At 43.6% G+C, this 72,089-nt stretch overlaps 2 protein-coding genes and 1 pseudogene across 3 annotated transcripts; all 3 read right to left on the minus strand.

Annotated features, from left to right (window-relative positions):
• Positions 1 to 5,517: 5,517 nt before the first annotated feature.
• LOC311137555 (potassium voltage-gated channel subfamily V member 2-like) lies at positions 5,518 to 12,983 on the minus strand (the record flags this gene model as incomplete). The annotated part of the gene is made up of 3 exons (XM_084172073.1): positions 5,518 to 5,796; positions 8,879 to 9,124; positions 11,706 to 12,983. 3 exons carry the CDS (start codon positions 12,981 to 12,983, stop codon positions 5,518 to 5,520), a joined length of 1,803 nt encoding a protein of 600 aa, XP_084028199.1.
• Positions 12,984 to 17,218: 4,235 nt separating this feature from the next.
• LOC311137556 (low-density lipoprotein receptor-related protein 8-like) lies at positions 17,219 to 48,336 on the minus strand (annotated as a pseudogene). Its single transcript has 11 exons — positions 48,290 to 48,336; positions 46,658 to 46,728; positions 46,090 to 46,206; positions 45,323 to 45,699; positions 44,147 to 44,182; positions 37,423 to 37,506; positions 36,539 to 36,662; positions 35,504 to 35,675; positions 35,077 to 35,370; positions 33,751 to 33,890; positions 17,219 to 17,344 (listed from the first exon to the last, which is right to left on the minus strand). The product of its transcript is annotated as a low-density lipoprotein receptor-related protein 8-like (transcript).
• A 2,457-nt stretch (positions 48,337 to 50,793) lies between these two features.
• LOC311136969 (NADH dehydrogenase [ubiquinone] 1 alpha subcomplex subunit 7-like) lies at positions 50,794 to 52,320 on the minus strand. Its single transcript, XM_084171305.1, has 4 exons — positions 52,254 to 52,320; positions 51,979 to 52,028; positions 51,678 to 51,812; positions 50,794 to 50,929 (listed from the first exon to the last, which is right to left on the minus strand). The coding sequence occupies exons 1-4, from the start codon at positions 52,302 to 52,304 to the stop codon at positions 50,839 to 50,841; spliced, it is 327 nt and encodes a 108-aa protein (XP_084027431.1). The 5' UTR covers positions 52,305 to 52,320; the 3' UTR covers positions 50,794 to 50,838.
• Between the last annotated feature and the right edge of the window lie 19,769 nt (positions 52,321 to 72,089).

A 72,089-nucleotide genomic window follows, 5' to 3' on the forward strand; every position in this document is an offset into this window, starting at 1 on the left:
TCCGACCTCTGGACATACCCATCTCTGACCACAAGGTCATACTGTTCAGTGTGCCCGCCCCCATGCCTAAGCCTACCAATAGCGCACCATTACCTACAGAAATATCAAAAGGATTAACACCGCTGACCTAATGGATATGCTGCAATCACATGACACCGCTGACCCTAATGTGTCCTCAGTGACTGACCTGGTGGCTCATTACAACAGTGAGCTAGCTCTCCTCCCACCTGGATGTTCTGGCCCCCCTTAAAATAAGGGTAGTCTCCTTCAACATCCCAGCGCCATGGTCCACTCCTGCCATGAAAGCCACAGGATGACAACTAGTACGGCTCTACAAACGGACAGGGCTCATTATCCATAAGGAGGCCTACAAACATCACATTCACAAGGACTCACTTTCCACAATCAAATCTGCCTATTTCTCCAACATCATAAGGAATGAACAAGGAAACCCAAGAGTGCTCTTCTCAACCATCAACAAACTTCTCCACCCACTGGACAAACCCTATCTCACAATCAACACAGACCTCTGTGACAGTTTTCTGGCCTCCTTTCAAAACAAAGTGGAGGCTATCTACCAATAGCTGCAACAGTCTCACCCCCCCAGAAAAGTATGGTAAGTTACAGAGTGAGTGTCTTTGATAACTGCCTAGTTGGTTAGCTAGCTAAGTGTAAAACGCAGCTAACTAGCTAACTGCAGTTATCATAAACCATTATTATCTAACTAGCTACAGTAGCGAAATATCTGTCAGATAAGGTAAGGTAAGCAGGATCGTGGCATGTCACAAACAATGCATGTTGGCTAGCTAGCTCACATTAGCTATATCACGCTAGCTAGCTAGCTAATGCCTACAGATGTAACTCAGCTTTTTTGCAGCGGCAGGCTCATCCACAGCCACTGCTATCATTATGACCAGCGCTGCTGGGAAGTTAATATTTTAATCGAAAATGACACTAATTGTAGATGATGTTCAAATATAGTTGAACAATTTGTCATGAATGATTATACAAAAAAGAGGAATGAGGCCAATAATGATCATATTCGACAACACAACTGCTTAGCTACATTTTTTAGTCATTTAGCAGACGCTCTTATCCAGAGCGACTTACAGTTAGTGAGTGCATACATTTTTCATACTGGCCCCCCGTTGGAATCGAACCCACAACCCTGGCGTTGCAAGCGCCATGCTCTACCAACTGAGCTACAGGAGGCCCTAATAGAACTAGCTTGATAACTTAGCTAGCTATCTATGACCAGGTGTTCAAAAACAAAACAAAATCTGAGCCCCAACCACCTCAGCACCACCTTCTTAAAATAACTATTTGATATGATATGGCATTTTTTTGCTCTAGATTGCAGGAAATGCCAGTTACAAATCTCTGAGAGCAAAAACCAAGCAATGAGGTCAAAGGAAGGTCCGTAGAGCTCCGAGACAGGATTATGTCGAGGCACAGATCTGGGGAAGGGTACCAAAACATTTCTGCAGCATTGAAGGTCTCCAAGAACACAATGGCCTCCATCATTCTTAAATGGAAGAAGTTTGGAACCACCAAGACTCTTCCTAGAGCTGACAGTCCGGCCAAACTGAGCAATCGGGGGAGAAGGGCCTTGGTCAGGGAGGTGACCAAGAACCCGATGGTCACTCTGACAGAGCTCTAGAGTTCCTCTGTGGAGATGTGAGAACCTTACAGAAGGACAACCATCTCTGCAGCACTCCACCAATCAGGCCTTTATGGTACCGTGGCCAGACGGAAGCGACTCCTCAGTAAAAGGCACATGACAGCCCGCTTGGAGTTTTCCAAAAGGCACCTAAAGTCTCTCAGACCATGAGAAACAAGATTGTCTGGTCTGATGAAACCAAGATTGAACTCTTTGGCCTGAATGCCAAGCATCACGTCTGGAGGAAACCTGGCACCATCCCTACGGTGAAGCATGGTGGTGGCAGCATCATGCTGTGGGGATGTTTTTCAGCGGCAGGGACTGGGAGACAAGTCAGGATTGAGGGAAAGATGAATGGAGCAAAGTACAGAGAGATCCTTGATGAAAACCTGCTCCAGAGTGCACAGGACCTCAGACTGGGGCAGAGGTTCCCCTTCCAACAGGACAACGACCCTAAGCACACAGCCAAGACAACGCAGGAGTGGTTTCGGGACAAGTCTCTGAATGTCCTTGACTGGCCCAGCCAGAGCCCAGGCTTGAGCCTGACCTAACATCTCTGGAGAGACTTGAAAATAGCTGTGCAGCGACGCTCCCCATCCAACCTGACAGAACTTGAGAGGATCTGCAGAGAAGAATGGGAGAAACTCCCCAAATACAGGTGTGCCAAGCTTGTACCGTCATACCCAAGAAGACTCAAGGCTGTAATCGCTGACAAAGGTGCTTCAACAAAGTACTGAGTAAAGGGTCTGAATACTTATGTAAATGTGATATTTCCATTGTTTATTTTAAATAAATTAGCAAAAATGTCTAAAAACCAGTTTTTGCTTTGTCATTAGGGGTATTGTGTGTAGATTGAGGGGTAAAAAAGATTTAATCAATTTTAGAATAAGGCTGTAACCTAACAAAATGTGGAAAAGGCACTGTAGGTCCCTCAAACTTAACATTAACATTACTTGGTTGTGTTATTTGTGATGTCTTGTTTTGTCCCTTAGAGGTAATGGTAAAATTATACTTGTCCCTGAAAAAATTACTCTGTTAGCATATAGGAGTGGAAATGGTATGCAATATCAGCTTCAATACAGTAGACTAAGAAAGAAAGTGAATGTACAAATGAGGAAGTTACACAATTGTGTAATACATATCAAATGACCCATGAGGACCTGCAACAAAATACTGTACTCCAACTTTCCCCACAAGTCCAAAATGCTGTGACAAGAACAGTATAATTGCAATTCAGATTGTATTTCACATGTACTAGGATTACATCAGACAGAACTAATCCTTTTAAGTATTTAATCTGAATCTAAACTTGATATACAGTACATTGTGCCACACACAAACATGATATGCTCCTCTGTTGTCACACAAGATAAATGCTTGTATGTGCAGTGGGGGAAAAAAGTATTTAGTCAGCCACCAATTGTGCAAGTTCTCCCACTTAAAAAGATAAGAGAGGCCTGTAATTTTCATCATATGTACACGTCAACTATGACAGACAAATTTAGATTTTTTTTTCTCCAGAAAATCACATTGTAGGATTTTTAATGAATTTATTTGCAAATTATGGTGGAAAATAAGTATTTGGTCACCTACAAACAAGCAAGATTTCTGGCTCTCACAGACCTGTAACTTCTTCTTTAAGAGGCTCCTCTGTCCTCCACTCGTTACCTGTATTAATGGCACCTGTTTGAACTTGTTATCAGTATAAAAGAAAATGTATAAAAGACACATGTCCACAACCTCAAACAGTCACACTCCAAACTCCACTATGGCCAAGACCAAAGAGCTGTCAAAGGACACCAGAAACAAAATTGTAGACCTGCACCAGGCTGGGAAGACTGAATCTGCAATAGGTAAGCAGCTTGGTTTGAAGAAATCAACTGTGGGAGCAATTATTAGGAAATGGAAGACATACAAGACCACTGATAATCTCCCTCGATCTGGGGCTCCACGCAAGATCTCACCCCGTGGGGTCAAAATGATCATAAGAACGGTGAGCAAAAATCCCAGAACCACACGGGGGGACCTAGTGAATGACCTGCAGAGAGCTGGGACCAAAGTAACAAAGCCTACCATCAGTAACACACTACGCCGCCAGGGACTCAAATCCTGCAGTGCCAGACATGTCCCCCTGCTTAAGCCAGTACATGTCCAGGCCCGTCTGAAGTTTGCTAGAGTGCATTTGGATGATCCAGAAGAGGATTGGGAGAATGTCATATGGTCAGATGAAACCAAAATATAACTTTTTGGTAAAAACTCAACTCGTCGTGTTTGGAGGACAAAGAATGCTGAGTTGCATCCAAAGAACACCATACCTACTGTGAAGCATGGGGGTGGAAACATCATGCTTTGGGGCTGTTTTTCTGCAAAGGGACCAGGACGACTGATCCATGTAAAGGAAATAAAGAATGGGGCCATGTATCGTGAGATTTTGAGTGAAAACCTCCTTCCATCAGCAAGGGCATTGAAGATGAAACGTGGCTGGGTCTTTCAGCATGACAATGATCCCAAACACACCGCCCGGGCAACGAAGGAGTGGCTTCGTAAGAAGCATTTCAAGGTCCTGGAGTGGCCTAGCCAGTCTCCAGATCTCAACCCCATAGAAAATCTTTGGAGGTAGTTGAAAGTCCGTGTTGCCCAGCGACAGCCCCAAAACATCACTGCTCTAGAGGAGATCTGCATGGAGGAATGGGCCAAAATACCAGCAACAGTGTGTGAAAACCTTGTGAAGACTTACAGAAAACGTTTGACCTGTGTCATTGCCAACAAAGGGTATATAACAAAGCATTGAGAAACTTTTGTTATTGACCAAATACTTATTTTCCACCATAATTTGCAAATAAATTCATTAAAAATCCTACAATGTGATTTTCTGGATATTTTTTTCTCATTTTGTGTGTCATAGTTGACGTGTACCTATGATGAAAATTACAGGCCTCTCTCATCTTTTTAAGTGGGAGAACTTGCACAATTGGTGGTTGACTAAATACTTTTTTCCCCCACTGTATATAGGGGAAGAGACGATTAGGGGAGGAAATAACATCACTATGCAATATGCCCCCTGTTGTCACACATGAGAAATGCTTGTATCTGACAGGAGTTCTCAGGCATTTTATATGTCAAGAGACAGAAATGTCTAAAAACCAGTTTTTGCTTTGTCATTAGGGGTATTGTGTGTAGATTGAGGGGGGGAAAACGATTTAATCAATTTTTGAATAAGTCTGTAACCTAACAAAATGTGGAAAAATTCAAGGGGTCTGAATACTTTCCGAAGGCACTGTAGGTCCCTCAAACTCAACTCTGGACCTTGAAGTGAGTTCAACTGCGTTTTTTAATTGTGATTTGACTGTGTGCAATGAAGCATTTAAATAGAATTGTAAAAAAAAAAAATACTACTTACATCCATAAAGAATGCACATGGTTATCATGATGAGCAATGATAAGAGTCATGGACATTATAGACTATGAAAAGAATCAGCTTTAATTTGTGCAAGTGAATAGTGCAAAGATTGTAACATGGTATACTGCATTTACTGTAACTTACAACCATCTGGTCTGCGAGCTTAAACAAACACACTATGCACATAAAACCACATACCATTGACTTTTCTAGGAACTGCTCTACAGTAACAGGAAATTGCTCAAGATGGCAGTATATGGCCCTGACCTAAGGTGACACCCACATCCTCCCTTGTACATCCTCTCTATGAGTCTGCTTCGTGTGTCCCCCGTCCTTATCATTAACTCTATTTCAATCCTATTAGTCCAGACCATACCCCACCTCCCCACTGGTGATTTGGTAGAGAATTCTTGAAAAAAAAACCTGCAATGTAAAAAACGTACATCCTGTCTAGAGCTCAGTGGCTTCTGTCTTCCTCCAGGTCACCCACAGAGGGATTGAAGCACACATCCAGTTTGCGACGGAGACGGGCCTTGAGCATCAAGCGGCGTTTCACACTGATTGAGGTGGACTCCTGGTACTTGAGCTTGGCGTAGTAGTCCGAGAACTTGTTGAAGAGGAGGGAGATGGGCATGCCATTGAGTATTATGCCGAAGAAGATGCAGGAGAATGCCACCACGCGGCCCGGGAGGGATACGGGCACCACGTCCCCATAACCCACTTGGGAGATGCTCACCTGTAGTGCAGGGTTAGAGGGACACACTCTCAGAGATTGCCTTCCTCTGTCGTTATCAACATGTTTTCTGTTAATAATGACACTAAGGTTATAACAGTAGTATGTAGTGAAGATAGCATGGATTGAAGTCTCAAGATTGAAGTATTAACATTAACATTACTTGGTTGTGTTATTTGTGATATCTTGTTTTGTCCCTTAGAGGTAATGGTAAAATTATACTTGTCCCTGAAAAAATTACTCTGTTAGCATATAGGAGTAGAAATGGTATGAAATATCAGCTTCAATACAGTAGACTAAGAACGAAAGTGAATGTACAAATGAGGAAGTTACACAATTGTGTAATACATATCAAATGACCCATGAGGACCTGCAACAAAATACTGTACTCCAACTTTCCCCACAAGTCCAAAATGCTGTGACAAGAACAGTATAATTGCAATTCAGATTGTATTTCACATGTACTAGGATTACATCAGACAGAACTAATCCTTTTAAGTATTTAATCTGAATCTAAACTTGATATACAGTACATTGTGCCACACACAAACATGATATGCTCCTCTGTTGTCACACAAGATAAATGCTTGTATGTGCAGTGGGGGAAAAAAGTATTTAGTCAGCCACCAATTGTGCAAGTTCTCCCACTTAAAAAGATAAGAGAGGCCTGTAATTTTCATCATATGTACACGTCAACTATGACAGACAAATTTAGATTTTTTTTTCTCCAGAAAATCACATTGTAGGATTTTTAATGAATTTATTTGCAAATTATGGTGGAAAATAAGTATTTGGTCACCTACAAACAAGCAAGATTTCTGGCTCTCACAGACCTGTAACTTCTTCTTTAAGAGGCTCCTCTGTCCTCCACTCGTTACCTGTATTAATGGCACCTGTTTGAACTTGTTATCAGTATAAAAGACACATGTCCACAACCTCAAACAGTCACACTCCAAACTCCACTATGGCCAAGACCAAAGAGCTGTCAAAGGACACCAGAAACAAAATTGTAGACCTGCACCAGGCTGGGAAGACTGAATCTGCAATAGGTAAGCAGCTTGGTTTGAAGAAATCAACTGTGGGAGCAATTATTAGGAAATGGAAGACATACAAGACCACTGATAATCTCCCTCGATCTGGGGCTCCACGCAAGATCTCACCCCGTGGGGTCAAAATGATCACAAGAACGGTGAGCAAAAATCCCAGAACCACACGGGGGGACCTAGTGAATGACCTGCAGAGAGCTGGGACCAAAGTAACAAAGCCTACCATCAGTAACACACTACGCCGCCAGGGACTCAAATCCTGCAGTGCCAGACATGTCCCCCTGCTTAAGCCAGTACATGTCCAGGCCCGTCTGAAGTTTGCTAGAGTGCATTTGGATGATCCAGAAGAGGATTGGGAGAATGTCATATGGTCAGATGAAACCAAAATATAACTTTTTGGTAAAAACTCAACTCGTCGTGTTTGGAGGACAAAGAATGCTGAGTTGCATCCAAAGAACACCATACCTACTGTGAAGCATGGGGGTGGAAACATCATGCTTTGGGGCTGTTTTTCTGCAAAGGGACCAGGACGACTGATCCATGTAAAGGAAATAAAGAATGGGGCCATGTATCGTGAGATTTTGAGTGAAAACCTCCTTCCATCAGCAAGGGCATTGAAGATGAAACGTGGCTGGGTCTTTCAGCATGACAATGATCCCAAACACACCGCCCGGGCAACGAAGGAGTGGCTTCGTAAGAAGCATTTCAAGGTCCTGGAGTGGCCTAGCCAGTCTCCAGATCTCAACCCCATAGAAAATCTTTGGAGGTAGTTGAAAGTCCGTGTTGCCCAGCGACAGCCCCAAAACATCACTGCTCTAGAGGAGATCTGCATGGAGGAATGGGCCAAAATACCAGCAACAGTGTGTGAAAACCTTGTGAAGACTTACAGAAAACGTTTGACCTGTGTCATTGCCAACAAAGGGTATATAACAAAGCATTGAGAAACTTTTGTTATTGACCAAATACTTATTTTCCACCATAATTTGCAAATAAATTCATTAAAAATCCTACAATGTGATTTTCTGGATATTTTTTTCTCATTTTGTCTGTCATAGTTGACGTGTACCTATGATGAAAATTACAGGCCTCTCTCATCTTTTTAAGTGGGAGAACTTGCACAATTGGTGGTTGACTAAATACTTTTTTCCCCCACTGTATATAGGGGAAGAGACGATTAGGGGAGGAAATAACATCACTATGCAATATGCCCCCTGTTGTCACACATGAGAAATGCTTGTATCTGACAGGAGTTCTCAGGCATTTTATATGTCAAGAGACAGAAATGTCTAAAAACCAGTTTTTGCTTTGTCATTAGGGGTATTGTGTGTAGATTGAGGGGGGGAAAACGATTTAATCAATTTTTGAATAAGTCTGTAACCTAACAAAATGTGGAAAAATTCAAGGGGTCTGAATACTTTCCGAAGGCACTGTAGGTCCCTCAAACTCAACTCTGGACCTCGAAGTGAGTTCAACTGCGTTTTTTAATTGTGATTTGACTGTGTGCAATGAAGCATTTAAATAGAATTGTAAAAAAAAAAAATACTACTTACATCCATAAAGAATGCACATGGTTATCATGATGAGCAATGATAAGAGTCATGGACATTATAGACTATGATAAGAATCAGCTTTAATTTGTGCAAGTGAATAGTGCAAAGATTGTAACATGGTATACTGCATTTACTGTAACTTACAACCATCTGGTCTGCGAGCTTAAACAAACACACTATGCACATAAAACCACATACCATTGACTTTTCTAGGAACTGCTCTACAGTAACAGGAAATTGCTCAAGATGGCAGTATATGGCCCTGACCTAAGGTGACAGCCACATCCTCCCTTGTACATCCTCTCTATGAGTCTGCTTCGTGTGTCCCCCGTCCTTATCATTAGCTCTATTTCAATCCTATTAGTCCAGACCATACCCCACCTCCCCACTGGTGATTTGGTAGAGAATTCTTGAAAAAAACCCTGCAATGTAAAAAACGTACATCCTGTCTAGAGCTCAGTGGCTTCTGTCTTCCTCCAGGTCACCCACAGAGGGATTGAAGCACACATCCAGTTTGCGACGGAGACGGGCCTTGAGCATCAAGCGGCGTTTCACACTGATTGAGGTGGACTCCTGGTACTTGAGCTTGGCGTAGTAGTCCGAGAACTTGTTGAAGAGGAGGGAGATGGGCATGCCATTGAGAATTATGCCGAAGAAGATGCAGGAGAATGCCACCACGCGGCCCGGGAGGGATACGGGCACCACGTCCCCATAACCCACTTGGGAGATGCTCACCTGTAGTGCAGGGTTAGAGGGACACACTCTCAGAGATTGCCTTCCTCTGTCGTTATCAACATGTTTTCTGTTAATAATGACACTAAGGTTATAACAGTAGTATGTAGTGAAGATAGCATGGATTGAAGTCTCAAGATTGAAGTATTAACATTAACATTACTTGGTTGTGTTATTTGTGATATCTTGTTTTGTCCCTTAGAGGTAATGGTAAAATTATACTTGTCCCTGAAAAAATTACTCTGTTAGCATATAGGAGTAGAAATGGTATGAAATATCAGCTTCAATACAGTAGACTAAGAACGAAAGTGAATGTACAAATGAGGAAGTTACACAATTGTGTAATACATATCAAATGACCCATGAGGACCTGCAACAAAATACTGTACTCCAACTTTCCACACAAGTCCAAAATGCTGTGACAAGAACAGTATAATTGCAATTCAGATTGTATTTCACATGTACTAGGATTACATCAGACAGAACTAATCCTTTAAGTATTTAATCTGAATCTAAACTTGATATACAGTACGTTGTGCCGCACACAAACATGATATGCTCCTCTGTTGTCACACAAGAGAAATGCTTGTATCTGACATGAATTCTCAGGCATTTTATATGTCAAGAGACAATTGGGGGAGGAAATAACAACACTATGCTGAGTATGTAACTACAGAGGGAGTGTTGGTTATTTCTCAACAATATGAAAAAAACATTGTATTCACAAGGTCCATATTTATGTTGTATTGTTCAAACTACATATTTTAAGGCTATCTCTAGCATCAAGGACAAAGTCAAGTCAACCAAAAGCTACATACAGTGGCTTGCGAAAGTATTCATCCCCCTTTGTATTTTTCCTATTTTGTTGCCTTACAACCTGGAATTAAAATAGATTTTTGGGGGGTTTGTATCATTTGATTTACACAACATGCCTACCACTTTGAAGATGCAAAATAATTTTTATTGTGAAACAAACAACAAATAAGACAAAAAAACAGAAAACCTGGGCATGCATAACTATTCCCCCCCCCCCCCCAAAGTCAATACTTTGTAGAGCCACCTTTTGCAGCAATTACAGCTGCAAGTCTCTTGGAGTATGTCTCTATAAGCTTGGCACATCAAGCCACTGGGATTTTTTGCCTATTCTTCAAGGCAAAACTGCTCCAGCTCCTTCAAGTTGGATGGGTTCCTCTGGTGTACAGCAATCTTTAAGTCATACCACAGATTCTCAATTGGATTGAGGTCTGGGCTTTGACAAGGCCATTCCAAGATATTTAAATGTGTCAACTTAAACCACTCGAGTGTTGCTTTAGCAGTATGCTTAGGGTCGTTGTCCTGCTGGAAGGTTAACCTCCGTCCCAGTCTCAAATTGCTGGAAGACTGAAACAGGTTTCCCTCAAGAATTTCCCTGTATTTAGCGCCATCCATCATTCCTTCAATTCTGACTAGTTTCTCAGTCCCTGCCGATGAAAAACATCCCCACAGCATGATGCTGCCACCACCGTGCTTCATTGTGGGGATGGTGTTCTCAGGGTGATGAGAGGTGTTGGGTTTGCGCCAGACATAGCGTTTTCCTTGATGGCCAAAAAGCTCAATTTTAGTCTCATCTGACCAGAGTACCTTCTTCCATATGTTTGGGGAGTCTTCCACATGCCTTTTGGCGAACACCAAACGTGTTTGCTTATTTTTTTCTTTAAGCAATGGCTTTTTTCTGGCCACTCTTCCGTTAATCCCAGCTCTGTGGAGTGTACGGCTTAAAGTGGTCCTATGGACAGATACTCCAATCTCCGCTGTGGAGCTTTGCAGCTCCTTCAGGGTTATCTTTGGTCTCTTTGTTGCCTCTCTGATTAATGCCCTCCTTGCCTGGACCGTGAGTTTTGGTGGGCGGCCCTCTCTTGGCAGGCTTGTTGTGGTGCCATATTCTTTCAATTTTTTACTAATGGATTTAATGGTGCTCCGTGGGATGTTCAAAGTTTCGGATATTTTTTATAACCCAACCCTGATCTGCACTTCTCCACAACTTTGTCCCTGACCTGTTTGGAGAGATCCTTGGTCTTCATGGTGTCGCTTGCTTGGTGGTACCCCTTGCTTAGTGGTGTTGCAGACTCTGGGGCCTTTCAGAACAGGTGTATATATACTGAGATCACGTGACACTTAAATAAAGTCCACCTGTGTGCAATCTAACTAATTATGTGACTTCTGAAGGTAATTGGTTGCACCAGATCTTATTTAGGGGCTTCATAGCAAAGGGGGTGAATACATATGCACGCACCACTTTTCCATTATTTATTTTTTAGAATATTTTGAAACAACTTATGTTTTTCATTTCACTTCACCAATTTGGACTATTTTGTGTATGTCCATTACATGAAATCCAAATAAAAATATTTAAATTACAGGTTGTAATGCAACAAAATAGGAAAAACGCCAAGGGGGATGAATACTTTTGCAAGGCACTGTACATAGTATAATTTACATTCAAGTCGTCGTTTGATACTGTCATGGTTAATTTACAAAAGGGAGACATTTAAGTGTACAATAAAGAACAAACAAAACTATGTCGAGATCAAGTTTTGGTACTCACTGTAGCCCACCACCAGGTATCAGGAATGCTCCTGAATGGAGAGCCCTCGACATCCCGTTCTACCGAATGCAGGAGGGCAGAGAACATGAAAATGCCCATGGCGATGAAGAGGAAAAGGCAACACACCTGCTGGTAGCACTGGCGCAGGGTGAACCCAAACGCCCTCATGCCGGTGGAGTGGCGGGCCAGCTTCAGGATGCGAAAGATGCGCATCAGCTTGACAACTTTGAGCACTTTGCTGACCTTGCTGACACGAGCCAGGGTTTTGAGATCTTCCTGGGCACTGAGGTCCTCTACGTTGGCAAACGCTTCAAATATCAGCTGGATAAAGTAGGGCATGACAGCCACCAGGTCCACCAAGTTCAGGGCGCTTTTGACGAAGTGCTTTATGTCACAAGTGGTGACAATGCGCATGAAGTACTCAAATGTGAAGAAGAGAATGGAGAAAATCTCTACCCATTCCAGGTAGGTCTTGCCAGAGAGGGTGTGGGTCCTCAGTTCCTTCACAGTGTTAAGGGTCATAGCCACGATGGAGATGAGCACCAAGAGGCTAGAGAAAACAGCAAAGGATTTCGCCGACAGCGAGGAGTAAGGGTTCTCCATCAGGTCCCAGAGGTCTTTGCGAACTCCACCCAGGAACATGGTCTTGTAGCCTTCCTCATCATGCTTTATCTCAATCTCCGCTAAGAGTTCCTTCTCCACCTTCAGATTGTCCCTGAGTTCATCCACCTTCTCCTCAAACAGGATACGGCAACAGCGCTGGGTGTCGTTCCAGCTCAGGCCCCAGTACTGCATCTCCTCCTCGAAGTTGATAGGGCACAGTTCCCGCATCACCCACAGAACACCGCTGCTGTAGAAGTGAAAGATGTAGTAAAAGAAAGTTGGGTCGCGATCGAAGAAGAACTCGTTGGTGAGCACTGAGTAGTCATCACACAGAGTGAGCTGTTTGACGCGGTCGGTGCACAGGGCCAAGGAGCCTATCCGTGTGCGAGGGAATCTGACTGCCATCTTCTTGGGAATGTGAAAGACTTTTCCCCCTACGTTGATGTTCATGTTTTGTTGTGGTCTCAACGTCTCTTTTTGGTGTCTTGGGATCTGACCCTCAGGAGCAGGGCTGTCCAGGTGTTCCATAGAGTTCCATGGCTTAACAGAACTGCCCTGGGAGAAATAAAAGGCTTTTTCTTCCTCAATGGTCTGTGAGAAACTGGCTCCCAGCACATTGATGGTAGAGCGTCGCTCTTTCAGCTTAGTCTTTAGCTGAGCACTATTGGCATCCATGATACACTTTCAAGACACTTTCGTTGGTTTTCAGTGAGTGATGGATTTTAATTGTGCATAGAAACCAACCAGTCCCAAATGGGTTAACAATGTAGGAATAGCGCACAAGAATATTAGAAAAACACAAAGGGAATTTACTCAGTTTAAACACTCAGAAGTGCGAGTCGTATCAACCAGGGTGCAGTCTTCATCAGACGTTAACAGAGGAACAAGGGAGGAAACACTTAGAGCGTATGCTAAATGACTAAAAATGTAAAAATGTAAATGAAACACTGCTGGAAAAAAGGCCCCATCGACTCAGTACATCTTGCCGAGCCGCCTGAAGCATCCAATAAATCCTCTAGGCCCAGTTATCCCTTTCAGTGGCATTACCTCCTGCAGTACTTCTCAGTTGTGGTCCTGTAAGTCCAAAGGGCCACAAAGAGGAGGAACAAAGCCTCCTTTCCTTCCCCTGACGAGGACCGTTATGTGTGGAAGGAGAGTAAAAAGTCATTTGAGCAGAAGATCCAAGAGGCTCTGATCTAATCTCATTGCTGCCCTTCCTCTCTTTCTTAAAGCAGTTATAAATAGGAGTGACGAGGGGAGATTAGTGCACACGTTCATTTGGAGATTTTGAACTTGGAAGAGGACGCTGGCTGCAACACTTGCACAAGGCTGTCACTATCACTTTGTCAACTGCTCTTTTTAAAGAAATTGGGTTTCCATCCAGAAACAACCCCTATCGTCTCTACTTCCTAGACACTTCATGTTGATCCAAAAGTGGATAGGTTTTAGCAATTTGGTAGTGAGATAAGATACGTTCTTGTCTGTTTCCACAGAAATTGTCTTTAGAAACTCAATACAGGTCATAAAATAAACTTGTACAGAACATGGTAGATGCCAGCTCCACTTTTCCCTCTGATAGGCTAAGGAGGAATGTGTGCCTTCTTGCTGAAAACGATCCATTCCTTTCAGATCTACACAAGTTCTTAGTGTAGGAACTAGGGGTTGTGTCTGAACAGGGCCAGTCAGATCCCAGAGCTTAGTGTAGGGGCTAGGGGTTGTGTCTGAACGGGGCCACAAGTAATTTATCTTACACGCACTGTATTGTTCTCTCACCCTGTGACGTTCCACAACCTGAACCAGTTAACCAATCTTCCTAAATCAATGGCCGATGGATTTTCTTATTCAGACTTGAATTATGGAAATTGTATAATAATCGTTTCATAAACTCCTCTTCAAATTTAATTCTGACTGGGAACACTAGTTGACAGTTTCAGTTTGTGGCAAGATGAGGGGCAGAATGCAGCCATAGACAGCCTAGCAGTCATTGGTGCCAATTTGTTTCAACATTTCTATTTCACCTTTATTTATACAGGTAAGTCAATTAAGAACAATGAGGCCAATCATTCATTCAATCATTCAGTAATCCCCACCACCGTAATCCACTCTACTGGACCTGATTGTGCATCATCAGAAAACTACTTAACCTGGATGCTCTATCGCTTCAGAAGACTTGAGGTCAAAAGTTCAACAGTCAACTAAGGCTACACATTTAGAAGACAGCCATGCACAAGTTTGTGGGCTTAACTACGGTAATGCTTGACAGGTTGATGTTTAACTGCCCTGTGATAATAAAATGTACTACTGCTTCTGTATCTTGTATAATAGAGTTTCCGACCATATCTATCACAGTAGTAATCCAAAGCGGCTTCATTTCCTTGATCTGAACTAATCAGGAAGTGAGGGAATTAAGGCGCAGCTCTCATCTCTGCTCATAATTCTTGTCATGCATGGTTTATAAAGGCAACCACATTACTCACTGTACAAAGCAATTGTACATTCAAAATGTATTGTCATGATTGCAAAAGTAGGATCAAGCCTTTTATCAATGAAGGTGATAAGATACCATATTGATAGCCAACCATCCAAGACAGCATGTTAGTTAATGAAATCACCTCATGAATATGGAGAACACTATTTTATTTAATTCCATTTCAATTAAATAAACTCTGTCAACAAGTAAAGATGAACTGAAAGACTATTCAAAAGTAACCATAAAAATGGTCAGGCTTCAATAACGGCAGCCCTAAAAATAAATAGAACCTTTCTTCAAAACATAAATAATACATCTTACTCAGTAGTTAAGATTCCGCAGATACAAATTTTTAAAAAACACGCATAAGATTAAACACAGGACAGCAAATAATTTACAATAATCAAACAAAGGCAAACAATTATTTTTCAATGAAGGCATAGCAACTGATCTAAACAATGCAGACCAGTAAAAATGACTTGATTACAGTGTTAAGTGTATACTCTACTACAACGTCAGAGCCACATTCTACCCCCTTATTGCCATTTTATATTAAAACACATCTCAACTTCAGTTGATCCCCAAACACCAGATAAGAGCAGAGATGCATGGAACTAGGAGCAGAATGTACAACCCATGTCTCTTTGTATGGCTGGTTCAGTTGTAAGGTTGGTTCAGCGTTTTGCATATACAGTGAGGGAAAAAAGTATTTGATCCCCTGCTGATTTTGTACGTTTGCCCACTGACAAAGAAATGATCAGTCTATAATTTTAATGGTAGGTTTATTTGAACAGTGAGAGACAGAATTACAACAAAAAAATCATGAAAAACGCATGTCAAAAAAATTATACATTGATTTGCATTTTAATGAGGGAAATAAGTATTTGACCCCCTCTCAATCAGAAAGATTTCTGGCTCAGGGAGTGCTCCTAATCTCAGCTTGTTACCTGTATAAAAGACACTTGTCCACAGAAGCAATCAATCAGATTCCAAACTCTCCACCATGGCCAAGACCAAAGAGCTCTCCAAGGATGTCAGGGACAAGATTGTAGACCTACACAAGGCTGGAATGGGCTACAAGACCATCGCCAAGCAGCTTGGTGAGAAGGTGACAACAGTTGGTGTGATTATTCACAAATGGAAGAAACACAAAAGCACTGTCAATCTCCCTCGGCCTGGGGCTCCATGCAAGATCTCACCTTGTGGAGTTGCAATGATCATGAGAACGGTGAGCAATCAGCTCAGAACTACACGGGAGGATCTTGTCAATGATCTCAAGGCAGCTGGGACCATAGTCACCAAGAAAACAATTGGTAACACACTACGCCGTGAAGGACTGAAATCCTGCAGCGCCCGCAAGGTCCCCCTTGTGTTTGGAGGAGGAGGAATGCTGCCTATGACCCCAAGAACACCATCCCCACCGTCAAACATGGAGGTGGAAACATTATGCTTTGGGGGTGTTTTTCTGCTAAGGGGACAGGACAACTTCACCGCATCAAAGGGACAATGGACAGGGCCATGTACCGTCAAATCTTGGGTGAGAACCTCCTTCCCTCAGCCAAGGCATTGAAAATGGGTCATGGATGGGTATTCCAGCATGACAATGACCCAAAACACACGGCCAAGGCAACAAAGGAGTGGCTCAAGAAGAAGCACATTAAGGTCCTGGAGTGGCCTAGCCAGTCTCCAGACCATAATCCCATAGAAAATCTGTGGAGGGAGCTGAAGGTTCGAGTTGCCAAACGTCAGCCTCGAAACCTTAATGACTTGGAGAAGATCAGCAAAGAGGAGTGGGACAAAATCCCTCCTGAGATGTGTGCAAACCTGGTGGCCAACTACAAGAAACGTCTGACCTCTGTGATTACCAACAAGGGTTTTGCCACCAAGTACTAAGTCATGTTTTGCGGGGTCAAATACATATTTCCCTCATTAAAATGCAAATCAATTTATAACATTTTTGACATGTGTTTTTCTGGATTTTTTTGTTGTTATTCTGTCTCTCACTATTCTAATAGACTGATCATTTCTTTGTCAGTGGGCAAATGTACAAAATCAGCAGGGGATCAAATACTTTTTTCCCCTCACTGTACTGTATCAAATGGGGAGTGATAAATTATATGTGAATCAATTATGTATATACACATGTTTGGATAGATATATATACACACACGGTCTAAATATAATAAATAAATAAATGACAAGACTTACTTTGGACATTGAGTGCAAAAGGAAATTGAGATCATGTCACAATTCAAGTGAATGCATGAGGGACACAGTACCCCACATAGGCTGGACAAAGGCTGAGTTGTCCATCTGTAGCTAATCACTGATATGCATGAGGACCACCAAAGCTAGGGTGAATTCTAATTAAATTACAGTCAAGTTAGGAAAATCAATGATTTGGACAAAACATTTTCAAGTCAATTGTTCAAGTCATTTTCTAGCCTTCATTAAAACTGAAGTGGAGAGCCACAGTCAAGCGGGAGCACTGCTGGACACCGGTCTCTCTTACGCAAGTGACTTTGGACACTCCGTTGCAGTCCAAGTCCAGCTTTAGCAGAGTGTCCTGAGGGAGGAGATGGCAGCATACTAAGCATAGAGATCACATTCACCACTTAAGCCTTTTAACAGAGGGCAGTCTATCAGGTGAGGCACGGTTATGAGACACCAGGGTCCTTGGAGTCAATTACATGAATTTAATTCATCCTTTATTCATTAAAAGGAAATCCAATTTTATCAAAGGATTTCATTTATTATTCATTCCCATTGAGATCTATATTGGTTTTACCAGGAATCCCTTAAATAGGAGTTGAAACTCAACTCGATTAAATTCCATTAAAACTGAATAGACATTGCTCATAATGTCAAGTAACAAATTGTATTAAAATTCCTTCACTTGCTACATTGATTAAAGTTAAACTAAAAATTACTCATATTAGACGCTTCACTGAGGAAATTGTCCCCCCTTCATACTGTGGTGAACAAGCCCACTGACTCATCCTGTTCATCGGCAGGGCTTACCTTGACAGGACAAGTCTCAAGGCCCCGGTATGAGTGGATCTTGGGACTCGATCAGGGAGAAATCTTGGAAGGTGAGTGTCCTGGAGGGCTTGAACGCCTCCCTCCACCACCACAACGCCACCCCCACCAACAGCACACTCAGGACCACTGAGCAGAACATAGAGCAGTTAGTTTAGGTTGAGGTAACATTTGTATTTTTATTTTTTTAAAGGTACACATACTAGCCACTAATTTATAGTTTACATTTTTGTGTAAATAACTAAGTTAATACGTATTAAGTAGGTCTTATTAGCCATCGAGAGCTTTGGACTTAAAGGTTATATCTGCAAAAACATGATTCAGAGATAATTGGCTTTAAAGTTCAGAAACTCTCATTGGTTTGAATAGTGTCAACGATTTTTATATTGTATTCTTTTGACCTTAGGAATATGAACTGGGGTATTTTGAGCACTATATTGGTAGAGAAAACTGAACAGAACAAGGCAATGTCAATAACAACATGTTGACCAAAATGCAGATAGAACATTATAATCCAAAGCTCTCGATATATTAGGCCTTAATTGTGTTCTTACTCAAAATCATGCGTTACTGGCCAATCCTTAATAAATACATTATTTATACTGAACAAAAACATAAAAACGCAACATGCAACAATTTCAAAGATTTTATTGAGTTACAGTTCATATAAGGAAATCAGTCAATTAAAATAAATGCATTAGGCCCTAATCTATGGATTTCACATGACTGGGAATACAGATATGCACCTATTGGTCACAGATAACTTTAAAAAATAAAAGTAGGAGCATGGATCAGAAAACCTGTCAGTATCTGGTGTGACCACTATTTGCCTCATGCAGTGCCACATCTCCTTTGCATAGTGTTGATCAGGCTGTTGTGGCCTGTGGAATGTTGTCCCACTCTTTAATGGCTGTGTGAAGTTGCTGGATATTGGCGGTAACTGGAACACGCTGTCGTACATGTCGATCTAGAGCATCCCAAACATGCTCAATGGGTGACATGTCGGATGAGTATGCAGGCCATGGAAGAACCGGGACATTTTCAGCTTCCAGGAATTGTGTACATATCCATGCGACATGGGGCATGCATTATTATACTGAAAAATGAGGTGATTGGGGTGGATGAATGGCACGACAATGGGCCTCAGGATCTCGTCACAGTATCTCTGTGCATTCAAATTGTCATTGATAAAATACAATTGTGTTTGTTGTCCGTAGCTGATGTCTGCCCATACCATAACCCCACCGCCACCACGGGGCACTCTGTTCACAACATTGACATCAGCAAACCGTTTGTCCAGATGACGCCATACACGTGGTCTGCGGTTGTGAGGCCGGTTGGACGTACTGTCAAATTCTCTAAAATGGTTTATGGTAGAGAAATTAACAGTAAATTCTCTGGCAACAGCTCTGGTGGACATTTCTGCAGTCAGAATGCCAATTGCACGCTCCCTCAAAACATCTGTGACATTGTTGTGTGACAAAACTGTGGCCTTTTATTGTCCCCAGCACAAGGTGCACCTGTGTAATGATCATGCTATTTAATCAGCTTCTTGATTTGTCACACCTGTCAGGTGGATGGATTATCTTGGCAAAGGAGAAATGCTCACTAACAGGGATGTAAACAAATGTGTTCACAATTTGTGAGAAATAAGCTTTTTGTGCATATGGAACATTTCAGGGTTATTTTATTTCAGCTTATGAAATATGGGACAAACACTTTACATGTTGATTTTATATTTTTGTTCGGTGTGTAAATTGCTCTTTATTACATGTCTCAATGTGGAACTAAGGCACGTGTCAAACAAGGACCATGGGCCGAATCCAGGCCGTGACATTTCTATCTGGCAGCGCAATAATTTGGATTATCAATTCATTTTGGCCCGCGATGCGCTGCACTACAAGTCACAGCAAGCAAAAGATGTAGGCAACATTTGAGCAGTAGGCTAGGCTGGCTACTCAACTAGGCCTACAAGACATTGAGTGCACCATACAGCAATGCTGCATTCAACCGCACCTGTGATCCATGCAATGCAAAACATTTTGTATTTATTTTTTTACGTTTCAAATGTTACAACTTAGCTACGTTTTTGTTATATTGAGTTATTAAAACGTTTTAATTAGGGTCACAGCATATTATAATTTTTTTTAGGGGGTAGATCAGCTTTAATATTTCAGTTAGATTGTAACTTCCATCAATGTAATTGTCTGCATCACTTCCAATCCCCCATATGTTTTTTTCCACATACATACATACATACATAAAATTAAGAGACCACCGCAATATTATCAGTTTCTCTGGTTTTACTATTTACAGGTATATGTTTGGGTAAAAATAACATTTTTGTTTTATTCTCTAAACTACTGACAACATCTCTCCCAAATTCCCCCAAAATAAATTGTAATTTAGAGCATTTATTTGCAGAAAATGACAACTGGTCAAAATAACAAAAAAGATGTAGTGTTATCAGACCTCAAATAATGCAAAAACAACAACACATTTTTAAAACAACACAATACTAATGTTTTAACTTAGGAAGAGTTTAGAAATCAATATTTGGTGGAATAACCCTGATTTTCAATCACAGCTTTCATGCGTCTTGGCATGCTCTCCACCAGTCTTTCACATTGATGTTGGGTGACTTTATGCCACTCCTGGCGCAAAAATTCAAGCAGCTCGGCTTTGTTTGATGGCTTGTGAACATCCATATTCCTCTTGATCACGTTCCAGAAGTTTTCAATGGGGTTCAGGTCTGGAGATTGGGCTGGCCATGACAGGGTCTTGATCTGGTGGTCCTCCATCCACACCTTGATTGACCTGGCTGTGTGGCATGGCGCATTATCCTGCTGGAAAAACCAATCCTCAGAGCTGGGGAACAATGTCAGAGCAACTGTTTTTGTACGTGGCTTGATTCATGCGTCCTTCACAAAGACAAATCTGCCCCATTCCAGCCTTGCTAAAGCACCCTCAGATCATCACCGATCCTCCACCAAATTTCACAGTGGTGCGAGGCACTGTGGCTTGTAGGCCTCTCCAGGTCTCCGTCTAACCATTAGATGACCAGGTGTTGGGCAAAGCTGAAAATTGGACACATCAGAGAAGATGACATTTACATTTACGTCATTTAGCAGACGCTCTTATCCAGAGCGACTTACAGTTAGTGAATAAATTTTTTTTTTTATACTGGCCCCCCGTGGGAATCGAACCCACAACCCTGGCGTTGCAAACGCCATGCTCTATCAACTGAGCTACATCCCTGCCGGCCATTCCCTCCCCTACCCTGGACGACACTGGGCCAATTGTGCGCCGCCCCATGAGTCTCCCGGTCGCGGCCGGCTGCGACAGAGCCTGGATTCGAACCAGGATCTCTAGTGGCACAGTTAGCACTGCGATGCAGTGCCTTAGACCACTGCGCCATTCAGGAGTACATAAGGTTAATAAAGGTTAAGAGTTAATAAAGAGTTAATAAAGGTAATACATTAGCAAAAATGTCAAAAAACCTGTTTTCACTGTCATTATGGGGTATTGTGTGTACTTTAATCAATTTTAGAATAAGGCTTCAACGTAACAAAATATGGAAAAAGGGAAGGGTCTGAATACTTTCCGAATGCACTAAATATATACATGTGAAATGTACATTAATATATACACAACATCATAACCTTACTCCAGTCCTCTACGGTCCAATCCTTATGGTCTTTTGCAAACCTCAGCCTGGCTCTTCTGTGCTTCTCATTGATGAAGGGCTTTTTTCTAGCTTTGCACGACTTCAGCCCTGCCCCTAGGAGCCTGTTTCGAACAGTCCTCGCCGTGCACTTCACCCCAGCTGCTGTTTGCCATTCTTTTTGTAGGTCACTTGATGTCATCCTATGGTTGTTGAGTGACATTCGAATGAGTTGGCGGTCATTCTGGTCAGTAGAGTCGTTTTTGCCCTCTGCCGGTCTGTAGCTTTGTTGTCCCCAATGTCTGCTGCTTGGCCTTGTTCTTATGAACCGCCGTATTTGAAATTTTAAGGATGGAAGCAACCTGACGCTCATTGTATCCCTCTGCCATTAAAGCCAGAATTGAACCCTTCTTTTCCTCACTCAAAACTTTCCTTTTCAACTCTTTTGGCATGGTCAGTAGTTATTTTTTGATTAATATTACTTTTGAGGTACTATTAGCACTGTTTTTGCCATCCAGCTGGTCCTATTGCAAGAGGATAGTGATGACCACAGCAGTGGTTTTTATACTTTTCCTCGTTAAATAAGATTTGGTTAAGGTGATCACCTAATCAGTACCTAATTCAGTAGAATGAGGTGTGCCTGTGTTGGAATTCAACAGACACTGGAATGGAATGGCTGTCATACATGTAGAGATGCTGATTTAAGATACAGCTGTGGAAAAAATTAAGAGACCACTGCAAATGTGTGTGTGTGTGTGTGTGTGTGTGTGTGTATATATATATATATATATATACACACACATACACACACACACACAGTGGGGGAAAAAAGTATTTAGTCAGCCACCAATTGTGCAAGTTCTCCCACTTAAAAAGATGAGGCCTGTAATTTTCATCATAGGTACACGTCAACTATGACGGACAAATTGAGAAAAAAATATCCAGAAAATCACATTGTAGGATTTTTAATTAATTTATTTGCAAATTATGGTGGAAAATAAGTATTTGGTCACCTACAAACAAGCAAGATTTCTGGCTCTCACAGACCTGTAACTTCTTCTTTAAGAGGCTCCTCTGTCCTCCACTCGTTACCTGTATTAATGGCACCTGTTTGAACTTGTTATCAGTATAAAAGACACCTGTCCACAACCTCAAACAGTCACACTCCAAACTCCACTATGGCCAAGACCAAAGAGCTGTCAAAGGACACCAGAAACAAAATTGTAGACCTGCACCAGGCTGGGAAGACTGAATCTGCAATAGGTAAGCAGCTTGGTTTGAAGAAATCAACTGTGGGAGCAATTATTAGGAAATGAAAGACTTACAAGACCACTGATAATCTCCCTCAATCTGGGGCTCCACGCAAGATCTCACCCCGTGGGGTCAAAATGATCACAAGAACGGTGAGCAAAAATCCCAGAACCACACGGGGGGACCTAGTGAATGACCTGCAGAGAGCTGGGACCAAAATAACAAAGCCTACCATCAGTAACACACTACGCCGCCAGGGACTCAAATCCTGCAGTGCAAGACGTGTCCCCCTGCTTAAGCCAGTACATGTCCAGGCCCGTCTGAAGTTTGCTAGAGTGCATTTGGATGATCCAGAAGAGGATTGGGAGAATGTCATATGGTCAGATGAAACCAAAATAGAACTTTTTGGTAAAAACTCAACTCGTTGTGTTTGGAGGACAAAGAATGCTGAGTTGCATCCAAAGAACACCATACCTACTGTGAAGCATAGGGGTGGAAACATCATGCTTTGGGGCTGTTTTTCTGCAAAGGGACCAGGACGACTGATCCGTGTAAAGGAAAGAATGAATGGGGCCATGTATCGTGAAGCATTTCAAGGTCCTGGAGTGGCCTAGCCAGTCTCCAGATCTCAACCCCATAGAAAATCTTTGGAGGGAGTTGAAAGTCTGTGTTGCCCAGCGACAGCCCAAAAACATCACTGCTCTAGAGCAGATCTGCATGGAGGGGGGGGGGGGGGGGGGGGGGGGGTAGAAGGATTACTTTATCCTATCCCAGGTATTCCTTAAAGAGGTGGGGTTTCAAAGGTGGTGAGTGACTCCGCTGTCCTGGCGTCGTGAGGGAGCTTGTTCCACCATTGGGGTGCCAGAGCAGCGAACAGTTTTGACTGGGCTGAGCGGGAACTATGCTTCCGCAGAGGAAGGGGAGCCAGCAGGCCAGATGTGGATGAACGCAATGCCCTCGTTTGGGTGTAGGGACTGATCAGAGCCTGAAGGTACGGAGGTGCCGTTCCCCTCACTGCTCCATAGGCAAGCACCATGGTCTTGTAACGGATGCGAGCTTCAACTGGAAGCCAGTGGAGTGTGCGGAGGAGGGGGGTGACGTGAGAGAACTTGGGAAGGTTGAACACCAGACGGGCTGCGGCATTCTGGATGAGTTGTAGGGGTTTAATGGCACAGGCAGGGAGCCCAGCCAACAGCGAGTTGCAGTAATCCAGACGGGAGATGACAAGTGCCTGGATTAGGACCTGTGCCGCTTCCTGTGTAAGGCAGGGTCGTACTCTCCGAATGTTGTAGAGCATGAACCTGCAGGATCGGGTCACCGCCTTGATGTTAGCGGAGAACGACAGGGTGTTGTCCAGGGTCACGTCAAGGCTCTTCGCACTCTGGGAGGAGGACACAACGGAGTTGTCAACCGTGATGGCGAGATCATGGAACGGGCAGTCCTTCCCCGGGAGGAAGAGCAGCTCCGTCTTGCCAGGGTTCAGCTTGAGGTGGTCATCCATACTGATATGTCTGCCAGACATGCAGAGATGCGATTCGCCACCTGGTTATCAGAAGGGGGAAAGGAGAAGATTAGTTGTGTATCGTCAGCGTAGCAATGATAGGAGAGGCCATGTGAGGATATGACAGAGCCAAGTGACTTGGTGTATAGGGAGAAAAGGAGAGGGCCTAGAACTGAGCCCTGGGGGACACCAGTGGTGAGAGCACGTGGTGCGGAGACAGCTTCTCGCCACGCCACTTGGTAGGAGCGACCGGTCAGGTAGGACGCAATCCAGGAGTGAGCCGCGCCGGAGATGCCCAGCTCGGAGAGGGTGGAGAGGAGGATTTGATGGTTCACAGTATCAAAGGCAGCAGACAGGTCTAGAAGGACAAGAGCAGAGGAGAGAGAGTTAGCTTTAGCAGTGCGGAGAGCCTCCGTGACACAGAGAAGAGCAGTCTCAGTTGAATGACCAGTCCTGAAACCTGACTGGTTTGGATCAAGAAGGTCATTCTGAGAGAGATAGCAAGAGAGTTGGCTAAAGACGGCACGCTCAATAGTTTTGGAAAGAAAAGAAAGAAGGGATACTGGTCTGTAGTTGTTGACATCAGTGGGATCGAGTGTTGGTTTTTTGAGAAGGGGAGCAACTCTCGCTCTCTTGAAGACGGAAGGGACATAGCCAGCGGTCAAGGATGAGTTGATCAGCGAGGTGAGGTAGGGGAGAAGGTCACCGGAGATGGTCTGGAGAAGAGAGGAGGGGATGGGGTCAAGCGGGCAGGTTGTTGGGCGGCCTGCAGTCACTAGTCGCAAGATTTTATCTGGAGAGAGAGGGGAGAAAGAAGTCAAAGCATAGGGTAGGGCAGTGTGAGCAGGACCAGCAGTGTCATTAGACATAACAAACGAGGATCGGATGTCGTCAACCTTCTTTTCAAAGTGGTTGACGAAGTCATCCACAGAGAGGGAGGGGGGGGGGGGGGGGGGAGGATTCAGCAGTGAGGAGAATGTGGCAAAGAGCTTCCTAGGGTTAGAGGCAGATGCTTGGAATTTAGAGTGGTAGAAAGTGGCCTTAGCAGCAGAAACAGATGAAGAAAATGTAGAGAGGAGGGAGTGAAAAGATGCCAGGTCGGCAGGGAGTTTAGTTTTCTTCCATTTCCGCTCAGCTGCCCGGAGCTCTGTTCTGTGAGCTCGCAATGAGTCATCAAGCCACGGAGCTGGAGGGGAGGACCGAGCCGGCCGGGAGGATAGGGGACACAGGGAGTCAAAGGATGCAGAAAGGGAGGAGAGGAGGGTTGAGGAGGCAGAATCAGGAGATTGGAGGGAGAAGGATTGAGCAGAGGGAAGAGATGATAGGATGGAAGAGGAGAGAGTAGTGGGAGAGAGAGAGCGAAGGTTGCGGCGGCGCGTTACCATCTGTGTAGGGGCAGAGTGAGTAGTGTTGGAGGAGAGCGAGAGAGAAAAGGATACAAAGTAGTGGTCGGAGACATGGAGGGGAGTTGCAGTGAGATTAGTAGAAGAGCAACATCTAGTAAAGATGAAGTCAAGCGTATTGCCTGCCTTGTGAGTAGGGGGGACGGTGAGAGGGTGAGGTCAAAAGAGGAGAGGAGTGGAAAGAAGGAGGCAGAGAGAAATGAGTCAAATGTAGACGTAGGGAGGTTGAAATCCCCCAAAACTGTGAAGGGTGAGCCATCCTCAGGAAAGGAACTTATCAAGGCGTCAAGCTCATTGATGAACTCTCCAAGGGAACCTGGAGGGCGATAGATGACAAGGATATTAAGCTTAAATGGGCTAGTGACTGTGACAGCGTGGAATTCAAATGAGGAGATAGACAGATGGGTTAGGGGAAAAATTGAGAATGACCACTTGGGAGAGATGAGGATTCCTGTGCCACCACCCCTCTGACCAGATGCTCTCGGGGTATGCGAGAACACATGGTCAGACGAGGAGAGAGCAGTAGGAGTAGCAGTGTTTTCAGTGGTAATCCATGTTTCCGTCAGCGCCAGGAAGTCGAGGGACTGGAGGGTAGCATAGGCTGGGATGAAGTCAGCCTTGTTGGCAGCAGAACGGCAGTTCCAGAGGCTGCCTGAGACCTGGAACTCCAGGTGTGTGGTGCGTGCAGGGACCACCAGGTTAGAGAGGCAGCAGCCACGCGGTGTGAGGCGTTTGTGTAGCCTGTGCGGAGAGGAGAGAACAGGGATAGGCAGAGGCATAGTTGACAGGCTGTAGCAGATGGCTACAATAATGCAGAGGAGATCGGAATGAAATGAACTAAACATCTGGGAAAGGAGAGAGCAGGGCCTCCCTCACCAAAAAAATATAACTCGATACATACATCATTACTGACCAACTCTAGTATGCCCGGTTTGTCATTTATTGACTTCAACAGGTCGCTTTCCACACTTACTAGTCCCAGTGGTGAGAAGCATAAATCATCTATCAGTCGACAAGTCACGTTTTCTCTTGGAGATTGATTCTCCTCGTTTATCTTCCGTCATGTTTGGGTGTTGCGTGTTGTTGTAATATTTGTCGATACATTTCTCTATCCTTATAATTTGTTGTGTTATTATCCAGATTGAATGTTATTACCCTCGAATATATGAAGTGCTAATATTTAGTCTAACTTACTGATATTGAATATTCTGTTTTTATCTTGAGGTGATTTTTACCGCTGTGTAGTCAGTACGCCATCTTGTCTACCGCAGCATATTATGCACATCTGCATAACGATGTGTTCCATATAAAGGGTTCTTATCTGCAGAAATGTTGTCCAGAAACGACCACATTGGACAGAAAGGGGCACACCTAATAACACATCAAATGCAGTATTAGATACTTATATAGACACTTATAAACTACAAATAAGTGGCCATTATGTGTACTTTAAAATAAAGGGTTACAGTTTTTTTTTGCATATAAACAGCTGCTGTTTCTATATAAACCATAAGCACTGACACATATCAAATATCATTTGAATCTTTCCTTACATCTGATTATCATCTCTAGTACAGTTCCACAGATGATATACACACACACACACACACACACACACACACACACACACACACAGTGGGGAGAACAAGTATTTGATACACTGTCGATTTTGCAGGTTTTCCTACTTACAAAGCATGTAGAGGTCTGTAATTTGTATCATAGGTACACTTCAACTGTGAGAGACGGAATCTAAAACAAAAATCCAGAAAATCACATTGTATGATTTTTAAGTAATTAATTTGCATTTTATTGCATGACATAAGTATTTGATACATCAGAAAAGCAGAACTTAATATTTGGTACAGAAACCTTTGTTTGCAATTACAGAGATCATACATTTCCTGTAGGTCTTGACCAGGTTTGCACACACTGCAGCAGGGATTTTGGCCCACTCCTCCATACAGACCTTCTCCAGATCCTTCAGGTTTCGGGGCTGTCGCTGGGCAATACGGACTTTCAGCTCCCTCCAAAGATTTTCTATTGGGTTCAGGTCTGGAGACTGGCTAGGCCACTCCAGGACCTTGAGATGCTTCTTACGGACCCACTCCTTAGTTGTCCTGGCTGTGTGTTTCGGGTCGTTGTCATGCTGGAAGACCCAGCCACGACGCATCTTCAATGCTCTTACTGAGGGAAGGAGGTTGTTGGCCAAGATCTCGGGATACATGGCCCCATCCATCCTCCCCTCAATACGGTGCAGTCGTCCTGTCCCCTTTGCAGAAAAGCATCCCCAAAGAATGATGTTTCCACCTCCATGCTGCACGGTTGGGATGGTGTTCTTGGGGTTGTACTCATCCTTCTTCTTCCTCCAAACACGGCGAGTGGAGTTTAGACCAAAAAGCTCTATTTTTGTTTCATCAGACCACATGACCTTCTCCCATTCCTCCTCTGGATCATCCAGATGGCCATTGGCAAACTTCAGACGGGCCTGGACATGCGCTGGCTTGAGCAGGGGGACCTTGCGTGCGCTGCAGGATTTTAATCCATGACGGCATACTGTGTTACTAATGGTTTTCTTTGAGACTGTGGTCCCAGCTCTCTTCAGGTCATTGACCAGGTCCTGCTGTGTAGTTCTGGGCTGATCCCTCACCTTCCTCATGATCATTGATGCCCCACGAGGTGAGATCTTGCATGGAGCCCCAGACCGAGGGTGATTGACCGTCATCTTGAACTTCTTCCATTTTCTAATAATTGCGCCAACAGTTGTTGCCTTCTCACCAAGCTGCTTGCCTATTGTCCTGTAGCCCATCCCAGCCTTGTGCAGGTCTACAATTTTATCCCTGATGTCCTTACACAGCTCTCTGGTCTTGGCCATTGTGGAGAGGTTGGAGTCTATTTGATTGAGTGTGTGGACAGGTGTCTTTTATACAGGTAACGAGGTCAAACAGGTGCAGTTAATACAGGTAATGAGTGGAGAACAGGAGGGCTTCTTAAAGAAAAACTAACAGGTCTGTGAGAGCCGGAATTCTTATTGGTTGGTAGGTGATCAAATACTTATGTCATGCAATAAAATGCAAATTAATTACTTAAAAATCATACAATGTGATTTTCTGGATTTTTGTTTTAGATTCCGTCTCTCAAAGTTGAAGTGTACACATGATAAAAATGACAGACCTCTACATGCTTTGTAAGTAGGAAAACCTGCAAAATCGACAGTGTATCAAATACTTGTTCTCCCCACTGTATATATCATCTGTGGAACTTTACTAGAGATTATATTAATCAGATATATATATACACACACACACACCATAAGAGATCTAAATATGATGGAATCATTGCTAAATATAGTACAAAACCCACCTATAAGTGAAAGGATTCCAGCATTGGTTGTATCAGACAGCGCTGGGTCTGGAAGTGGGTGAGAAACGACTATATAAAAAAGCAAAAAGAACAATTCTGCAATCAAGTAATCGCATTAAATATACTAAATGGAAAATGTTTTGTACGGCTCATGTTTTTGCTGTTGTTGCTAACCTCACGAACAAGACCCAATTGTGATAATGGATGTTGTATACACAATAATAATAAAGTAAATTATAGTGCCTTTCAATATAAAAATCTCAAAGCGCTTCATAAGCAAAAAAGCAACATGCACAGTGTACAAAACATTAGGCATGGGCAAGTTGCAGCGGAGGGTGCAGAGGTGGTGGCCGGGGTAGTGGTAACCAGGTGGAAAGCGTGGCCAGCCGTAGCAAAATGCTTGTTGAAATTCTCGATTATTGTAGATTTATCGGTGGTGATAGTGTTTCCTAGCCTCAGTGCAGTGGGCAGCTGGGAGGAGGTGCTCTTATTCTCCATGAACTTTATAGTGTGCCAAAACTTTTTGGGAGTTAGTGCTACAGGATGCACATTTATGTTTGAAAAAGCTAGCCTTTGCTTTCCTAAATGCTTGTGTATATTGGTTCCTAACTTCCCTGAAAGGTTGCATATCGCGGGGGCTATTCGATGCTAATGCAGTACACCACAGGATGTTTTTGTACTGGTCAAGGGCAGTCAAGTCTGAGGAGAACCAGGGGCTATATCTGTTCTTAGTTCTGATTTTTTTGAATGGGGCATGCTTATTTAAGATGGAGAGGAAAGCACTTTTAAAGAACAACCAGGCATCCTCTACTGACGGAATGAGATCGATATCCATCCAGGATACCTGGGCCAGGTCAATTAGGAAGGTCTGCTCGCTAAAGTGTTTTAGGGCGCGTTTGACAGTGATGAGGGGTGGTCGTTTGACCGCGGACCCGTTACGGACGCAGGCAATAAGGCAGTGATCGCTGAGATCCTGGTTGAAGACAGCGGAGGTGTATTTAGAGGGTAAGTTAGTCAGGATGATATCTATGAGGGTGCCCATGTTTACGGATTTAGGGTTGTACCTGGTAGGTTCCTTGATAATTTGTGTGAGATTGAGGGCATCTAGTTTGGATTGTAGGATGGCCGGGGTGTTAAGCATATCCCAGTTTAGGTCACCAAGCAGTACGAACTCTGAGGATAGATGGGGGGCAATCGGTTCACATATGGTGTCCAGGGCACAGCTGGGGGCTAAGGGGGGTCTGTAGCAAGTGGCAACAGTGAGAGACTTATTTCTGGAAAGGTGGATTTTTAGAAGTAGGAGCTCAAACTGTTTGGGCACAGACCTGGATAGTATGATAGAGCTCTGCAGGCTAACTCCACCCCCTTTGGCAGTTCTATCTAGACGGAAAATGTTGTAGTTGGGGATGGACATTTCTGAATTTTTGGTGGCCTTCCTAAGCCAGGATTCAGACACTGCTAGAACATCAGGGTTGGCGGAGTGTGCGAACGCAGTGAATAACTCAAATTTAGGAAGGAGGCTTCTGATGTTAACGTGCAGAAAACCAAAGCTTTTACGGTTACAGAAGTCAACAAATGATAGCTCCTGGGGAGTAGGAGTGATACTGGGGGCTGCAGGGCCTGGGTTAGCCTCTACATCACCAGAGGAACAGAGGAGGACTAGGATAAGGATACGGCTAAAGGCTTTAAGAACTGGTCTTCTAGTGCGTTGGGTACAGAGAATAAAGGGGGCAGATTTCCGGGCGTTGTAGAATAGATTCAGGGCATTATGTACATACAAGGATATGGAAGGATATGAGTACAGTGGAGGTAAACCTAAGCGTTGGGTAACAATGAAAGAGAGAGCATCACTGGAGGCACCGATTGAGCCGGTCTCGGCGTGTATGGGGGGTGGAACAAAGGAGCTATTTGAGAGGGACTTGGGGTTCTACAGTGAAATTGTATAATAAGAACTAGCTGGAACAGCAATAGGCAAGGCATATTGACATGGGAGAGAGGCATAAAGCAATCACAGGTGTTATTAGAGAGAGCTAAGACAACAACTGATAATGGCGATGAAAGTTTGGGCTGAGGCTAAACAGATAAACAGGACAGGGTACCGTGTAAAGGAACAGTCCAACAGGCATCAGCTGTGCAGCTGAGTGATCATAAGGTCCAGTGAACAGCAATATGTGAGTCCGAGAGCAGTTCGAATTGGTGCTACAGCACAGCGAGCAGGAAGCACGGCTGTTGTTTGCGTGTGCTAGCGGGCTGGGGCTAGCAGATGGATCTTCGTGGTCATCGCAACGGGAAGCCTGTTGAAACCACAGACGATTAAGTCAGCAAACCAGTCGTGATGGATCGGCGGGGCTCCGTGTCAACTCTAGGAGGTCCCGCCCGGTTGACAGAGGTAGATAGCCGGGAGATGTGCCTGACTCCAGGCTAGCTCAAGGCTGATTAGCCAACAACAACATCCATTTGGTTGCAGCTAGCTAGTTGCGATGATCCGGTGTTAAAGGTTCAGTGAGTTAGTGATTCCGGCAGAAAATCCGATATGTTCTGGGTCGATAACGCGCTGTGCAGACAGGCCGATAATAGTCCAGGCTAGAGCTGGCTGGTAGGTAGTGCAGGCCACGGACAATGGAGAAAAACCGCTAACAATGGCTAATAGCAAGTAGCTAGTTAGCTGGCTACTCCCGTCCGGTAGACAAAGAGGAAGATAGCCGGGATATGGGCCTGGCTCGAGGCTAGCTCAATGCGAACTGGTGCTTGCTTCGGGGGCAGTGGTGATTAGCCTACAGCAACATCCATTCGGTTGCGGCTAGCTAGTTGCGATCCGGTGTTAATGTCCAGTGATTCAGTTATTCCGGCAGAAAATCCGATGTTCTGGGTGAAAACCGCTAACGGTGGCTAATAGCAAGTATCTAGTTAGCTGGCTAGCTAGTTTCAACTGGAGATTCTAGATAAAGGTGAGTAAATAATAGAATCCGTTCCACATTGAGTGAGGCGGGTTGCAGGAAAGTATATTTAGTAGAAGGATGAAAAGTGTGATAGGGAAATACATACGTAAAATACAAAAAACAGGCTATTTACACGAACACACAACAGAGAACACGACCGCACTGCTACGCCATCTTGGATCACTGGTGTATTGATACACCAGCCAAAGCGTAATGAATAACTTCACCATGCTCAAAGGGATATTCAATGTCTGCTTTTCTATTTTTAACCATCTACCAATAGGTGTCCTTCTTTGCGAGGCAGTGGAAAACCTCCTCTGGTCTTTGTGGTTGAATCAGTGTTTGAAATTCACTGCTGGACTGAGGGACCTTACAGATAATTGTATGTGTGGGGTACAGAGATGAGGTAGTCATTCAAAAACCATGTTAAACACTATTATTGCAAACAGTGAGTCCATGTAACTTATGTGACTTTTTAAGCACATTTTTACTCCTGAACTTATTTAGGCTTGCCACAACAAAGTGGTTGAATACTTATTGACTCAAAACACTTCAGCTTTTCATTTTTAATTAATTTGTCAAATGTTTTTGAAATTTTGACATTATGGGGTATTTTGTGTAGACCAGTGACAACATCTGAATTTAATCTATTTTAAATTCAGGCAGTAACAACAAAATGTTGAAAAATTCAAGGGGTGTGAATACTTACTGAAGGCACTGTAGCATATACTGGACGAGGTTTGGTGAACCTGCTCCAGAGAATAGGTCTGACGAAGTGGATGGCCTGTTCACTCCAGTAAACACAGTAGTATACTGACGAAGTGGACGGCCTGTTCACTCCAGTAAACACAGTAGTATACTGACGAAGTGGACGGCCTGTTCACTCCAGTAAACACAGTAGTATACTGACGAAGTGGACGGCCTGTTCACTCCAGTAAACACAGTAGTATACTGACGAAGTGGACGGCCTGTTCACTCCAGTAAACACAGTAGTATACTGACGAAGTGGACGGCCTGTTCACTCCAGTAAACACAGTAGTATACTGACGAAGTGGACGGCCTGTTCACTCCAGTAAACACAGTAGTATACTGACGAAGTGGACGGCCTGTTCACTCCAGTAAACACAGTAGTATACTGACGAAGTGGACGGCCTGTTCACTCCAGTAAACACAGTAGTATACTGACGAAGTGGACGGCCTGTTCACTCCAGTAAACACAGTAGTATACTGACGAAGTGGACGGCCTGTTCACTCCAGTAAACACAGTAGTATACTGACGAAGTGGACGGCCTGTTCACTCCAGTAAACACAGTAGTATACTGACGAAGTGGACGGCCTGTTCACTCCAGTAAACACAGTAGTATACTGACGAAGTGGACGGCCTGTTCACTCCAGTAAACACAGTAGTATACTGACGAAGTGGACGGCCTGTTCACTCCAGTAAACACAGTAGTATACTGACGAAGTGGACGGCCTGTTCACTCCAGTAAAACACAGAGAGAGAAGTGAGGGAGCAGTGAGCAGGAGAGTGTATGGAACAGTAGGTACTATCAAACTTTTGTGTTGGTCACTTTACGGCCAAATATGGAATAATTAAAATCGGGGCTGAATTCCAAATCAGAAACATGCTCTACTTCAGTCTGCCCTTGAGGTGTAAGCAACATTAAAGTAATGGAGAGTAAGTCATTTGTACTATTTCCTCCAACTTCAGTCTTCTCAGATCTGTGATCATGGGTCTTCAAAGACTAAAGGAAAGGGAACAGGGGTCGGTCTCCAGATTGGAATAAGGCCTTAGTGTTATTTGGATGTCTATACCTCAATGACTGCCAATCCGAAGGGCCTGTCCAGGTATCCATTGGACTCCACCACGGTTTTGCGATGCTGCCCGTCGAACCCAACCCTCGAGATGGTGCGCATCCTTGAGTCAACCCAGTACAGGAGTCGTCGAGGCATGTCTGTCGGAAAAACACACTATTCAACTCTGCACAATTGTGACTTTTTAGTGGTACTTATCAAACCAGTCTTTGTAAATCCCAAATGAAACTACATTTTGCTAACTACAGTCGTGGTCAAAAGTTGAGAATGACACAAGTATTGGTCTTCACAAAATTTGCTGCTTCAGTGTTTTTAGATATTTTTGTCAGCTGTTAATATGGTATACTGAAGTATAATTACAAGCATTCCATAAGTGTCAAAGGCTTTTATTGACAATTACATTAAGTTGATGCAAAGAGTCAATATTTGCAGTGTTGACCCTTCTTATTCAAGACCTCTGCAATCCGCCCTGGCATGGTGTCAATTAACTTCTGGGCCACATCCTGACTGATGGCAGCCCATTCTTGCATAATCAATGCTTGGAGTTTGTCAGAATTTGTGGGGTTTTGTTTGTCTACCCGCCTCTTGAGGATTGACCACAAGTTCTCAATGGGATTAAGGTCTGGGGAGTTTCCTGGCCATAGACCCAAAATGTTGATGTTTTGTTCCCCGAGCCACTTAGTTGTCACTTTTGCCTTATGGCAAGGTGCTCCATCATGCTGGAAAAGGCATTGTTCGTCACCAAACTGTTCTTGGATGGTTGGGAGAAGTTGCTCTCTGAGGATGTTTTGGTACCATTCTTTATTCATGGCTGTGTTCTTAGGCAAAATTGTGAGTGAGCCCACTCCCTTGGCTGAGAAGCAACCCCACACATGAATGGTCTCAGGATGCTTTACTGTTGGCATGACACAGGACTGATGGTAGCGCTCACCTTGTCTTCTCCGGACAACCTTTTTTCCGGATGCCCCAAACAATCGGAAAGGGGATTCATCAGTGAAAATGACTTTACCCCAGTCCTCAGCAGTCCAATCCCTGTACCTTTTGCAGAATATCAGTCGGTCCCTGATGTTTTTCCTGGAGAGAAGTTGCTTCTTTGCTGCCCTTCTTGACACCAGGCCATCCTCCAAAAGTCTTCGCCTCACTGTGCGTGCAGATGCACTCACACCTGCCTGCTGCCATTCCTGAGCAAGCTCTGCACTGGTGGTGCCCCGATCCCGCAGCTGAATCAACTTTAGAAGAAGAATCCATATTGAAAATTTCTTTCTAATATTTCTTACAAATAATGTTTAGAATATGATTATTTAGTTTAGGCTTTTTTTTAAGCACAATGAGTTGAAATGAAAACCTGGGTGAATATACAGTAGGTCTCCAAGACCAATATTGAGAACCTCCAATCCAGCCTACCCCAACAAGGGTTCCACAGCCACTCCAGTGGGCATGGCCAGCCCTCCCATCAGCAGGCGTTGTGCAGAGACGTCCAGACGGGCCACGTCGATGGAGTGAGTGCCAGCGCTGGTCCAGTAGAGATGCTCATGGATCCAGTCGACAGCCAGACCCAGGACAGCACCATGGCTTTTCAACAGCAGGACAGGATCCAGGGGCTTCCCATCCATGAAGATCCTACAGGATAGATAATCAAAAGGGAACTAACATCTAGGCCTATTTCACAGAGCAAAATACCTGTGGTGAACATTAATAATGCTATTAATAAGGGACAGATTCAGAAAGTGTTTTTGAACTCCGAGGTGTGTACCTGTAGATAGATCCTTGTCCGGGCCTTGCCCAGTAGAGAGTGCGGTTTGCAGTGAAGGCAGCCATAGGCCCTGGTCCCAATAAGTGAGCAGCTATCTCCCTGTACTCCATACCGGCAGTGTTGACCCGGCGTACCCCCTCAGAACTGCTCAACACCAGCTGAGCCACATCTCCTGGAGGTACACTCAAAATCAGTCCCAGCCACTCACCCAGGAAGAACACAATTACATCAACAAGCACATTGACGAGAAGGGCATCAATGAAGGTAGACAGATATGCACATCAAAATAAACTTGTACACTGCTCTTGCCAATATTACTTTTGTTTATTTGCTTACGGTACTAGCAAGAGCAGTGTGCATGTTTTTCTATTCTTTTAAAGTTGTACTATACAGAAATTGCTCTGCCATTTCCTGGTTGCAAAAATTCTAAGTGTTGGAGAACAACATGTTTGGATTTCTTATCCTTCCTATTCACTAGAGAAATAGTAAGCTCCATCTTTAATTACTCTGATCACAAGAAATGCTGCTTCGCTCAACACACCCCTTGTTCAAGCCCTCTGTTCCGCACACATTCACAAGGACAGAAAATAGATACTTGCAGTAAGTCATTGACATTCACATAAAATCCTGTTAGATAAAGGAAGCTTTCAAGTGGTGCAAATTCCCCACTTTGGGCGGGTGGGCTGATAAATGTTTGCGCTGGGTTACAATTTGACAGGAACGAGTTCCAAAAGGAACATATTCAAACATCTTATTGTACCCTATGTCCTGGTGCAAACAAGAATACCATATGTGGGTGTGGAGGTGGTGTTGACAGCTCTTTGGGTAGGGTAGGGTTTTTCCTATACGTACAAGACGTTTTACAACAAAAACAGCACCATGTCATAAATGAAATCTGCCTTACCCATTTGCCTCGTCAACACTCTCAGGTCATAAAGTACTCACGCCATTCATATCACTGTGGAAGTGCAAACATATGAGATCAGTAACCTGCTGTATTTAGCGGCGCACTCCCCTAGTAGCATTTGCCCTCACCTTTAGCCTTGCACTCCCCTGTCCTTGGGCTCATCAGGTAGCCCTCATGGCAGTCGCAGGAGAAAGTCCTGTTGACATGTACACATAGCTGATCACAGACGTCAGTGTTGAGGCACGTGTCTTTCTGAGAAAAGAATGGGTATTTCTTAATCATTTCAATAGGATATGTCTGAATGGATTCACTTTTCACTCTCTGATATTTTTTCCACTAATTAGTATTTAATTTTTTTGACCCCTTTTTCTCCCCAATTTCGTGTTATCCAATTGGTAGTTACAGTTTTGTCCCATCGCTGCAACTCCCGTACGGACTCGTGAGAGGCGAAGGTTGAGAGCCGTGCGTCCTCCGAAACACAACCCAACCGAGCCGAGCCGCACTGCTTCTTGACACAATGCCCGCTTAAACCGGAAGCCAGCCGCACCAATGTGTCGGAGGAAACACCGTAAACCTGGCGACCGTGTCAGCGTGCACTGCGCCCGGCCCGCCACAGGAGTCGCTAGTGCGTGATGGGACAAGAACATCCCTGCCGGCCAAACCATCCCCTAACCTGGACGACGCTGGCTGCGCCGCCCCATGGGTCTCCCGGTCGCGGCTGGCTGCGACAGAGCCTGGACTCGAACCAGGATCTCTAGTGGCACAGCTAGCACTGCGATGCAGTGCCTTAGACCACTGCGCCACTCGGGAGGCCCCACTAATTGGTCTTAATTCGAGTCATTAAATCAACCAATTATCACAGATTCATTGTAGTGCGCTGGTGCGCCAAATGACTTGGGCAATTCGTTTTTCATGAACACATGACCTGGGACCGACTGTTGGTCTCTGAATTTAACTTTGAGGTCCGGAAAAACTCTGGGCCCTATCAATGACTCTCGGAGATGCCACTCACCCTCACATTGGGTGAAGTGCACCAGCCTCATGCCATCGGGACAGTCACAGAGGAAGCCCATCAGCAGGTCTACACACAGGTGAGAACAGTGTTAATTTGCGTCAATTCAAATCTGGTATTGGAACAAAAAGAGGTCAATACACGTCTCCTAAAATAGACTAGTATTTTAATTAATGCAAAACACTTCAATGGTAAATATGATGTTCGTATATACGGGTCCACTGAAATACCACACAGGGCAGTCAGAGAACTGGTCCATTGTTATAAGTTCTTCTTTAAATACTCTGACAGAGATAGTTCCCGTTCCCTGCTGGCCTATCAGAGTAGAGACTGAGCGTGGTTTAGACTTACTCAGCCTATCGTTGGCGCACAGGCTGGTCCCAGTCCCTTGGCGCTTCACTGTTGCCAGGTGTTTAGTTGTTTTGCAACTTGTCCAGAGTCAGCAACCTCAGACATCTTTGTAGCAGAACACATGTCCTTGAGCGTTCTAACAAAGAGGCAGTGTTTGTGTCTGTGTGAGACACAAGCCTTATCTCCCCCTACTCCCTAACAGCTCCTCACATTAATCACAGCTTGTTATGTTAAACAGTCTATATCAGTACAGCACAAACCTATTATGTTTAATCATTAATGCTTTCTTATTAAGCTAACAGCACATCAAAATATAAGAGAATAATTTCCCACAATCCCCCTTTTCACACCTACTGGGTGTGAACACAAAATAAGAAATTTCAGGGAAATGTAGGATTCCCCCTTTTGACACCCTCTAGGGTGTCACTCATTAAAATACAATACAAACAAAAATAATCACACTTTTATTAATAGGCAATAATGATAATAAAAAAGCCTTCAGTCCTTCCATCTACACCCAACTTGTACTAGGTTGGCTACCAGCCACCCAGGAACTTCAAACCTTCACATAAGGAAATACAAACATTCACAATAGTTAACTTGATTAATAAAGCATAAAACACAGGATTAATAAAACATAAAACACAAAGATTAATAAAACACAAAGATTAATACATTTTGGCCCCCTTTAGACACGCTCTAGGGTGTCACTCCACCACCTCAACAATAGCAAACCAAGGGTCATCCTTTGTCAACCCCATCTCAGTGTCTGCATCTCCTTCTTGAGCCCCTAGGAGGGGCATCATCCCAGCCGTATGCACGACATCTGTAACAGACTTTCTCAGACAAGGAATTACACAGGCAGTACAGCACATTAATATTAGAAACACAACTACTAGGGTCAGAAATCCAGTAACCACCAATGATGCGAACTTACCAAACCACTCCCCCAACCAGGAGAACAGTCCGTTTCCCTCCATTCCAGCCATGCTCTTCATTTCAGCTGATAGTTTATCTAAACCAGGGCTTTAGAGATACTCCCGTCAGGACTGGTATTGTTAGTGATAAACGTACAACAATGGCTTACCATTCTATAGACACCACCCCTTTCTGCCTGATCTAGAGCCAACCTCTTTTTACTAAGTCATAGGAGTGAGAAGGCGGATAATTGTTCACAAGATACCTTCCGTTGCATCCCTAGTCCAGCCAATAAATCGTTGTTGGTCGTAATAGATATAATTAATCCAATTCACAATTTTGTTTATTGTCACCCACCAAAAGAACGTGGTAGTAAACCCTTCCCCCATTTGTTTCATAGCTCGGTATCAATCCGATACCCCCCTTGGTATCCCAATCGCATCCATCTAAATAGGGCTATTCTCCTTTTTGTTAAAACTCCTCCTACATCTGTTTAATCCTTGGTTCCTGGTGACTAATTCTAACTATTTGAACCAGTATAACCAGGGCGCATGTATCTAGCCACCCTTTTGGAATTCTCTGCCTTACACTGCCTTTACTGGCACACGTCCACCACACATCAGTTACAGGGGCTGTAAGGTTCAGAATTCTCTCCTGTGCTTCCGAACTTAAGTCTCCAATTGATAATTGGTGATGTCTTTATTTCTCTTTACCCCCCATCTGGATGTTCAGTCCCCCTCGGTCTCATATGCCCATCCCCAAGTGTATTTAAACACTTGAGTCTAGGAACAATCCGCCGTGGGGGCCGAACACAAATATAATAGGATTTTATAATCCCAATTTGCTTATTGACATGTACCCCACCCATTGGCTACGTCCCCAACCCTTATTTTGAATCTGACAGTCTGCCCTTCTCTGACTCCCATTTTGTAGGCCACTCGTCCTTGACGGTCAGTATGTCGGGTCGCTTCTCTTCTCTTTTACTTCTTAACAATGGTAAGGGCATAGCATAATTGGTGGTGGATCTTGACATATCAAGACCATTTTGCAACCCAAGTTATCCATATTCCCAAAAACCACCAACCCTCTCCTGTCCTGTCTTTCTGCTTGGTATTACCCCATACTCACACCCTGAGAACACACTACAGTGATGATAGGTCGGGGTAGGAGATCTTCGTTAACAGAGTTTACCCCCGAACCCTAATGGTGCAGTTCTTCTCTTTAACTCTGTGTGTGTTCAACGGTGTTGGTATGTGGGCCTACCTTTTTGCAGTGGGTAACGTTGACCCAAGTGGCTCTCTCAGCTATTGTTATAGCGAAGGCAGTTACCAATAGGACTTGGTATGGTCCCTCCCAGTGTGACTGCTTTCAATCCTTTTTCCTCAACGATTGGTTCCACACCCAGTCTCCAGGTTATATAGAGTGGGTCACCTTCTCCTTTAGTTCACCTGTGGGGCACAAAACCTCTGACATACAGGTGTGGTTAATAAACTATCTTCACACATGTTCAGCTCTCAATTTCTATTTCTGACTGCATGCATCTAAAAAAATATATATATATATATATATATATATATATATATATATATATATATATTTAAAAGTATTTTGTCCTCTCCTTCGTATATATTTATTATTTAATCCTACCATCCCCCTTTTGACACATGATTTGCCCATGTGTCAATATTACCACCTACCTAAACAATCACTTAGGTAATATTGGTAATTTATCATCCAAATGCCATCCCTTACAGTGGGGAAAAAAAGTATTTAGTCAGCCACCAATTGTGCAAGTTCTCCCACTTAAAAAGATGAGAGAGGCCTGTAATTTTCATCATAGGTACACGTCAACTATGACAGACAAAATGAGAAAAAAAATTCCAGAAAATCACATTGTAGGATTTTTAATGAATTTATTTGCAAATTATGGTGGAAAATAAGTATTTGGTCAATAACAAAAGTTTCTCAATACTTTGTTATATACCCTTTGTTGGCAATGACACAGGTCAAACATTTTCTGTAAGTCTTCACAAGGTTTTCACACACTGTTGCTGGTATTTTGGCCCATTCCTCCATGCAGATCTCCTCTAGAGCAGTGATGTTTTGGGGCTGTCGCTGGGCAACACAGACATTCAACTCCCTCCAAAGATTTTCTATGGGGTTGAGATCAGGAGACTGGCTAGGCCACTCCAGGACCTTGAAATGCTTCTTACGAAGCCACTCCTTCATTGCCCGGGCGGTGTGTTTGGGATCATTGTCATGCTGAAAGACCCAGCCACGTTTCATCTTCAATGCCCTTGCTGATGGAAGGAGGTTTTCACTCAAAATCTCACGATACATGGCCCCATTCATTCGTTCCTTTACACGGATCAGTCGTCCTGGTCCCTTTGCAGAAAAACAGCCCCAAAGCATGATGTTTTGAGTTTTTACCAAAAAGTTCTATTTTGGTTTCATCTGACCATATGACATTCTCCCAATCCTCTTCTGGATCATCCAAATGCACTCTAGCAAACTTCAGACAGCCCTGGACATGTACTGGCTTAAGCAGGCGGACACGTTTTGCACTGCAGGATTTGAGTCCCTGGCGGCGTAGTGTGTTACTGATGGTAGGCTTTGTTACTTTGGTCCCAGCTCTCTGCAGGTCATTCACTAGGTCCCCCCGTGTGGTTCTGGGATTTTTGCTCACCGTTCTTGTGATCATTTTGACCCTACGGGGTGAGATCTTGCGTGGAGCCCCAGATCGAGGGAGATTATCAGTGGTCTTGTATGTCTTCCATTTCCTAATAATTGCTCCCACAGTTGATTTCTTCAAACCAAGCTGCTTACCTATTGCAGATTCAGTCTTCCCAGCCTGGTGCAGGTCTACAATTTTGTTTCTGGTGTCCTTTGACAGCTCTTTGGTCTTGGCCATAGTGGAGTTTGGAGTGTGACTGTTTGAGGTTGTGGACAGGTGTCTTTTATACTGATAACAAGTTCAAACAGATGCCATTAATACAGGTAACGAGTGGAGGACAGAGGAGCCTCTTAAAGAAGAAGTTACAAGTCTGTGAGAGCCAGAAATCTTGCTTGTTTGTAGGTGACCAAATACTTATTTTCCACCATAATTTGCAAATAAATTCATAAAAAATCCTACAATGTGATTTTCTGGATTTTTTTTCCTCAATTTGTCTTTCATAGTTGACGTGTACCTATGATGAAAATTACAGGCCTCTCTCATCTTTTTAAGTGGGAGAACTTGCACAAATAGTGGCTGACTAAATACTTTTTTTCCCCACTGTATTTATTTTTGAGACTGTCCCTTGCTTCTTTATTGCTCCTATCTTCCGGATCTCATTACTAAATAAATGATCTAGGTAATATCTGTTTCGCATTAGATTGTGCCTTCCTCTGATTACTGCAGCTCATTGCATTAATTTAGTTTCAAATACCAACTTGTTGTTTATTAAAGCATACTAAAAATGAAATTTAAATGACAACATTTGATAATACCTCAATTTACTTCTATCCCGTAAAAGTAATCCAAGATTAGTACAATTGACTAGCAACAGGTATCCCTCATTCAGGGAAAGCTCTCTCTCTCTCTCTCTCTCTTCTGTTATTTTATGGTTCAAATCATATATATTATTACCAAATTATAATCTTCTTCACACTTTTCACAGTATTATAAATTACCCTCAATTTAGTAAAATAAACTATCTTAAAGTCCTCCTCTCATGCCTTTAGAATTTACTAGTGTGGATGATTAATTAACACCAGAAAGTTAAAACAGAGTTCAGAGGCAATTGAAATTATTCAACGAACTGTTCCATCCCATAGTATACCAAACATTACCATTATTCCAAATATTTCATAAATGTTACTTATCCCAAGTGTTCATTAAGTCCTCATGACATTCATCCTCATAAGAAATCATATATACCCCAAACTGAGCCAAAACCAAAAAAAAAGAGAGAAAAAAATCCATAGAATTCACTGTGCGTGTTCCTCCAAGACCTATCACCCTTGACCTGCTGAATACCCCCCAAAATTGAAACAACAAGGCTTTATAAAACATCATGCTAGGTGTGTTGTTTTTTATTTGAAAAACAACAACCACAAATAGCCAGGCCTCACTTGATTTGGTAGCTCACTTTTATGACCTAAATACTGCCTAACTTCACTACTGCTCCCCCTAGCCCTGGGCAACATTCCAATGAGATAAGCTAATATCTTTCTCCTGGTTATACATTTTGTTAACCTTCAATTACCATCAGTAATCTAAAGATGGTAGTACACACAAAACATGATACAGATATCCCCAGTCCTAACCCATCAATAATTGTTTGTATCAATCTAATTCCTCATAACTAATCCATAAAAACATTTAAAATTCCTAGAGTATACAATGATTATTTAATTGATTACCCTAACTCTGCTACATGTGATCTCATCTCAAATGATCCATTATCAATTATTTGATCAACCCCCTAGGAAAATCTGTCTCCCCTTCTATTGTTCCTGTCCCCCCTGTAAATGTCATATTTCATTTTTTAGCCAATACAATCACGGTTACATCAAAAGTAATGCAATGTCTATATTAGGGTGTAAGGTAAATTATTCCTGTTTTCATTTTCAGCTAAACGTTTTATATCCCTCAGTTAATGGTATTTTCTCCCTAATATATCTTCATACTCTTCTTCTTTCCCTAAATGAGATTTAATCCCTTGCCTTTCCTCTACTATCCTTCTATCATTACTGGATCAATGATAATAACTGTAATAACTATTAATAATAATTGTAATAACTATTTCCCATTAAATTGTGCCTTTTTCTGATAATGTTATAATTGTAGCCTATTGCATTACTTTAGTTTAAAATATACGTTTGTTTATTTAACAAATCTAGAACCCACTATAGGTTGGTGCTATTCCCTCAGCATAATAGCTAAAGCTACTTGCATCCCCTGGTCCCCGTAACGAAAATAAATTATCGTTCTAGAATTCACCAACTATTTGCATACACCACTGGTGTTAACCAACCTATCGAATAAAGTAATAACAATTAGAATTTATCAAAGCACTGCCTTCCAGTCAGTCAAGCATTTATTTTTTCTCCTGCTAACCAGAGCCATAAATTATTCTCCTTTGTTCTCAACTCAATTTTCACAGCTCTATCGCCATTTCAGTTCGCTATTCAATTTCTTTAACTGTTCTCTCTGATTAGGCCCTAATTAATAAAACAAATACTTGCTATCGTTGATAAGCATACATTTAATGATATTCCTATCATTTGAACTGTCTCTCACCCCTCCCCTTGCTCCTTCCTACACAACGGGGAAGGCGCGGGGACCTTGTAACATATTTTCATAGACCTTTCTAGAATACTTCTAAAGCTATCCAATTCAACTTTTAATACACGTAAAAACTCTCTCTCCCTACACCCACTCCCTATTGAATAAGTGAGTCTTTCTATTTACAACAGCCGCCATTGTTCACCAGACACTCATTCTGATCTACATAGGGAAAGATACAGGGTCACTGACAGGGAAGAGTGAATACAGGACCAATCAGTCTGTAGCATAGTTATAAACAAGTTGGATGACAATTGTCCATTGTAATTACATTTACATTTTAGTCATTAGCAGACGCTCTTATCCAGAGCGACTTACAGTTAGTGAGTGCATACATTTTCATACTGGCCCCCCGTTGGAAACGAACCCACAACCCTGGCGTTGCAAGCTCCATGCTCTACCAACTGAGCTACACGGGGCCTTTATGCTGTTCTTGCCATAATATGGACTTGGTCTTTTACCAAATAGGGCCATCTTCCGTATACCAACCCTATCTTGTCACAACACAACTGATTGGCTCAAACGCATTAAGGAAATAAATTCCACAAATTAACTTTTAACAAGGCACACCTGTTAATTGAAATGCATTCCAGGTGACTACCTCGAAGCTGGTTGAGAGAATGCCAAGAAATTACTTTAGAAATGTGCATGCGTCATTCAAATTAGTCAACCAACAGTTTGCCTTCAAATGTCATATTTAGCCAAGCAGGGTGTACCATGCCAAACAAAACAGCAGCTAGACACACCCATATTTAAAGATTGGATAGGTAATTTCCGTTATCACAAACAAACGCAAATGGAAAGCTGACTACTGTCTATCAGGAAATGCATTACAGGATGTTAAACAGAGCTTGTTTGTACTTTTATAGCACACAGATCAAAAACATCGGCTAGTCGGTGTCTGGGACACCAGCCCTTAGTTAGAGAATATCAAAAGCATTACATGGGCATTTTTATGGGCAACAAACCACCTCAAGACTATTAGTTGCAACATTAAAGAGATCAGTGTTCTACTATAGCATGTGCTATATACACCAAACACTGAATCCTTACTATTTCTTTGATTACTGAAACCATAATTAAAGGAAATAATCATAGGTCCACTGTCTGTCAATACAATGGAACAAGTAGGCTATAACTTGAGGAGTGAAGTTATTTCGCCCTCTGCTGGTCTAGGAGGAGGAGAGCAGCAGAGCATGGTTGTGTTCAAATTAGACAAGTCCAGGGGGTCCCTGTTTCAGTCCATATTCTTCAGTTTTCTGCCTAATGATATAGATGTAATAACGTGTCAATAGTTCTCACCACAGTCGTCCTCGTCGCTTGTGTCAGCACAGTCAGGCGATTGGTCACACCTCCAGGAGTGAGGCACACACACTGGCCGTCCCCACAACTGAACTCCGAGCTGAAGCAAGTGTGAGGGGCCCGGGTCAGGACGGAGGGACATGCGTCGGCACCCACGTCCTGCCTAACGGGGCAGTCGGGCCAGCGGTCACACAGCTTGGCCCTGGCAACGCAGCTTCCAGTCCGCTCACAGAGGAAGGAGTCGGCTGTACAGTTCTTCTGACAGGAGGCCTCGTCACTGCCATCGCCACAGTCGTCAGTGCCATCACAGTGAAAGCGGAGGGATACACATCGCCTACTGCCACAGGCAAACTCATCCTTCTTACATTGGAACAAACCTGGGAAAGATGAAAGCCCATAGAAGGCAATTAGTGGTCATGTACTTTAAATAAAGGGACAGCTTTCCTACGTTTTTACAAAGTTTGCACCTATTATTTTCAGAGGGGAATACAAATAAACTATCACATTAAACTGACTAACTTTCCCATGGGGTCATTTTTCTTTTGTAAACCTTTTCTGGTTACTGTTATGCTTTAATCCCTCTGGAATTTAAGCAAATGTTGCATTTGTGCATCAGCTTAGTGAATGTGGCCCATAGTATTTAAGATTGTGAAAGAGGCTCTGTTAAAATCGGATGGATGAAGAAATGTGCACTTTGTTCATACAATGATGTTGAGCAATTCGTTCCATGTGTAACTTGAGCCCAACCCAGGTGGCAGAGGTATTACCTGTGGTAAGATCTAACTCGTCAGAGCAGTCACGACAGTCCGCGGTGCTGTCACAAAGAGCACTCTGGGCAACGCAACCTCCATCTGTACACAGAAACCCTGGGCAGGTCCACTCCCCTGAAACACAGCCAAAATAAGAATATTTTCACAAAATTACAAAATTGTCATATGCAATTATTACCTTCTCTCAATACATTTTATATAAATGTGATCTGGATCATATTCATAGTGTACTGTAGCAAAACGTAACAAAATGTTTTGGAATGGAAAACAAAAAATATAATTTCTTATTGGACAAGTTCAGGCAGCCTCTCCCCGTTTGTCTGTTTGGTGTCTAGTGAACCCGATCCAGATCACACGATGATGACACAGGTGTACAGACCTACAGTATGCTCCAGCAGAAATGTCACAACTGATATGGCCAAGTATTAAAATCAGCAAACTCAAACACTGGACTTTGACATCCCTGCTACTGGACGCTATCAAATTATTACAGGTACACGCTGTACTGGAGAATTCAGCCTCCCCTATGATCCACTGGTCTTTAACCAGGGAAAACCACTGTCACTCCCTGCAGCGGAATCACTGCCATCCTCACAATCGCTGTCCCCGTCACACACCCGGAGGCCGGGGATGCACCTCCATGTTATGAAAATACTTGCATTAAAATGTTTGACATATTACTGCATAACCTGTTGTTGAGAAAACTTATGTTATGGCTTTTCAACTTCAGCTCTGAATCCACGATATGGCAGTCTAATAGAACTTGTGGGTTTTCTTTAAATGGAAGCTTCTCTAAATGTCAAACATGTAAAGTGTGGCATACCACAGGGCAGCTCTCTAGGCCCTCTACTCTTTTTTAGTTTTACCAATGACCTGCCACTGGCATTTAACAAAGCATGTGTGTCCATGTATGCTGATGATTCAACCATATACACATCAGCAACCACAGCCAATGAAGTCACTGAAACCGTTAACAAAGAGTTGCAGTCTGTTTTGGAATGGGTAACCAGTAATAAACATCTCTAAAACTATGAGAATTGTATTTGGTATAAATCCTTCCCTAAATTCTAGAACTCAGCTGAATCTGGTAATGAATGTTGTGGCTGTTGAATAAAGTTGAGGAGACTAAATTACTTAGATTGTAAACTGTCATGGTCAAAACATATATTCAATGGTTGTAAAGATGGGGCTCTCCCGTCCGTAACAAAAGGGATGCTCTGCTTTTTTGACACCACACTCCAAAGTCCTGCAGGCTCTAGTTTTAGCTTATCTTGATTATTGTCCAGTCATATGGTCAAGTACTGCAAAGAAAGACCTAGTTAACCTGCAGCTGGTCCAGAACAGAGCGGCCTGTCTTGCTCTTCATTGTAATCAGAGGCCTAATATGAATACTATGCATGCCAGTCTCTCTTGGCTAAGAGTTGAGGAAAGACTGACTGCGTCACTTCTTGTTTTTACAAGAAACATGAATGTGTTGGAAATCAACTTACACACAGCACTGACACACACTTACCCCACCAGACATGCCACCAGGGGTCTTTTTACAGTCCCCAGGTCCAGAACAAATTCAAGGAAACGTACAGTATTATACAGAGCCATGAGTGCATGGAACTCCCTTCCATATTACATAGCACAGCAAACCTGGTTTCAAAAAACAAATAAAGCAACACCTCACTTCACTTGTTGTGTGTACAATGCATTCGGAAAGTATTCAGACCCCTTCACTTTTTCACCTTACAGCCTTATTCTAAAATTGATTAAATTGTTCCCCCCCCCCCCCCCCCTCAATCAATCTACACACAATACCCCATAATGACAAAGCAAAAACAGGTTGACATTTTTGCACATAAAAAAAAGAAAACTGCTATATTACATTTACATAAGTATTCAGGCCTTTGCTGAAGTACTTTGTTAATTTAATCCATTTTAGAATAAGGCCGTAACGTAACAAAATGTGGAAAAAGTGAAGGGGTCTGAATACTTTCTGAATGCACTGTATGTACTGACATGTATGTGTAACTGATATCTTGTTCGTTATATGTCAGACCCCAGTAAGACTTGCTGTCGCCATTGGCATCGGCTAATGGGGCTCCTAATAAATCAAATCACTAGCAGATTGTAATGGGCTAATGTGATGCTCCATTAGCAGTTACAGGAAAGGTACGGTTTGGCGTAGCACAAATAATTTTCTTCCAACCTGAACTTGGTGAAACCAGCTTTGTTCTCGATTGACCAAACATGCATCTTCTAAAATGCCATTTGAATTTAGAAAATGCTATTAAAATAAATACTTTGCTCCATTAAGTAATCCAACAATGTGTACACCGCCATCTTGTCCATTTCAAATTTTTCCACTTCTCTCATTGAATAAGACCAGTGAGTGTCATCGTGACATGCGGAATATTTGTGTCTATAATAAAGCCCTTTTGTGGGGAAAAACTCATTCTGATTGGGTGGGCTTGGCTCCCCAGTGGGTGGGCCTGGCTGCCAAGTGGGTGGACCTATGCCCTCCAAGGCCCACCCATGGCTGCACCTCTGCCCAGTCACATTAAATCCATAGATTAGAGCCTAATGAATTTATTTCAATTGACTGATTTCCTTATATGAACTCAGTAAAAGCTTTGAAATTGTTTCATGTTGCGTTTATATTTTTGTTCAGTATAGTAGGATTCCGTTTTCACATGCGAAAGTGATTGCTTTGGGAAAACAACGCTTTACAGTGGGGAAAAAAAGTATTTAGTCAGCCACCAATTGTGCAAGTTCTCCCACTTAAAAAGATGAGAGAGGCCTGTAATTTTCATCATAGGTACACGTCAACTATGACAGACAAAATGAGATTTTTTTTTCCAGAAAATGACATTGTAGGATTTTTAATGAATTTATTTGCAAATTATAAATACATTACTGTGCAGCCGTCTTCATCGACCTGGCCATGGCTTTCGACTCTGTCAATCACCGCATTCTTATTGGCAGACTAAATTGCCTTGGTTTCTCAAATGACTGCCTCGCCTGGTTCACCAACTACTTCTCAGATAGAGTTCAATGTGTCAAATCGGAGGGCCTGTTGTCTGGACCTCTGGCAGTCACTATGGGGGTGCCACAGGGTTTAATTCTCGGGCCGACTCTATTCTCTGTGTATATCAATGATGTCGCTCTTGCTGCTGATGACTCTCAGATCCACCTCTACGCAGACGACACCATTTTGTATACATCTGGCCCTTCATTGGACACTGTGTTAACAAACCTCCAAACGAGCTTCAATGCCATACAACACTCCTTCTGTAGCCTCCAACTGCTCTTAAACACTAGTAAAACTAAATGCATGCTCTTCAATCGAACGCTGCTTGCACCCGCCCGCTAGACTAGAATCACTACTCTCGGCGGGTCTAACTTAGAATATGTGGACAACTACAAATACCTAGGTGTCTGGTTAGACTGTAAACTCTCCTTCCAGACTCGCATTAAGCATCTCCAATCCAAAGTTAAATCTAGAATCGGCTTCCTATTTCGCAACAAAGCCTCCTTCACTCATGCTGCCAAACATGCCCTTGTAAAACTGACTATCCTACCGACAAAATAGCCTCCAACACTCTACTCAGCAAATTGGATGTAGTCTATCACAGTGCCATCCGTTTTGTCACCAAAGCCCCATGTACTACCCACCATTGTGACCTGTATGCTCTCATTGGCTGGCCCGCACTACATATTTGTTGCCAAACCCACTGGCTCCAGGTCATCTATAAATCACTGCTAGGCAAATCCCCTCCTTATCTTAGCTCATTGGTCACAATAGCAACACCCACCCGTAGTATGCACTCCAGCAGGTATACCTCACTGGTCATCCCCAAAGCCAACACCTCCTTTGGCCGCCATTCCTTCCAGTTCTCTGCTGCCAATGAATGGAATGAACTGCAAAAATCTCTGAAGCTGGAGACTCTTATCTCCCTCACTAACTTTAAGCATCAGTTGTCAGAGCAGCTTATCAATCACTGCACCTGTACACAGCCCATCTGTAAATAGCCCACCCAACTACCTCATCCCCATATTGTTATTTACATTGTTATTTATTTTGCTCATTTGCACCCCAGTATCTCTATTTGCACATCATCTTCTGCACATCTATCACTCCAGTGTTAATACTAAATTGTAATTATTTTGCACTATGGCCTATTTATTGCCTTACCTCCATAACTTACTATATTTGCACACACTGTATATAGATTTTCTATTGTGTTATTGACTGTACGTTTTGTTTTTGTTTATTCCATATGTAACTCTGTGTTGTTTTTGTTTTTATCGCACTGCTTTGCTTTATCTTGGCCAGGTCGCAGTTGTAAATGAGAACTTGTTCTCAACTGGCTTACCTGGTTAAATAAAGGTCAAATAAAAAAAATAGCTTAACGCTGTTCACAGCGTGGTAGCCAGGGCACCAAAACAGCGGAGAAGTTGAGCATCGCGCTTCAACGCTCTTAGTTGTTGCGGAAGTTGACCCACTATGCTGTATACTTTCTGCATCTACGCAATATCGCTGAGTCTACCTTTAATCAGGTACCCAAAACTATGATTGACTCACAAAGTAAATATGCTAGTAACATGAATAATTGGTCATTAGAAAACATTTCTTCTAACATTACATAATTTATTAACAATTTTATATTTTACAAGATTTCAACTATAGGGATAGCAACATTGTGCTCTGCTGTCAGACCTACAGAAAGTCAGGAAAAAGAAACCATTTGTTGTTGTTCAGAGGAATGGCTGGTCTGTAGACAGCGTTAGCTCCCTGGGAACATTACCAGGTGTGACTGGATGCTTTGCTGGCACCTCCAGAGCTTGGCTGTAAGGAAATTAAAGCATAAGTTAAATGTTGGTACATCACTCAGAAGATACAGTATAAAGTAAATTCTCTAGCTAAATCAAATATACACCGATATTGTATAATACTGTCAAAAATATTTACTATATTCCAAATATATTGCTTGATTGGCCATTTACAGATGTAAGTGTCTGCATAGGCAAGTTAAGTTGTATTGTCAAGCGCACAATTACAGTGAAAGGCCTTTCTTGCAAGCTCTTTACCAACAATGCAGTAATCAATATCCGTAGTCCTATAAAATAAAGTAAAATAGAACAAAAACACACGAGAAATAGAAATAAGAAGAACAGAAAGTAAGTAAGTGATATACAGGGTCAGTGCAAATACCATATTTACAATGTGGAGGGATACTGAAGTGGGAGGGTTAGATATGTATAGTGGTAAGACGACTACGCATCAGGATATATGATAACAGAGTAGCAGCAGCATATATGATGATTGTATGCGAGTGTGTGTAGTCAGTATGAATGTGTGTGTGAGCCAATGAAGTGTGTGTGTGTGTGTGTGTTGGAGTGTCAGTGAGTAGTCCTGTGAGTGAGGCATTTTTCACAAGAGACTAATGCAGTCTAATCTACGCGGGACTGCTTTGACTCTGCCTGGAAACTGTACAGAAAAGTAGTCATATGCACTCTCAACTTCCACCCAGCTTGCCAGAGAAGGAATCCCAACACTTGTTCCACTGTCATAGCCTTTATTATGTCCCACTTACCCAGCAGTCAAGGCCTTTTGACAGGACATCACGATCATGGCTGGTGCAGACTCTCTACGCCCATCTCTGCCATTATAGTAATTGAAGGCAAACTTGTGGCTGGGCCCAACAGGAAGTTTGGGTGGTGGTTGGGTCCTGCACAAAAGATTGTAACAAAGATTGTGGAATTTACAAAGTGTACAAACACCATCCTTTCCTCCCCTCCCATTTGATCGTCATGCAAAACCAGCTGAAAACGTTCTGCCTAAATAGATTCTTAGCTATCATCAAACATTCAATACATGAATGAGTTGCCACTTACCTCTTTGCAATCTCATCGTAACGCATCTGGAGCTTTGCTTGCAGATCATGCTGTGGAAATTTGATCAGGTGAATTAAGTGTAATAACTTGTTTTTAAAGAATCTTCCACTGCCAACATGCAATGTCACACAACTAATAAGCTATGTGTCCTTAGAACCAGTTCGACAGGCTGTAAACTCTTCAAATGTGTTGGCAACTTGAAATAAATTAGCTAACTTTACATTCATGACACTTGCACTAAATACACAATGTGAAGAGATCTAGCTATGGCTTACCCCCGATAAAATATTTCTGAGCCTCTGGATAATTTTTGTAGCAGTTGCCATTGTTGTCAAGGGCAGAATCCTTTATTTTCCTTTTCATGACAAGCAATGGGCATTACTGACACCTACCGTTCTGGAGTGATATGTGAAATCAGAATGTGCTGCCATAGGCGAAATTTCCTTCCATAGAACCCGTCAGGTGATTGGTTGAGCTTTCTTGAGCGCGTGACTTCACATAAAAATTATAAAACAGCTAACGTTAGCTAGCGAAATGCTCATTTGCGACGCTGGCTAACGCGTTAGCTGGACTCGGGAGCTCAGAAGCCAGCGGGTTACATATTACTCCACCATTGGCTATAATATAATATTTAATATGCCATTTAGCAGACGCTTTTATCCAAAGCGACTTACAGTCATGTATGCATACATTTTTACGTATGGGTGGTCCCGGGGATCGAACCCACTACCCTGGCGTTTCAAGCGCCATGCTCTACCAATTGAGCTACAGAGGACCAACAACAACACCTAGTTCGTTTTCAGACATATGTTCAGCTCCTAGCTAGTTTATCCAATGACCATCGCTTCTGACTGCAATGTAGCTGGCTAGCTAGCATGCTGGCTCACACTGGCTAGCTAACTAGTTAATCGTAAACGCCAAAAGACACAGCTATCTACAATACACTTGGGAGCTCATGGTCACAGCTAACTCTGGTTAGACATGATTACACCACGGGCAAAAATAACTGGCGACTAGTTAGTTCAGATAAATATTTTCAACTCTTCAACTTAGTTTATCCACTGACCACAACATTTAGGAGGATAGCTAACTACTGAACTGTAGCTAGCTAGATCACTGGCTAGGCTGTAGCCACTAACTATTAGTGGATGCATTACCTATTCTTACTTTGATACATTTGGGTTAACTTGCTCATATCAAGCAACACATACCAGATCGTTTATGGAAAGGTAAAAATAACAATTAGTGGGCTCGTTTTTTCTTTTAGAATGATCACAGTGAAACTAAAATAAATTGGTTGCTAGCTAGCTGGTGAGGCTTACATTAATTTGGTGCTCAAACTGAAGCTGGGTTTCCCCAAGTGTTGGGTCGGTATTAACTGCTCATGACATGCTGACGGCAATAATTTGCATAATTGGCCATGTGCATATAATTGTGATGGATGCTGTAGGAGAGAGGAATAACGTCGTGGAGAGACAAAAAGTGAGTAAAAAACACCCTAAATATGTTTAGAACTACAAATTAACTTTCTTCTGTCGATTCTTGTTTTCTTTAATGTCATAATTCCAACCCTCCTCCTTTATCCGGTCTTGGGACCGGCAAAAGTGACCCAAAAGAGACACTCTGGCAGAGTTACTTAGTTATTATTATTATTTTTTGTATTATTATTATTTTTTTAGTTTAGTTTTCTTAAGTTTGGTTTGGTTTTTAACCTTATGGTCCACTTAGGAGCCTAGAACAAGTCACAGTAAAACATGAACATGTTTAACCCTAAAAAATTTTTTGTATACAATTAACAATCTAAAGAGACAATAGAATAAATTGTCAATGGCAATGTGAGAAAATGATGGTAATTAGTCTGGCCCTAATTCAGGTGATTTTTTTTTTCTTTTTTCAGACCCCACTCCACACACACACAGGCTGTGCTGGCTCACAGAAAGAGTGGGTCATCTTCATTTTGGTCAAGGCTCTCAATGGCAGGTTCAGCAACTGAGGGAGCTGGCTAAAATGAGTAAGCAGCTGATGTGCCAAAAAGCTGCTGTCAAGTTGCGTCAATTCAAATCTGGTATTTGGGACAAAAGAGGTCATTACACAGTATCCAAGTTAGTCTAGTATTTATTAATGCAAATGTTTAAATGGTAAGTATGAGAGTTCGTATACGGGCTCACTGTAATACCACGCAGGGCAGACAGAGAACTGATCCATTGTTATGAGTTCTTCATAAAATACTCTGACAGAGATAGTTCCCGCTTCCTGCTGGGCCTATCAGAGGAGAGACTGAGCGTGGTTTAGACTTACTCAGCCAATCCGTTGCCGCACCGGCTGGTCCCAGGCCCTTGGCGCTCCACTGTTGCACACTGTTGCCAGGCATAAATTGTTATCATAACAACCTGTAGAGCCAGCTCCCATAGACACCGTTCCACTGTACCCTAAGTACCTACGTTCAAGGACGGTTCACAGATCACAAAGAAGCAGTGTAGTCTAGTATTTGGAGACACAAGTTCTTATCTTCCCCTACTCCCTAAAACAGCTCCTCACATTAATCACAGCTTGTTAGGTGAAACAATTTATATCAGTACAGTACAGACTTTTTATGCTTTAATCATTAATGCATTCTTTCTAAGTTAGTCATCCCATCAGTTATGAGAAAATAGATCCCCACAATCCCCCTTTTCACACCCACTGGGTGTGAACCCAAAATAAGAAAAACACAGGGGGTCATTCATTAAAATACAATACAAACAAAATGGTTAACTTGAATAATAAGTCATAAAACACAGGATTAATAGAACACAAAACACAAGAATATTAAAACATAAAACACAAACGGGGAAGTACATTTTGACACCCTTTAGACACCCTCTAGAGTGTGATTCAAAAAATTTTAAAGGGAAAATTTAGGATTCCCTCTGTTGACACCATTTATGGTGTCACTCCAAATAACAGTTTGAACAGAATATAAACAACCCTGAGAATAACAGGATATGGAAATTAAATCACATCAAAAAATAATAATAAAAGAAAAATAATAATTTTAACCCTCTATTTCTCCCCTACACCTAACATGTACTGAGTTGGCTACCAGCCACCCAGGAATCCTTTACCTTCACATCAGGAGGAATAAACAATCACAGTGGTTAGTAAAAACATAAGGTAATAAATGAGCAAGAACTGAAAATATTTTTTTTTAGGCAAACCATGGATCATCCAGCTTGGTCTCAGAGTCAGTAGCAGAGTCATCCGCATCATCCTGGGCCGGTAACAACGGCATCATACCTGACGCCTGCACCACTCCTACCACTGACTTCCTGAGACAGGGGATGATGCAAGCAGCACAACACATTAACAGCAAAAACACAATCACTAGGGTCAGAAATCCAGTAACTACCATAGAAGAATACTTACCGAACCAGTCACTTAACCAGGAGAACAGCCCACCACTCTCCACTCCAGCCATGCTCTTCATTTCTGCTGACAACTTATCCAGGCCAACAAGGGCCTTTGTGATGCTCCCGTCAGGGCTAGTATTGTTAGGAATAAACTTACAGCATTGTTCCCCAAACATCTTACACACACCCCCTTGGTTAGCAAGCAACATGTCAAGTGCTAGTCTATTTTGCCTAGCCACCCTAGAGGTGGCCTCTAGTTGTTCGGACATTCCAGTCAGGGCAGTGCGTGTGTAGTTAACAAATCGCTGTTGGTTATAATAGATGTAATTTATCCAAGATCGCTGTTTAGCAGCATCTATAGCAGGTCCTATGATTGGCAACAAATGCCACAACCCATCATTCCTGTTGAGTGCCTGGAACTGTAATGGTACTCCCACAGGCACCCCCAACAGGTTAGAGTGGATCTCCTCTCCTGCTGACCATGGGGCACTACGTCTCCCCCGCCTCATTCTCTCTTTGTCTGGGGCTAGCTGGGCGATCCCCAAAAGTTGGTCTGAGGAAACATCAATAATGGTCAGTGGTACAATCAAACTAGCTAATGCACACGTGCCCTGCCAGTCCCCCTTTAGAATCGGGGTTAGTTTTCTATTTGGCCCACAGATCCACCACACATCAGCCACCCCCTTTGTCTGGGTTTTACCCTCTACTGGCCAAGTGCTGTTCATAGTTACATTCACAGCACAGTCCCCTGGTGGTAGCCTACCATAGTTAACACCCTTACCTGTTCCAGTAATGCAACTGTAATTACCTCCATAAGCCTGAACTCCCGCAGGTGCCTTTTGTGGGGGAACCTCAGGGAAAATCAAACTTAGGGCTTTGCACAGGGTGGTGTTTGGCAGTGAATGGTAGAACTCTTCCAATATGCACTGCCATCCTTCCCCTTCTCCTAAGGCGAATGGGTGGGTTGCCAACCCAGGTCTTGCATGCCCACAGATAACACAATTCTGCCTGACCAGTGTCCTAGCCGTATACCTCATGTATGCCAACCACATATTTTCTTTCCCTTCATAGCCAGTTTCTGTCCCCAATTGGTCGCTGTCCGTTATATCCCTAACATTAATCACCTGAACAGGGTTTGGTACCTTAGTGGGTTGAAGCTGAGCTGGTCCTGGAGTGGTGATGTGGTTCAACTGGGTCTGTCTCTCCCCAGCTGCAGGTTTGGGTGTGACCGCGATGGTGAACATACCCATGGTGTCTGGTCCGGATCGTACTGCTGCTAAGGTGTACACACCTGCGTCTGTAAGTTTAATGTCTTGGATGGTTAGTAGGATTTCATCGCCTTTATATGCACTCCCTTTTGACCCCTGCACATTGAAAACCTAGCTGCTTTAGAAGCATCTCCTAATGCATATGGATAGCCTCTACGCCATTCCCAGAAGGTGCCAACATTTGTGATCATATAGTCCCAATATGGACACCACTTTCCATCACACAGATAAGTACCTCTCTTTAACACATGGGGATACATTTTGTTACAGTTTTCCTTCTGGTTCCAATTGCAACCAGTGTCCCCAATTCCACTAGCCCTATTCCTCCATGACCAGATCTTACATGGTTCTAGGGACATCACTTGAGATTCCCCTTCCTGTAAGGTAATGACTATATTATGATACTGACTGGAAGTCACTGTTCCCCATAGGGCCAGCCCCACTACTAACCATAACATCCTCCCCTTCTGCAGCCAAGTCATGTTGTACTTGATCTAGAGTTCTTCCTGGAGCTATATCTTTGGCACAATGTGTTCTGTGGTACCACACGTCCTTCTTACTCGTGTTTACCCTCAGCGAGTGACTTGATACCTCTTTCACCTGAAAGGGTCCCTCCCACCTTGGCTCCGTCCACTTCCTGGAATGCACCTTTACTCTCACCCAGTCTCCCACCAGGATGTCTCTGTTCTCGTCCGTGGTTTCAACAGCAGGAGTGCGCACTTCCACCACCTGTTTAGACAATCTTTCAACAAAAGAAATTAGCGCCTACATGTAGTCTGTGTATCTGATTTTTGCAATATCTAGCCTAGGCATACTAAGATTGTCTGCTGGTGGCCCTGGCATTCTGCGTCCTGTCATAAGCTCATGTGGAGTCAAGTGGGTATCAGACCCAGGTGAATTTCTCATTGACATTAGAGCAAGGGGTAGGGCATCTACCCATTTCAGTTTGGTGCCTGCCATGATTTTAGCAATTTTTCGTTTCAGAGTCTGGTTAGCGCGTTCAACAAGTCCCTGCGATTGGGGATGATACACTGACCCGAACTTGTGAGTGATCCCTAGGGCCTGTTCTACCTCTCTCAGGTGTTCATTCTTGAAATGGGTACCATTGTCGGAACGGATCATTCGCGTGACTCCAAACCTTGGAATGAGGTCTCGCCTCAATCACTTAATCACGGCCTTTGCGTCTTCTCTTGCTGTGGGGATGGCTTCCACCCATCTGGTGAATCTGTCCACCATTACCAACAGGTACCTTTTTCCTTCCACTCTGTTGTCCTGTCCCATGTCCGTGAAGTCTATGCAAACGTCTTGAAATGGTGCATCAGGTATTGGGAAGCTACCTATCACTGCTCCAAGTGACACTTTGTTGTTGTATTGTTTGCACACTTCACAGCTCTCTGATGTCTCTCTTGCCATGTCCAACATGTGTGGATGCCACCATGCTTTCTCAACTGATTTTGTGACACTTTTCCATCCTCCATGAGCCTTCTCATGCTCTTCCCTTAAGATTGATCTGAGGAGTTTTGCAGGTCCCACTGTTTTTCCTGTGTGAGATCTCCAAATCCCATGATGGTCTTGCCTTGCTCCCTGTCTGCTCCATACGTTCTGTTCGTAGGCGCCTGCTGCTTCTTGCAACTGTCTTACTGTGTCTGTCATCAACTCCTCCTGTCCTTGAGTGGCTTGTTGCACCATCTGCTGGGCAGTGTATCCTCCTGCATCTTTTGCTGCTTGATCAGCCCGATCATTTCCTTCACGCACTCTGGTGCTTTCTCTGCTGTGACCTTTGCACTTCATTATTGCCACTCGTTTGGGAAGCTGGATTGCATCAATTAACTTCTGTACTTCAACCTTGTGTTTGATGGGCTCATTTGAGCTGGTCACAAATCCTCTCCTCATCCACTGTGGTCCATCAATGTGTGCAATCCCATGTGCATAGGCAGAGTCTGTGTAGATGTCCACATTCTTTCCTTCACTTAGTTGTAGAGCTCTCCTCAACGCCCTAAGTTCAGCTAGCTGTGCTGAAGCTTCATTGGGACCAAGTTTCTCTGCTTCCATTACTTCATGTCCTCCTTCTGTGTCTTGTTTCACCACTGCGTAGGCAGCAGCGTTTCCTTCCTTTGGGTCCTTTGACCTGTAGCAGCATCCATCAGTGAACAGGGTGATTTTGTTCCCCTCCAAGGGTGAGTTTTGCAGGTTCATTCGGACTTTGATCTGTTTGGCTGCTCTATCCTCACAGACATGTGGTTCTCCAAGACCCTTACCATCGGTCATATTGGTTGCTGTTGTCACATATGTAATGTGCTTTGCAGTGATGGCCTTTGTTATGCTGGATTTTCTTTTACTGGACAGTGTGAAAAGTTTGGAGCCTATAAAAGCGGTCACCCCATGATCTGTATTGATTTCAAGTGGATGTCTCATCACAATGTGGGCTGTTTTACCTATAGCTTTTGCAATGGCAGCCATGTGTCTGGCACAGTCAGTTTGTCCTGTTTCAATGTTGTCCAGTTTCGCGCTATAGTAGTGTAACACTCTTCTCTCCCCCTTTTGTTTCTGATACAGGATGGAATGTACATAACCGTCCTGCTCAGAAACATCCAAACAGAATGGCGTGGTGTAATCGGGTAAGGACAGTGCTTCAGCCTGTGCCAGCGTCTGTTTGAGTTGGATTAAAGCTGCCTCTGCCTCTGGAGTCCACTTAAGGACTGCTGTGAGGTTTCTGTTTCCTGCTTCTCTCAAGATTGCCCGCAGTGGTTCCACTTTAAGACAGTATTCTGGCAGGTGTGTTCTGCTGTATCCAGTAAGGCCAAGAAATGACAAAAGGTGTTGTACAGTAGTGGGTTTGGGATGTTCCATGATGGAGGTCCTCTGGGCCACAGACACAGCTTGTCCCTTCCCGGACAGCACTCTTCCCAGGAACTGGACACTTCTCCGACAGCACTGCACTTTCTCTTTCTTTACCTTGTATCCCTTTTTGGCTACCAACAGGAGAAGGGACTTGGTGGCCTGCAAACAAGACTCGGCAGTGGGTGCTGCCAACAGAAGATCATCAACGTATTGGAGTAGCGTCACTCCCTCAGGTAATGTTAGTTCTTCCAAGTGGCTCTTCAGGATAGCATTGAAGATTCCCGGGGAATCACGTTAGCCTTGTGGAAGACGGGAATACATAAATTACTGCCCTCTGTAGGTAAATGCAAAAAGTGGCTGGGACTCTGGATGTAATGGGATGCAGAAAAATGCATTGGCGAGATCCACAACTGTAAACCAATCTTGGGTGGGTGAAATGTTCTGTAAGGCCAGATATGGGTCTGGTACAGGTCGAACATCTGGTACAGTTACTTCGTTGATTGGTCTGAAGTCCTGCACCATCCTCCATTTCCCAGTGTCACCTTTCTTCACTGGAAGGATGGGTGTATTCCACGCAGAACAGGTTGGATATATAACCTGTCCTTTTTGGAGTCCTGATATCGTAGGCTCAATTCCCCTCGTCTTCTCTTCACTGAGAGGGTATTGAGATTTGTGAACTGGGACAGTGAGTTCACTTTCCTTTCGAATGGAGACAACCACTGGTTTTACATCAACCAGCCCCACATCTTCAGCACTTGTTGTCCACAGTTCCTCTGGTAGTTGATTGAAAATGTTAGGAGTATCCGGATGATCAGTCATCTCCCTGCCATGGTAACGTGATCTCCTCACAATCTCTGGTTTTGACACATCATCCACATTGAGTTTAATTCTCCATACTTGATTTCCATCAAGGAATGCGCTTTCCACGTTGTAACAAGAGGTTTTGTTCCACCGTAGGCAACTTGCTGCCTTTACTGCAGGTCCCAGAGATCTTGCCTCGTATCCAAATCCCACGAGAAGGGTAACATGCGGCACAGAATCACTAGGAAGAGCAAACCATTTGTCTGTGAGCACCACGTCTCCATCCATGACCATGCAGCTGGTAGCCACCCCTTCTTTGAGTATGTACATATGATTGCTGGTCACAATCGGGCGCCTATCGTCCATTTCCTCCTCCCAGGCTTCATCATATGCTTAATCCAAGTCCCTTGTATAGTTCATTGTCATGTGCGGAGGGTCCTCAGGTGGATAGTATGCATTTAAGGTCTGTATCCAGGCCTTCCATAGTTGGAACTCTCTGCATACTCGGGGAGCATCAGGGTCAGTATCCATGAGCTTCAGCCAGTAAACATATGCTTCCTCCTCATCTTCCTCGTTTAGGTGTGTTCCCACATATAGCATGCGAGGGGGGTCGGGTAGTTTTTCCATGATTACTGGCATGAGTTCATCAATGGGCGTGATGGATGCGTGTAGGCCCTCCTGGTTACAATAGATACTACATCCCAGTTTGGAAAGCAGGTCCCTCCCCACCGAGCATTCCGGGTTGTATAGAAACTGATGGGTAACCTGTAGGTCATCCCATACAACCTCCAATGGAACTGTGTATGCTTTCTCATAATAGCCCCAGAAACCCCAGAGAAAGCTTGTGTTTTAGTAGTGAGTTGATATGTTGCTTGTACAGAAGACCATGTACATCCTGTATCAATCAGCATATTATGTTGTCTTCCTCCAATCAAACATGTCACTACCGGCTCTGAACCTGGTGGGAAAGTGTAAATGTTGGTGGTGGGATCCTTATGGGTTTCTGGGCAGCTTCATTGGTAATTGTGTTCGTCACCCAGCCATGACATGCTGGGCAGGAGGGCAGCGTTAGGCACTGCTGGGTCTTGTTTTCGGTTCTGCTGCTGTGGTGGTTGGTGCTGCTGGACTGGCATTCCTCCTCCTTGCCAGCTTCCCTATCCTTGCTGGTATCTCGGTGCTTGTCTTCTTGGCTGTCCCATGTAACCCCTCCCTCTTTGTTGTCCCTGTCTTGGGAGATAACAGTGTCTTGCCAGGTGGCCATGCATCCCACAGTTAAAACACCCTTGGTCAGCATATCTAGGGGTGTATCCCTGTTGTCGTGGCGGTACATAGGGTTGCTGGTATGCGGGTGCACCATATCCAGGAGGACCAGAAGGTGCCATCATTCCCGTCATTGCCTGTATTACAGCAGTAACTGCAGCAGTAGTATCATTTCCGGGTGCAGGAGTGGTAGGATTAGATGTTGGGGTACTAGTTACCACCATTTGTTTTCCTGGCTTGTCCTCTGTCAGTTGCTTCTTCAGAACCTTCTTCTTAAGTTGTTTGAGTTCATCCTCTTCCTTTCGCTTACCCTCTCTCCATAGCCGACCCCACTTGCCCTCTCAGTCCCCCAGAGGTCATTATCTCTTTGCATTCCTGGTCACCCATACACCTGTTCATTACAGTAACCATATCACCTATGGTGAGTTCATCCGCTGCGGTGAGACTCTCAAAAGACTTCACCCATCTGTGTCCAGATTCTTCAGGTTGGGGGAGACTGTCCACCAGGGTCTGTATGTCTCTGTGGGCCCATGGCTTGTAAACTGAGGCCCCCCCCTGGGGTCTCCCTCAACGGGTACTGCCCCCCTTTATGTCCTTCTCTGGACTGGGCCCTGGCTCGGGTGTGGTACGCGGGTCCATCATTGTTGTCCCATATGTCTCCATCAAAAGCTCCACATATGAGTTTTTGTTGTTTCACTCTTTCCTCCTCACTCTCTTCCCCGTCTCTGAGGTCAATACAGTGTCCCCTTACTGGTGAGCGTTCACTTTCACTTCTGTTTTTGTTCGCTTTGAGCTCCATCTTTAACTTGTGCAATTGTGCTTCCTGGTGTCGTACTTCCTCTTTTATCATCTTCAACTTTTCCAGTCGTTCTTCATCTCTCTGTCTCTCAAGTCTCTCCCTCCTTTCCTCTTCTTCAGCATCCTTGTTTCGTTGCCACTCCCCCTGGGCTAGACCACCCCTTACGTTTCCTCCAGTTAGGCTCATTCTCTCTTCCTTCTCACTCTCACCGTCACCGTCAACACTCCCTCCTCCTTCTGTTCCGCATCTGCTCCCCGTCTCTCCCTCGATTCTACTCAGTTCAAACACTCCTTTTTCTAGCGCTTTTGCAGCTTTTAGAAGTACATCCACTTCTCCCCTTCTGTCAGTCATATCACTCTTTCTGACCCACATTCCTTCTTCCTCCTCATCTGTCCTTTGTTGATAGTGGACTTTTCCCGCTATATCCAGAACCGGAGCCATTGTTTTTGGGTGGTCGTCATATGGTGGTGGCTGTTGGTAGGGGTGGGTATAAACAGGTCCTTTCCTTCTGTCCTGTTTTCTCCTCCCACAGTTTCTTCAATTTTCCAAGCATTGCTAGGCCAATCCGCTCCTTTAGCTTTGCTTTCTACATTGCGTCTTTAATCTTGCCACTGCGGGGCTCTCCTTCAGTCTTCCATTCACCTTCTGCTTTCTGGGTTTTCCGCTTCAACGTCTCCAGTATTCTCCCTGGTTCGCCTTCTACAGGCACTCCATCGGGGGACAGTATACAACCATTGTCTATCCATTCCTTATAGAGTTTCTCTCCTCGCCTGCTCCATTCCTTTCCATCTTTTCCTCCGTTTGTTTCAAGTGTGGATTTTAGAGCCTTCAATATTCTTTCCGTTTCTCCACTGGTAGTCATGTTTTTCGTTTTAATTTGTAATATTCGTCCGTTATTTAGTTATTTAAAGTACGTCTATCTATTATTCCCACCTAATTAGTTAAACTCGGTGCCAGATTATTTCAGCCTTAATTATTTGAAAGCAGTATTCTTACAGTGCCACACATCAAATGGTAAATCAAAACGAATAAACCAAAGTGTTTCAATTATTTAACCAATGGTTGTTATGTCAAATCAAGCGCCACACATCAAATGGTAAATCGAACGAATAAACCAAAGTGTTTCAATTATTTAACCAATGGTTGTTATGTCAACTCAAGCGATAAACCATATTACTTCAATTTAATTATTTAAAACCAGTATTATGCTATGTCAAATATCAAACGTTACAGTTCAATTATATCAGTTCAAACGTTTCAGTTTAGTCATACTAATTATTCATTATTTTACCTTTACATTATCAAATTCAACCTCGTCTACTATTTTTCTCCCTATGTAAAAAATAAATAAAAATACTCTGCTGAACCTATCCGCACCCCTAAGTTACGGACCTTGCCAGTCACCAGTATTATCTAAAATTTCCCGAACCCAGCCGTATCCTTGAAGTTACGGACCTTGCCGGTGTAATTCTTCGAACCTAGTCGTACTGACGTAGTTACGAACCTTGCCGATAGCAATTACTTAAGTCAATTATTCCCTGTATCTCCGAACCTAGCCGTATTCTCGCAGTTACGGACCTTGCCGGTAGCACAAATACTCTATGGTACCAGGGTTTAACACTCACATTTACCATACATTTGCATATCACAATAGCGACAATTTCTTATTTACTCATAATAATTCATAATTTAGTTCGCTTACATCAAACAGGTGTTTCACAAAATTTATTTGGATAAAGCCAATGTGCAGAACTTCAGTTATATAACAATAGGTGTCTGCTTACCTGTTGTTAGTAGTCCGGACTCTTTGTGAAACACACCGTCCAATGACAGAGATGTCCAATGGGCCGGACGATATCCAGCGAAGTCCCTTTACCAGATCACGTCGGAGGTCACCAATTGTCAAGTTGCGTCAATTCAAATCTGGTATTTGGGACAAAAGAGGTCATTACACAGTATCCAAGTTAGTCTAGTATTTATTAATGCAAATGTTTAAATGGTAAGTATGAGAGTTCGTATACGGGCTCACTGTAATACCACGCAGGGCAGACGGAGAACTGATCCATTGTTATGAGTTCTTCATAAAATACTCTGACAGAGATAGTTCCCGCTCCCTGCTGGGCCTATCAGAGTAGAGACTGAGCGTGGTTTAGACTTACTCAGCCAATCTGTTGGCGCACCGGCTGGTCCCAGTCCCTTGGCGCTCCACTGTTGCACACTGTTGCCAGGCATAAATTGTTATCATAACAACCTGTAGAGCCAGCTCCCATAGACACCGTTCCACTGTACCCTAAGTACCTACGTTCAAGGACGGTTCACAGATCACAAAGAAGCAGTGTAGTCTAGTATTTGGAGACACAAGTTCTTATCTTCCCCTACTCCCTAAAACAGCTCCTCACATTAATCACAGCTTGTTAGGTGAAACAATTTATATCAGTACAGTACAGACCTTTTATGCTTTAATCATTAATGCATTCTTTCTAAGTTAGTCATCCCATCAGTTATGAGAAAATAGATCCCCACACTGCAAAACATTATCAGGCAGCTGGTGCTCATAGCATTTACATCCCGCCCTGAATGTAAGCCAGGGCAGGATCAGCCAGCGGCGGCTTCTCGCATACACGATTCATTTGCAGTCTGGACGCGGAGGGGTGAACATCTCCTGCTCTGACTGCAGCTGGGAGGGACTGCTGCGCGAGGACTGGGCCGCCTGTGAGTGCTTTGGGACGGGGGTGGGGCCCACGGCAGCACCCGCTGCTCGTTGAAAAGAGTAAGAACGATACCTGCTTTCATGTCAGAGTCTCCAACAACACCAGAAAAAGTCGCTAGATATGTCGCTAGTCGATTTTTTGAAAATGTGTCGCTAGAGGGGTCTGAATACTCGCTAAATATAGCGACAAAGTCGCTAAGTTGGCAACACTGCATCTTTAGAGCATCTGTGTGACATCACGCACTCAAGAAGGCTCAACCGTCACCCGACAGGTTCTATGTCGACACTCATGAATATTCAAGAAATTGACCCTGCAATTTAGTCTACCATAGACTAGCATTGTTTTAGCTATCTCGATTCAAGTTATATTAGTCGCATATACGGGATACACATGGTATACGCCGTCCAACCAGGGTCCCCCAATGATTGTTTTTAGCTCATTTACTGCATTTCTAATAAAACACTTTAAAATGCTATTTGGAGAACAGCAAAAACAAGCAAAAATGACCCCTGATAATGACCCATGGCTGCTGTAAGTTCATTCACCTCAGTCGATCTACAAACACATAGCGTATTAGTAGTGGAGGGTATATGCCGTATACCCACTTATTTTTAAGTGAGCATTGCATATACTCACTTCTGAATCCCCACGATGCGTATCAAAGTAGTGTAGTGGAGGTATACACTGTATCAATGAATACGGCTGATGAAACAGATCAGAAAGTTTTGCTTAAAATGTTGAGAAACTATTATCTCTTCACATTTTAGGCGCAGCAATGTGTACACGATGGTAGGCCTTCGCGCAAATGTTTAATGGACAGATGGAAATATCCGGTAGAAATGTAGAAAGGTGGGTGGATTAAAGATGGGTTGCTAATATGAATAGCATAATGCCTTTCACAGCTAGACAATGAAAGAAAGAAAACCAATAGAACAGGAGAAAGCATATGAGGAAGTATTTATAAAATAATTGCCTCCACGTTTCTATGGTGGGATATTGGCTATAGGCTACTTTGAAGCAAGGTAAGATATGCCTCATAATATGAAGTAAAACATCAGGTTTCAAACAATTAGGGAACAGGAAAAATATAGCGACGTTAATGATAGGCCTAACCATTTTCTGGTAGATGGAAAGGCTTTCCCAAAAACCTTCTCAATTAAATGTTAACTAGCTACAAAGTAGCATATGCCTAAACGGCAGAATGATATCATGATTATTTGCATCAATCCAGTGACCATTTGTTTTGCAAACTCCATCTCATTTGCTACAAAAGCACCTCTAACCAAACAGTGCTAGGTGGTCTCCTGATGTGGTTTAAGCATTGTTATAGATTTACAACATCCAATTTTGTTTTACTATTAAAAAAGAGACTTGGAAAACAAAAACCTGGAAAAAAATGGAAAACTCTGAAACCTGTGAATTTCTGACTCAGTTGACAGCCTCATTTATCTGTTTCAATAGTAGGCCTACTATTAGACTACTTGCACAGTACAGCTTGAGTTGGCCTGACTGTGAAAGACCAATATGGGATTTATAATTTTAGGTAATTCAGCGTGTCACTGTTTCTCATAGAATTTCTCACACTGGGAGCCTTTCCTTCATCTGGCGGGCCGTTTGGAAAAATGTGGGCAAAATGAGAGTATAACCACTTCTCCAGGCACCACTACACCACTGCCTATTAGCTATACAATTGTAATGTTATACAGGGTGAAGTATGATTCATTATTCACATTGACACATAGCATCAGCGACGAACAAAAATGTCATTTTTAGAACTGTATTATTTGTATTTTGGTGGCTTTTGGATCCAACATCAGAAGTCTGTGTATTGGTTGGACTCCCTGATTTGTGCATGGTGGTGGTTGGCGACTGAAAATAACCATGCCACAATATAACCAGCCTGCTTCACCATTTTTTTTTCTTCCTGTCAACAAAAGCATATGAATTGTAACGACCCTGGGTTTAGAAGCGCGGATATCAACTCTGCCACATGAGCATGCTTTTGGGGCACAGTCGATGGCACGCTGGACTTCGGGCTAGAAGGTTAAGGGTTCGAGACCTGCTCTCTCTGCCTGTTTCATTACAGTATAATCTCGGTGAACTCTACTTACCAGACGTAAAGTGAAATGTATCCCTCGCTATCAAATAAATGTCAGAATCCAACTTTTGTCCAAACCGCACCATTTTCCTGCTGAGTAAACAGTGGTAGATTTTGTGGTAGGAAGTCTCACGTGAAGTGCGTGGTCCAATGGCAGCCCGCTGTCTAACTCGGCAGGATTATGGTGCGGTTCGGACAAAAATTTAATTCTGACATTTATAAGTGCGATCTCTGACGAGAGACTCTCCTCCATCTTGTACTGCGTTGTGAACCCTATTCTATGCTCTCCGTCCAGTAGTGGAACGAGATTGCATGAAGATGACGTGCGGCATAATGAAATACGTCACAATGTAAACGGGGCATAACCCTTCAACATTACTGTCTCTGCCGGCAGCGTCTTCTTCTTCTTTGGTATCATGGCGTTCGCACATTTTGTTTGTGCATGCCGCCACTTACTGTGTGGTAGTGTGTGTTCAATCATGTTGCATTTGTGATATAAAAAGGGGAATAATTGTTTTTAAAAATGGCAACACCAACCAACCATACACCTATATAACACTATTTAACAAAATAAACATCTCAAAACATCTTATAACTCATCTGCAGTAAAATCTCGTACACCAGGTACTTCTCGGCAGCTGCCACCTACACTCATTATATATGTAATATGTAACCCGCTGGCTTCTGAAGCCTACGTCCCCATGAGCTCCCGAGTCTAGCTAACACGTTAGCCAGCGTCGCAAATGAGCATTTTGCTAGCTAACGTTGTTTTATAAGAAAACGTCAAACAATGTAGCTAGTTAGCAGGCCCTCCTCTGCGACAATTTTATTGAGGCAGGGAAATGTCAGATTCGTATTTTTATGTTATGTTAACTGATGGTGGTTACTACTGGTTTCTGATCCGAAGCTAGATAAATTCCACTACTTTGACCCTATCTGCTCCTGCACCATGCCAACGGCCTGGGAGGACGGGACACCACCCCACAACACACCCTGTTGTCAAATCTCGTATGCCCAAATACTTCTCTGCAGCTGCCACCACAATATATAATTTCTGTGATTTATGTTCCATTTCTTCGGTACAGTTGATAACCATTGCTATGAATGCTAAGAAGCCAACCTTACTTAAGCAGTAAGGCCCGAGGGGGTGTGGTATATTGCCAATATACCACGGCTAAGGGCTGTTCTTATGCACAACGCAACACGGAGTGCCTGGACACTGCCCTTAGCTGTGGTATATTGGTCATATACCACAAACCCCCGATGTGCCTTATTGCTATTATAAACTGTTTACCAATGTAATTAGAGCAGTAAAAATAAGTGTTTTGTCATACCCGTCGTATACGGTGTGATATACCACACCTGTCAGCCAATCAGAATTCAGGGCTCAAACCACCCAGTTTATAATGAAGCATAAATCACTCGTTGGCCTATCCCTCTGTGCTGGCTTAAATCCACTACTCACTGGGATCCTCTCAGGATCCCTCACCCTTGACCCATCATCCTCTACTTTCTTCACTGCCTCAGCATACGACACCTTCTGCACTATACTCTGGCTCTGGCCACTTCAACCTGCCTCTCTAGCACTTCCGATCCCCAGCAACATGGGCACCCCTACAGTTGACACACACAACTTTATCCAACGAAACTACACAATCCTCTGTCCCATGCCCTTCTGCACACTTCCCACATCTTGGAATCTCCCTCCTACACACTGCTGCGACATGACCATAAACGTTCCACCTGAAACAGCGCAGTGGATTCGGCACAAAAGCTCTAACAGGATAACTGATATATCCTAACATGACTTTGATGGGTAGAGACTCTGACTCAAAACTCAAAAGGACTGACAGTGACTCCTCTGTTTCACCACGCTCCCCACCGGGTCTGCCTCACACCAAACGTGTGTCGTCACAAACACCAGGAATTTTCTACTTCAATTGCTCCACCTCCACACTTAATGCTACCCCAGAAATCACTCCTTTCAATTGTGCCCTGTTCCTAAGAGCAAAGCAAGAAGCGGATCTTGACCCAAGTTGCGTGACATGGAGCACCTGCTCCCTTTGGTCAGAAGAAACACAAACAAATATCACAAGTCCACTACAGGTTACCTTTACTGACTCAACTGCACCCAACTCCTTTCTCACCCACCCTGAAACCACAAATGGACCTGCCAAAAGGCAAGGGTCTACTTTCGCCAAAAATGTCACTCCTACTGGACCAGATTGTTGTTTATCATGTCCAACGATGCCAAGCTCGGGTTCCTGCCTTTGATACTGTGAACCATCAGATCCTCCTCTCCACCCTCTCCGAGTTGGACATCTCCGGCGCGGCTCACTCTTGGATTGCGTCCTACCTGACCGGTCGCTCCTACCAAGTGGCGTGGCGAGAATCTGTCTCCGCACCACGTGCTCTCACCACTGGTGTCCCCCAGGGCTCAGTTCTAGGCCCTCTCCTATTCTCGCTATACACCAAGTCACTTGGCTCTGTCATATCCTCACATGGCCTCTCCTATCATTGCTACGCAGACGACTCACAACTAATCTTCTCCTTTCCCCCTTCTGATAACCAGGTGGCGAATCGCATCTCTGCATGTCTGGCAGACATATCAGTGTGGATGACGGATCACCACCTCAAGCTGAACCTCGGCAAGACAGAGCTGCTCTTCCTCCCGGGGAATGACTGCCCGTTCCATGATCTCGCCATCACGGTTGACAACTCCATTGTGTCCTCCTCCCAGAGTGCGAAGAGCCTTGGCGTGACCCTGGACAACACCCTGTCGTTCTCCGCTAACATCAAGGTGGTGACCCGATCCTGTAGGTTCATGCTCTACAACATTCGGAGAGTACGACCCTGCCTTACACAGGAAGCGGCACAGGTCCTAATCCAGGCACTTGTCATCTCCCGTCTGGATTGATGCAACTCGCTGTTGGCTGGGCTCCCTGCCTGTGCCATTAAACCCCTACAACTCATCCAGAATGCCGCAGCCCGTCTGGTGTTCAACCTTCCCAAGTTCTCTTACGTCACCCCGCTCCTCCGCACAGTCCACTGGCTTCCAGTTGAAGCTCGCATCTGCTACAAGACCATGGTGCTTGCCTACGAAGCTGTGAGGGGAACGGCACCTCCGTACCTTCAGGCTCTGATCAGTCCCTACACCCAAACGAGGGCATTGCGTTCATCCACCTCTGGCCTGCTGGCCCCCCTACCTCTGCGGAAGCACAGTTCCCGCTCAGCCCAGTCAAAACTGTTCGCTGCTCTGGCACCCCAATGGTGGAACAAGCTCCCTCACAACGCCAGGACAGCGGAGTCACTCACCACCTTCCGGAGACACTTGAAACCCCACCTCTTTAAGGAATACATGGGATAGGATAAAGTAATCCTTCTACCCCCCCTTACCCACCCCAAAGAAAGAAAAAAAAACATTGTAAAGTGGTTATCCCACTGGCTATAAGGTGAATGCACCAATTTGTAAGTCGCTCTGGATAAGACCGTCTGCTAAATGACGTAAATGTAAATGTTCCAAGCTCTTCACCACACCTTCCACCTCACTTAACTTGCCCTCATTCACTTCCATTTCCCATCCAGAACTCGGTCTGGCGCATGGCTCACTCTGTTTGCACTTGACACCAATCTTCTTAGACACCCCATCTCCATTTTTATCTCCATATTACTCAGATTCATTCTCTTCAACCTCCTCTTCCTCTTTTTCCGCCTCTGTTCCTCCTCAGAAATCCAAATTTCTGTGTCCCTGTCCCAATATTCCTGTTCTTGTTCCATGATTCCGCTTACGACCTCCCACATACATGTCTCTCGCGCAGTTGCTGTACAACCCCTGCCCAAACTCTGTCTCTGCCGGCAGCTAGCCACCTGACTGACTGATATATCTAAAGGTGACTATTTACCAGTTGCGCATGCATCCTCCGAGAGTCGGGTTTTGTTTGTTTGGGGAATGTCTGTAGACATGGCAGAAGCCAGAGGATTTAAAAATTGACATCTCGCAAACATACTGTCAGTATTGTCTCTATTGCCTACTTGAGCCGACTGCGAGTTGGGTAGTTCGTTTAAAGTCTCAGGCCCTCGGCCTTGCCGCGAGAGGGCGGAGTTAGCCGTTTGAGAGACTGGGGAATGCAGTAGTGGTGCATGGGTAAAATCACTGGGGTAGCCAAACCAGAAAAAAAAGCCATATTACAACCTGTGTTGTGATAATTCCATTGTTTGCTCTATGACCTGTTAGTTCATATGCCTCGCGACCGTGATACTGTATACAGGTCTGAGGCCGAGACCATATGAAGACACAGTGGCAGAATAAATTCAACCACACCTTTGTTTCATCCCAAAACCGGTGAGCAACCTCTGTCCAGTGAAGTCCACAAAGCAGTTACATGACCTACAGCATGGTCAAGCAAGTTAATGTTACCAACATTTTCGGACTACCTAAACAACTATTGATTTAGAACCACAGAGAGTTACCGCAAGTCGCAAAGAAAACAGGAGCTGCCTCCACTATTCCAGCACCATTTCAACTTCAACATTTCAAAATCATCAAATCACCTATGCTTAGTCTAATACAGTGACAACTAAAAGATACCAAAAACAATTTAGTCCAATCAACGTAAGCTAAATATGATGTGGCTGACCATGGTTCTGATTTGTGTGTGTGTGTGTGCATGCATTCATGCAAGTATATATTTTTTTTGACTCCAATGCCATCCTCCTGTGACACTCTGGCTCCGGGACTTTTGTATTTGAGCCAGGGTGTATTTTGTTATGTTGGGTTTGGGTGTATTTCTAGGTTTGCCTTTCTGTTGGGTTCATTTCTAGGTTTGGTCTATGACTCCCAATCGGAGGTAACGAGTGTCAGCTGTCGGCTCGTTATCTCTGATTGGGAGCCATATTTAATCTGAATGTTTTCCTGTGGGAATTGTGGGTTTTTGTTCCGTTTCG

Source organism: Coregonus lavaretus (assembly GCF_964263955.1).
Source record: "Coregonus lavaretus genome assembly, chromosome: 11".
Lineage (NCBI taxonomy): Eukaryota > Metazoa > Chordata > Actinopteri > Salmoniformes > Salmonidae > Coregonus > Coregonus lavaretus.

Excerpts from the sequence above, each read along its gene's own strand:
- LOC311136969 (XM_084171305.1), bottom strand. The coding sequence starts at position 52,304 with ATGGCAACTGCTACAAAAATTATCCAGAGGCTCAGAAATATTTTATCG. Across the intron at positions 52,029-52,253 it reads TCAGAAATATTTTATCGGGG|CATGATCTGCAAGCAAAGCT; the intron begins GTAAGCCATAGC and ends AAATTTCCACAG. Across the intron at positions 50,930-51,677 it reads CAAAAGGCCTTGACTGCTGG|CCAAGCTCTGGAGGTGCCAG; the intron begins GTAAGTGGGACA and ends ATTTCCTTACAG.